This window comes from Erpetoichthys calabaricus, chromosome 15, assembly GCF_900747795.2.
Source record: "Erpetoichthys calabaricus chromosome 15, fErpCal1.3, whole genome shotgun sequence".
In the NCBI taxonomy this organism is placed as follows: domain Eukaryota; kingdom Metazoa; phylum Chordata; class Cladistia; order Polypteriformes; family Polypteridae; genus Erpetoichthys; species Erpetoichthys calabaricus.
The window spans coordinates 49513829-49585917 of NC_041408.2; the positions used below are offsets into that span (position 1 = coordinate 49513829).

General features: G+C 41.0%; 3 protein-coding genes across 5 annotated transcripts in view; 1 reads left to right on the forward strand and 2 right to left on the reverse strand.

Annotated features, from left to right (window-relative positions):
• Positions 1 to 15023: 15023 nt before the first annotated feature.
• On the reverse strand, positions 15024 to 27738 carry LOC114665804 (uncharacterized). 3 transcript variants are annotated; one of them, XM_028820423.2, is made up of 11 exons: positions 27556 to 27738; positions 27071 to 27111; positions 23677 to 23845; positions 20913 to 22118; positions 20662 to 20801; positions 20347 to 20551; positions 20155 to 20256; positions 19866 to 20059; positions 17239 to 17380; positions 15293 to 15937; positions 15024 to 15208 (listed from the first exon to the last, which is right to left on the reverse strand). In XM_028820423.2, exons 2-11 carry the CDS (start codon positions 27092 to 27094, stop codon positions 15204 to 15206), a joined length of 2832 nt encoding a protein of 943 aa, XP_028676256.2. In that variant the 5' UTR covers positions 27095 to 27111; positions 27556 to 27738; the 3' UTR covers positions 15024 to 15203. The 3 variants fall into 3 exon arrangements, with proteins under 3 accessions (XP_028676256.2, XP_028676255.2, XP_028676257.2); XM_028820422.2 differs by having other exon boundaries at positions 15024 to 15937; XM_028820424.2 differs by lacking the exon at positions 23677 to 23845 and having other exon boundaries at positions 15024 to 15937.
• Positions 27739 to 36427: 8689 nt separating this feature from the next.
• Positions 36428 to 40891, forward strand: LOC114666080 (cytochrome c oxidase assembly protein COX20, mitochondrial). The gene is made up of 4 exons (XM_028820817.2): positions 36428 to 36639; positions 38619 to 38733; positions 39895 to 39958; positions 40507 to 40891. Exons 1-4 carry the CDS (start codon positions 36607 to 36609, stop codon positions 40649 to 40651), a joined length of 357 nt encoding a protein of 118 aa, XP_028676650.1. The 5' UTR covers positions 36428 to 36606; the 3' UTR covers positions 40652 to 40891.
• Positions 40892 to 57912: 17021 nt separating this feature from the next.
• The window catches only part of LOC127525922 (small integral membrane protein 28-like), a 16382-nt gene continuing 2205 nt past the window's right edge, over positions 57913 to 72089 (reverse strand). Inside the window, exon 2 of the mRNA XM_051919239.1 lies at positions 57913 to 58305. Coding sequence (XP_051775199.1) covers positions 57913 to 58305 — 393 coding nt within the window. The remainder of the gene's footprint in view (positions 58306 to 72089) is intronic.

Sequence of the window (72089 nt, forward strand, 5' to 3'; positions counted from 1 at the left end):
GAATTTATTTTCTAATACAAAATCTTAATTTTCACTTATTATCCTTATCCCTACCCCGACTGGGCCCCGCGCAATCCGTTTCGCATAGGGCCCCGCAATTGTTAGGGCCGGCCCTGTTGCTAGTAAATGACCAAATATCAAAAGTAACACCATATTCATAACCGCTGAACTTGAAATCACCTAAAACGATACCCCACATCCTTATGTTTGAAATGTGTCGTTTTTAACCTTATGAGAGTAGCTCTTAGGTCAAATAAAATAAAAGTTTTTAATCCCAAAGGGAAAATCAGAGGCATACAGGAGCAGAAACATAAAAACAAGGATTCCGAGCAAATAATACAGCCAGTCAATAATAAATAAATGTAAATTGCGCAGAAACTGCAAAATTAACTTAATAAATATACACATTTATTTTAGAATTTCAGGAGGAAACACTGAATTGTTTGATGGAAGTGGGCAGAAAAGACCGCCCAGGAGCCCCTTTTAGCACCCCGTGGTGGAACGAGCCTGTGGCTAAAACAGAGAGAGCGCCATCTGGCGAGGATTTCTCACGATGGCATCCGATTTTTCCACAACAGCTTCCAGTGTGTCCAGGGTACACAGGGTGATGGATCAATGGACTGTGTTCAGGCCTTGTGAGTCTTTGGAGCTCAGGCTCAATTCCTAGGACACTGCAGTGTAGACCACCACACAGGCTGCTCTGGACTGCTAGTACTATGAAAGGGTTTTGGGCGGTGGGCTACTTTAATTTTAACAGAGGAAGCCACTTAACAATATTTTAGCAAAAAAAATGCATGTGTTTTGCAGGTTTTGAGTACTGGACTGGACGACTTTACGTTGCTTATTTGAGATTTTTTTCTTGGACGTTTTGATATTGTTTTGCTGTTTCCACCTTTCTCTTCCAGTGAAGCTTAAACTGTATCAGCTTTGCATGAAAACAAGAAAGTAAACTTTTCTCTGTCATCACTACAAAGTACTTTAAAAATATATATACAGTACTCGCGTCGCTCACCGGCCCCCCCCTGGCCTGCGCTACGCACCTGCCACTTCACGTCTCTGCCACTCGAGTTGTGAAGAGGGGGGCTGAACGCACCCCAAGGAGATGCGGTCTCTCCTCAATGGGAAACAAATAGTTTTATTTTTACCTCCTCTTTGCTTGATCAGCTGCTGGCTTGCTGCTGCTGCTGCCGTGCCGTGTGATCTGCATCTCACGCGGTGCTTTGAACATTTAAAAGCCTGTACAGCAGCTGTCCTACTCTTTGTCTTTTATTTCCGGCCCCGTGTGTGATTAAATCTCTTGGCACAAAGTCTCGTCTCGTGGGACATGAGTTCTTGATATTTTTTAGTTTATAATTTAAAAATGGAATAAGAATCTGGGCAGCATGGTGGCACAGTTGGTAGAGCTGCTGCCTCGCAGTTTGGGGACCTGGGTTTGCTTCCAGAGTTTGCATATTCTCCCCGTGTCTGCGTGGGTTTCCTCCGGTTTCCTCCCACAGTCTAAAGACATGCAGGTTAGGTGCATTGGCGATTCTAAATTGCCCCTAGTGTGCGCTTGCTGTGTGGGTGTGTGTGTGCCCTGTGGTGGGCTGGCGCCCTGCCCGGGGTTTGTTTCCTGCCTTGTGCCCTGTGTTGGCTGGGATTGGCTCCAGCAGACCCCCGTGACCCTGTAGTTAGGATATAGCGGGATGGATGGATGGAATAAGAATCTGAAAATCTAACAACATCACATTAACGTTTGATAAATTCTGAAAAGAATGATACCAAAACATATATATGTAGGTTTTAATATAAGCCAGATTTAAAGCATGACAAAGAAGTGACATAAAAACGTCACATAAAATTGTTGCACTTTTAGGCTTAGGATTTTATATATTTATCAAGTTGATCATTTTTGGGTGGAGTCATAAGAAGATAAGATAACACTATTAATCTCCAAAGGGAAATTTAGGTGCCTGTAATGTTGGAATTAATCCACTTAGCTTCAGAAAACACTCTGCTACATAATTCAGGAGTGAAGTCCCTGGCCAGGCAAGTCTTTGGAAGGACAGAGACACACTCCATTGATTTCATAATGTGCAAGGAACCCTCCTGTTGTGTCTATCGGGTTATGTTTCTTGATCTTTATTTAGATATATTTTTCACATTTTTTTTTCTTTTGCTGATTTAGTTTTATTTCATATGTTGCAATTAATACCACGGGCTGAAATGTAAGTAGACCACAGTGTTAGCGTCAGCCATGCACCATCTATTATAATGCTGCTTATAATATGTTTTGTAATGCATGTAGTAATAAAATGCATTGCATCTGTCTTTCCAACAGATGGAGCATTAAAAATGTGATGCATTACTATAAATGTTTGTAATGCGCCATCTGTTGAAATGTCAAATGCAACGAATATGCCTGTTACATGCCACTTAGTGTGAGATTTATAAACGCAGTGTAAATGTTTGTGATGCACCATCTATTGGAATAAGAAATGCAAAGTGTTTTAGTGATGTGCCATCTGTTGGAATGAGAGAGAGAAAGCACACAGATACAGGCACTTGTCCTTTTATTAAGGTGGATTTAGAAAATCGAGGGTTGCCACATTTGGCAGGCACTTTACAGCCCAATCACAGTCAAAATCCCACACAATACTGCAAAACCTCACCCAACAGTGGCGAGTCCATTTCAAGCCTGCAGACCGCCACACCAACACCCTCCACCAGGTGTAAGCTGCAAATATTCATGATAATCACTACTTCTGATTGGTGAACTGCTACTTAATTTGCATGAGCAGGCGGAGCCATGTAATTAAATTTTCATCGAAATTTTCCCAGATGTCACAGATCCATGAGATTGTAGACCCCATACTTACAGAGTTTATCTGTTTTTCATTGTGTCTCCTATCACTCGATTTTCCTGCAGGGTCGCTAACCCATGATTGGCTGTCATAAAGGAAAGAGAACATTTTCAAGCCATCATACCACCTGCACTTCAGAACAGGTCATCCATCTACCTGAAGCTAAGCATGTTCAGGCCCAGCCAGTACTTGCATGGGAGACCATTTAGGAAAAGCTTGGGTTGCTGCTGGAAGAGGTGATGATGAGTCCATCAGGGGCATTTACCCTGTGGTCTGTTTGTGGATCCCAATGCCCCAGTGCTGTGATGGAGACACTGTGCTGTAAATATGGCGCCATCGTTTGGGATGAGATGTAAATTGAGGTGTAGAATTATTACTATTATTAACATACAGAGAAAAGCCTTTAAATTAGGGGTCTCCAACCTTTTTTCCCCTGAGAGCGACTTTTACAAAATGAAAATGGCCGAGATCTACTCATGTTTTTCTAACGTTTATTCTCACAGCTTATTTCAACCCAAACAAACTGAATACGCTCGTTTTGCCTGAACATTTACAAAATGTTGGTGTTCACAACTCACATTTTGCAATTAAACATCACAAAAAATATTTAGTTCACCTGCAAGTGAATTTTGTATGTCTGTATGCATTTTCTAGTCTACCTCATATTATTAAATTAAAACATGAATGCTGTCAAAACAAAACAATGCAATTCCAAAAACACAGATATTACTTATTCATTTGTCATTTTATTACATGTCACTGTTTCACTTCACAAGAGTATTCACATGTCCAGTTGCATGTGTGATGTGTTTTATTAGTTAGTCAGATGACTGGCACTGCATGGAGTCAACAAGAGAGGTGTATGGTGGAGTGGAGCCACTGAGGTTCATTCTTATGGAGTCATTTAAATGTTCGTCTGTCAGTCTTGTTCTGAACTTTGATTTCATGACATTCATGTCAGAAAAGGCAGACACACAGAGGTATGTAGGCCCAAACAAAGCGGAGATTTTCAGAGCTGCTTGGTGAAGATTGTTATAGTTATCTGGCTCTACTAAGCTCCAGAAATGCTGAAAATGCTGTTGAGACTTTAACTGCACATAATTTTGAAGGTTTACTAATATATAATATATAAAATCCAATGTCTGTCTGTATGTCTGTTCAATTTTCACGAGAGAACTACTAACCCGTTTTTTTCCTATAATTTGCTTGAACATTCCGGTTGATTTTGCGACTTCTCTCATTTTGCTATGTATCATAGTTCGCTTGCGGTACCGATTTATTTGTGCAAGTCTATGAAAAACGCAAGCGGGCCGAGGGGCGGGGCGGGGGCGGGGCCTTCCTCACTCACTCGCCAGCTTCGGGGCGTGTCCCTTAACTCCGCTTAGCTAGCGAACGAAACAACAATTGAATTCAACTTAGATATTTAAAATAAATGTTACTTAGGACTTGATGAGTTTGAGTCCGGATATTCTCTTAAGTGTATGCCACATTGAAAAGACGGATTGCAATTCAGATTGTGGATCATGATTTTTGTGTTAAAAGGATGGTGATATCATTTTTTGGAAAGATTGCCCACCCCTAATTTGACTAATCAAGTTTTCAAATTTATGTAGGATTCATTAACCCTTTGGCGAGCTACTTGGAAAGGGGTTACGAGCTACCGGTAGCTCACGAGCGATGTGTTGGAGACCCCTGCTTTTTAAAATAAATATGATGAACGGTTGAAAAAAATCTGCGGTGGGTTGGCACCCTGCCCAGGATTGGTTCCTGCCTTGTGCTCTGTGTTGGCTGGGATTGGCTCCAGCAGACCCCCGTGACCCTGTGTTCGGATTCAGCGGGTTGGAAAATGGATGGATGTATGGATGGTAGAAAAAAATGATGATGACAGAGCAGCAAGATTGCATTTTTTTTCTTTCAGGCGAAACAACATCATAGAAAGCCGGTGAAGGGCTACGTCAGCATGCGCCTGCAAAAGAAAAAAATAACGTGAAAGGTTCTGTTCACACTGAAGAAGAAAGAAAGAAAGAAAGAGAGATAATGCCACGAATGTATAGCCGTCATCAGGTGTATCGCAGAAACGTTGTGCTTCATTGCTTCTTCAGGGTGGAAATAACTGCACATTCTTTTTCCTTAAGAAAAAATGTATAACGACATAATTAAACCCAAGCAACAACGATTACAAGCGTCCTGGGGGGTATTTTTCGTACGTGGATTACTCGCTTAGCCGGATGTAATTGTTGACGATTTGGCCTGATCCTGGATCTGTCGGTTTTTTGAAACTCTTGCTGGAAGTGTTGTCATAGCAACACATCCAAATCTGCAAACCTGCTCGGAGCAGGTTTGTTCTGCGTAAACAAGGATTAGTTTACACACGTGATCAGTGACGGTGCGTGGAAGTCATCCAGTCAGGGCTTCGCCGTTCATGAATGAGCGACCAATTGATATTGGTGCGCAAATTATAGGAAGAGAATTTCATATAAAGAGGGTTTTGCGCGATCGGTAAGATCCTTTATTGCTCCCGGAGGAAGTTCTTTTTGAAAGATACCGCTTTAGCCGAAGGGGGAATATTGTACCTCAAAAATTTATTAGCTCCGTATATTCGAAGTCAAACTCGGCGAAGTCAGGCTCTCACAACCACACAGACAGTAGGCATTGCTTTGAGGTTTTTTACAAGCGGCACTTTTTTTATATACTGTAGGCGATGCGGAATATCTATCTAAAAGTGCAGTTTGCCAGGCAATTCGTAAAGTCTGTTTGGCTCTGAAATATTTCCTTCAGGTTTTCATTGTGTTTCATGGACACCTGCGTGTGCAGACAATAAAAGAGGCGTTTTATGTCATTGCAGGTAGGTAATACACAGGTAAAAACACCCACAGTTCCATAAAGAATCCCACAATCAGCCTAACATTCTCATTACCAGGATTTCCAAATGTGATTGGGGCCCATGGGACTGATCAGAGTGGAGTTTGATCAAACATTATTTGGAAAATGTACCTCTCCTCCTGATGAATAATCAGACACAGTGTCTTCATCAAATATTTGAGCTTCGTTAATATCTCGTTGGTCAGACACAGGTTCAAGGGATATGACATTCCCTGCAACTGACCCAACAAAAAAGAGGGCTATATGGAACATACCTATAGCACACATGGAGGACAAATATGCAATGACCATCCTTTACCTGAAATGAAGTGACCACTACTTCCTGCCACTGGTTCTGAGGAGGAGCTTCCCCCTGGAATGCCCTCAGAAACAGGGCGATGGGCATTTTGCTGGAGAGCCAACTCTTCTGCAGGGGTTAGGTCTGGACCGCGTGGACCTCCACCTGTTTTTTGCTTGTCTGCCTCCTTATTAGCTTTAAAATTAATGTTTTTTATATTATATATGATTCTTTATGTCAACAATTCTTTAAATAGTTATATACCAATATTTACCAGTTTGAAGTATATTCTTGTACTTCACTTTAACCTGTTCCCATGTTCTCCTTGTGCTCACGTTTGATCTGGAATTATGACATATTAAATAATAATTAATCTGACACATAGGAATTGAAACGCTGCATTCAGTAAGTACAATGTACACTACTTAGCGTTTAATTTTTTTGGCCACTTTTTGCCAGCCGTCTTTTCTGGTCTGGGCTGCTTTTGCAGTGTTACCCCTTGTGTATATTAAATCTTGAAATTCTTCGTGTCCTTCGAATAAAAGGTCTTGCGCCGCGTGTGAAAAAAAAAATACGCCCGTTCTTTCGTCATTTTGTTAAAGCCTATCAAAGACTTGCTGATCATGTTTTCTACACTCAATATATATGGGCTTTTCACTCAGCGCAGGCGCGCGCATTCATCTCGTATGATTAGATCCAGCTCGACTAATCTACTACACCACTGCGTTTGAAAAACCGACTTATCTGGATGAGTTTCACTGGCATTAACTCATTCAAGATGAGGCACCTGATCTCGGATGGTTTAAGTGACGTACGAAAAATACCCCCCAGGGGGGTATTTTTCGTACGTGGATTACTCGTTTAGCCGGATGTCATTGTTGACGATTTGGCCTGATCCTGGATCTGTCGGTTTTTCCGAAACTCTTGCTGGAAGTGTTGTCATAGCAACACATCCAAATCCGCAAACCTGCTCGGAGATGTAAACAAGGATTAGCTCACACACTTAATCAGTGTCCGTGCGTGGAATTCATTCAGTCATGACTTCATCGTTTATGAATGAGCAACCAATTGATATCGGTGCGCAAATTATAAGAAGAGAATTTCATAGAGAGAGGATTTTGCGCGATCGGCAATATCCTTTATTGCTCTCGGAGGAAGTTCTTTTTGAAAGATACCGCTTTGGCCGAGAGGGAATATTGTACCTCAAAAATTTATTAGCACCTTATATTCGAAGTCAAACTCGGTGAAGTCGGGCTCTCACAACCACACAGACAGTATGCATTGCTTTGAGGTTTTTTACAAGCGGCACTTTTTTTATATACTGTAGGTGATGTGGAAAATCTATCTAAAAGTGCAGTTTGCCAGGCAATTCGTAAAGTCTGTTTGGCTCTGAAGTATTTCCTTCGGGTTTTCATAGTGTTTCCTGGACACCTGCGTGTGCAGACAATAAAAGAGGCGTTTCATGCCATTGCAGGTAGGTAACACACAGGCAAAAACACTCAGAGTTCAATAAAGAATCCCACAATCAGACTAACATTGTCAGTACCAGGATTTCCAAATGTGATTGGGGCCCATGGGACTGATCAGAGTGGAGTTTGATTTGGAAAATTTACCTCTCCTCCTGATGAATAATCAGACACCGTGTCTTCATCAAATATTTGACCTTCGTCAATATTTCATTGGCCAGACACAGGTTCAAGGGATATGACATTCCCTGCAACTGACCCAACAAAAAAAGAGGGCTATATGGAACATACCTATGGCACACATGGAGGACAAATATATGCAATGATCATCCTTTACCTGAAATGAAGTGACCACTGCATCCTGCCACTGGTTCTGAGGAGGAGCTTCCCCCTGGAATGCCCTCAGAAACAGGGCGATAGGCATTTTGCTGGAGAGCCAACTCTTCTGCAGTGGTTAGGTTTGGAGCGTGTGGACCTCCACCTGTTTTTTGCTTGTCTGCCTTCTTATTAGCTTTAAAATTAATGTTCTTTACATTATTTATGATTCTTTATGTCAACAATTCTTTAAATAGTTATATTCCAATATTTACCAGTTTGAAGTATATTCTTGTACTTCACTGTAACTTGTTCCCGTGTTCTCCTTGTGCTCACGTTTGATCTGGAATTATGACATATTAAATAATAATTAATCTGACACATAGGAAATGAAACGCTGCTTTCAGTAAATACAATGCACACGCGTTTAATTGGTCGGCCAGTTTTTGCCGGCCGTCTTTTCTGGTTTGGGCTGCATTTGCAGTGTTACCCCTTGTGTATATTAAATGTTGAAATCCTTCGAGTAACTAACTAACAACCCTTCCAACCCCCCCCCCCCCCCCCCCCACACACACACAGAGCTTGTGTGAAAAAAAATACGCCCGTTCTTTCGTCATTTTGTTGCAGTCTATCAAAGACTTGCTGATCCTGTTTTCTAGACTCAATATATATGGGCTCTTCAATCAGCGCAGGCGCGCGCATTCACCTCGGATGATTAGATCCAGCTCGACTAATCTACTACGCATTTGAAAAAACCGATTTATCCCGGATGGGTTTCACCGGCCTGATCTCGGATGATTTAAGCAACGTACGGAAAATACCCCCCAGGGGGGTATTTTTCGTACGTCGCTTAAACCATCCGAGATCAGGTGCCTCATCTTGAATGAGTTAATGCCAGTGAAACTCATCCAGATAAGTCGGTTTTTCAAACGCGGATGTGTATTAGATTAGTCGAGCTGGATCTCAACATACGAGATGAATGCGCGCGCCCGCGCTGAGTGAAAAGCCCATATATATTGAGTCTAGAAAACATGATCAGCAAGTCTTTGATAGGCTGTAACAAAATGACGAAAGAAGGGGCGCATTTTTTTTTCACACGCGGCGCAAGACCTTTTATTCGAAGGACACGAAGAATTTCAAGATTTAATATACACAAGGGGTAACACTGCAAAAGCAGCCCAGACCAGAAAAGACGGCTGGCAAAAAGTGGCTGAAAAAATTAAACGCTAATTAGTGTACATTGTACTTACTGAATGCAGCGTTTCACTTCCTATGTGTCAGATTAATTATTATTTAATATGTCATAATTCCAGATCAAACGTGAGCACAAGGAGAACATGGGAACAGGTTAAAGTGAAGTACAAGAATATACTTCAAACTGGTAAATATTGGTATATAACTGTTTAAAGAATTGTTGACATAAAGAATCATATATAATATAAAAAACATTAATTTTAAAGCTAATAAGGAGGCTGACAAGCAAAAAACAGGTGGAGGTCCACGCGGTCCAGACCTAACCCCTGCAGAAGAGTTGGCTCTCCAGCAAAATGCCCATCGCCCTGTTTCTGAGGGCATTCCAGGGGGAAGCTCCTCCTCAGAACCAGTGGCAGGAAGTAGTGGTCACTTCATTTCAGGTAAAGGATGGTCATTGCATATTTGTCCTCCATGTGTGCTATAGGTATGTTCCATATAGCCCTCTTTTTTGTTGGGTCAGTTGCAGGGAATGTCATATCCCTTGAACCTGTGTCTGACCAACGAGATATTAACGAAGCTCAAATATTTGATGAAGACACTGTGTCTGATTATTCATCAGGAGGAGAGGTACATTTTCCAAATAATGTTTGATCAAACTCCACTCTGATCAGTCCCATGTGCCCCAATCACATTTGGAAATCCTGGTAATGAGAATGTTAGGCTGATTGTGGGATTCTTTATGGAACTCTGGGTGTTTTTACCTGTGTATTACCTACCTGCAATGACATAAAACGCCTCTTTTATTGTCTGCACACGCATGTGTCCATGAAACACAATGAAAACCTGAAGGAAATGTTTCAGAGCCAAACAGACTTTACGAATTGCCTGGCAAACTGCACTTTTCGATCGCTGTTCCGCATCGCCTACAGTATATAAAAAAGTGCCGCTTGCAAGAAACCTCAAAGCAATGCCTACTGTCTGTGTGGTTGTGAGAGCCTGACTTCGCCGAGTTTGACTTCGAATATACGGAGCTAATAAATCTTTGAGGTACAATATTCCCCTTCGGCTAAAGCGGTATCTTTCGTACAGAATTTCCTCCGGGGGCAATAAAGGATCTTGCCGATCGCGCAAACCCTCTTTATATGAAATTCTCTTCGTATAATTTGCGCACCAATATCAATTGGTCGCTCATTCATGAACGGCGAAGCCCTGACTGGATGACTTCCACGCACCGTCACTGATCACGTGTGTAAACTAATCCTTGTTTACGCAGAACAAACCTGCTCCGAGCAGGTTTGCAGATTTGGATGTGTTGCTATGACAACACTTCCAGCAAGAGTTTCGAAAAACCGACAGATCCAGGATCAGGCCAAATCGTCAACAATGACATCTGGCTAAGCGAGTAATCCACGTACGAAAAATATCCCCCAAGTCGACTGTTTTCGAAGTAGCTGAACTGTTGCTGATAGATCACTGTGCACCGTTGTCTACTTGCAGTGACGTTTGCACGGCTTACATGTTACTGCTGACTACGCCAGTGACTATTTCTGCGAGTGAACGGCTGTTCTCCAAGTTAAAATCCATTAAAAATAAAGCAGCACGTAGCGAGACAGACTCTGGCTTGGCTGTACTCTCAACCGAAAACGAGCAAGTTGGACAACTTGACCAAACAAACACTGTTGAGACTTTAACGCAACAGAAGGCACTCAAGCGAGTATTTTAAGGTACTAGTGATATTCGAAATATGATTTGTGACTTGTCAGTCAGTTCCACTTTTGTAAGCTTTAACAGTTTAACAACTCTGTCATCTGTTTCATTGTGTACCTTAGTATGGCTTAATGTACATTAGTGTCATGACCACGGTGAGGATTTGTGAGCGTGACCACTTTATGATGTCCATTTTCTCAAAACTTGTGTAAAACAGGTCGATTGTGTAGTGATATCCTGTCAGCTGGTATTGTCGCTGGTATTGTTACAAACTGAAATTGTTTTATTTTATAGCATATAACAGTTTCTGCTTTGTAGCTTACATTATATTTTAATCATCTTCTTTCACAAAGTTGTCTTGAAAAAATAAGAAGGTCCACATTTTACATAGATGTATGTACTAGTACCCACACCTTCCACATTCCATTTACACAATTTATTTTATTTTTGCTAATTTACAGCAGCTGTAATAAAGCGATTTAAAAAGTTATTACAAATTTCATTTAGAGAGCTGGTTTGTTTGTCACCAGTGTGTGATAATGACGTGGACGCCACTGCCCAGCCGGCCCCTAGAATCTAGTTGTGAATAAATCACCAAGAGTTATGCCAGACAGGAGGGGCCCATCTCAGGGCGCTGCACAGGGGCCTTCAGCAAGCTGGATACAACACTGTTACTTATGTCAAACTTGGGGTTCGGAAAGTTTGCTCATTGTGTACTCTGAAGAAAAGAGCAAGACATTCGAGTCTCCCTGATTAAGAGGAGGAGGTCACATGTACGAAATACCAAAATTAGATTCCTGCAAGCCAAATAAAGAATGTGTAGGAAATGCTGTATGTAGATATGGAAGTGTGCAAAACTTAATGTGTCAAAGAAAAACATTAAATTATTCATCATGGTAGCGAATGATTACATCCTATGCAGAAGAGTCAATCTGAAGGAGATTGAAGACTGCAAAGTGGTGTCAGGGGAAAGTGTAGTTAAGCAGCATAGGATGGTGGTCTGTAGGATGACGTTGGAGATCAAGAAGAGGAAGAGAGTGAGGGCAGAGCCAAGGATCAAATGGTGGAAGTTGAAAAAGGAAGACTGCAAGGTTGAGTTTAGGGAGAAGGTGAGACAGGCACTGGGTGGTAGTGAAGAGTTACCAGGCAGCTGGGAAACTACAGCAGAAGTAGTAAGAGTGACAGCTAGAAAAGTGCTTGGCGTGACATCTGGACAGAGGAAGGAGGAAAAGGAAACCTGGTGGTGGAATGAAGAAATACAGGAGAGTATACAGAGGAAGAGGACGGCAAAGCAGAAGTGGGATAGTCAGAGAGATGCAGAAAGTAGACAAGAGTACAAGGAGATAAGGCACAAGGTAAAGAGAGGTGGCAAAGGCTAAAGAAAAGAGTATGAGGAGTTGTATGAGAGGTTGGACACTAAGGATGGAGAAAGGACCTGTACCGATTGGCTAGACAGAGGGACCAAGCTGGGAAAGATGTGCAGCAGGTTAGGGTGATAAAGGATAAAGATAGAAACATGCTCACAAGCGAGGAGAGTGTGTTGAGCAGATGGAAAGAGTACTTTGAGAGGCTGATGAATGAAGAGAACAAGAGAGAGAAGAGGTTAGATGATGTGGAGATAGTAAATCAGGAAGTGCAATGGATTAGCAAGGTGGAAGTAAGGACAGCTATGAAGAGGATGAAGAATGGAAAAGCCATTGGTTCAGATGACATACCTATGGAAGTATGGAGGTGTTTAGGAGGGATGGTAGTGGAGTTTTTAACCAGATTGTTTAATGGAATCTTGGAAAGTGAGAGGATGCCTGAGGAATGGAGAAGTGGTGTACTGGTGCCGATATTTAAGAATAAGGGGGGTGTGCAGGACTGTAGTAACTACAGGGGGATAAAATTGATGAGCCACAGCATGAAGTTATGGGAAAGAGTAGTGGAAGCTAGGTTAAGAAGTGAGGTGATGATTAGTGAGCAGCAGTATTGTTTCATGCCAAGAAATAGCACCACAGATGCGATGTTTGCTCTGAGGATATTGATGGAGAAGTATAGAGAAGGCCAGAAGGAGTTGCATTGCGTCTTTGTGAACCTGGAGAAAGCATATGAGAGGGTGCCTTGAGAGGAGTTGTGGTATTGAATGAAGAAGTCGGGAATGGCAGAGAAGTATGTGGTACAGGATATGTACGAGGGAAGTGTGACAGTGGCGAGGTCTGTGGTAGGAACGACAGATGCATTCAATGTGGAGGTGAGATTACATCAGGGATCTGCTTTAAGCCCTTTCTTATTTGCAATGGTGATGAACAGGTCGACAGACGAGATTAGACAGGAATCCCAGTGGACTATGATGTTTGATGATGACATTGTGATCTGTAGCGATAGTAGGGAGCAGGTTAAGGAGACCCTGGAAAGGTGGAGATATGCTCTAGAGAGGAGAAGAATGAAGGTCAGTAGGAACAAGACAGAATACATGTGTGTAAATGAGAGGGAGGTCAGTGGAATGGTGAGGATGAAGGGAGTAGATTTGGCGAAGGTGGATGAGTTTAAATACTTGGGATCAACAGTACAGAGTAATGGGGATTGTGGAAGAGAGGTGAAAAAGTGCAGGCAGGGTGGAATGGGTGGAGAAGAGTGTCAGGAGTGATTTGTGACAGACGGGTATCGGCAAGAGTGAAAGCGAAGGTCTACAGGATCGTAGTGAAACCAGCTATGTTATATGGGTGGGAGACGGTGGCACTGACCAGAAAGCAGAGACAGAGATGGAGTTGGCAGAATTACAGATGTTAAGATTTGCACTGGGTGTAACGAGGATGGATAGGATTAGAAATGAGTACATTAGAGGGTCAGCTCAAGATGGATGGTTGAGAGACAAAGTCAGAGAGGCGAGATTGCGTTGGTCATGTGCAGAGGAGAGATGCTGAGTATATTGGGAGAAGGATGCTAAGGACAGAGCTGCCAGGGAAAAGGAAAACAGGAAGGCCTAGGAGAAGGTTTATGGATGTGGTGAGAGAGGACATGCAGGTGATGGGTGTGGCAGAGCAAGATGCAGAGGACAGAAACATATGGAAGAAGATGATCCACTGTGGCAACCCCTAACAGGAGCAGCCGAAAACAGAAGAAGAAGAAGGTAGCGAATGTTTATTTGTGCTAGAAAAAAAAAACTCTGCATGTCAGTTGCAGTGTGCTATGAGGTCGGGATGATCTGGTGCTGATGTGATCTTAGTTCGTATTTACAGTAACAAGATGAACTTTTGGGTTTTGTGCTGTAGAAGTACATCCCAGAGCTGCAGCCCAGCAGACTAATGCTGTGTTCCATTTGAATTTCCAAGTTCTTTGTCGGAATTTTGAGCTGGAATGCCCCCCCTTAAGTTGGAATTATGACTCTGAAACTGTGGGCTGGTCTGTCAAGTCCCAGTTTGTCCGACTTCAGATCATAACATCAATTGAAAGTGGTGACATGCACCGTGAACTTTAGTGAAAGCTGTAGCATTGTACAGTTTATTAGCACTTTGGTCTATTTGTGTCACATTAAATCAGTCGCACACACAGCGCTGTCCGACTTCTATCAGTAAACATGTTGCTACAGTGTTTGGATAAACAAAATACCACGAATTGTGTTGTTATCAAGTGCGATTAATTCTGATGGAGCAAACCCAAGCAAGATTTTCCTGGACACGTCGATATTGCTTTTCTGAATGTTTAAGTGGAATGTGGTCAACTCAGGTGTGATTTTGCTCCCAGCTTGGACGTCCGCGGTAAATCTGAAGTAACGCCTTTCCTGGTAGCCCTTGGTACAGTGCAGGAAACAGTCAGCCCTGAGCCTAGAAATAGTCCTGCAGACACACACACCTAAACCGCGTTTTCTCAGCCACTTTTGTGTCACAGATGGCAGACGTTGGGTCACGAGCACACAAGATTTGTTCACAGTATAATCTGCCCCACCCTTGACACCCAAGGGATCAACAGAGCTGGGTGAGATTTTTTTTATCCAGTACTTACAAATTAAGCATAGTATCAAGTCCTTCATCACACACATTATTCTCAATCGAGTCAAAACCGTAATCCAAATCAGACTCGAGTGTTGTGGGTTACAATGCGTAAAGAGGTCTTGGTGCAAAAGTAATTTATTTCCTGCTCTCTAAGCGCAACTGTGACACGTAACATGAATGGCCAATCATAGTCAGCTATTCATCATTGCAGGGGCTCAAATGGTAACGAGCCTTTCAGTGTATGGGGGCCTGACATAAGTGTCATCTTCGATAAAAGCAGATTCACTCAGTTGTGAGATGCTACACACCTCAGGGTATATGTGTGCAAATTGCATATTGTAATAATGAAAGAGAGTAGACAACATGGGAACTTAAGATTTATTTGAAAGAGGATGTGTAAAAATACCATTACTGCTCAATTGACCTGTGGGTTAAACAACTTTGAAATATGGCCGTATCCTGCCGGTGAGACACCTCGTACATAAATGGTTAACAGAACATACAAATTCACCTGAAGGTCTCGTTAGTCAACACCTCCACGTCCTCAACCTAAAATGTAAACATGACCTTTATTAATCATGTTTAAGATTCAAAAACATCAAGAAATATCATGATGCAATACTAAAACGTTACCAGTGACAACTTGCCCATGCTCATTCATGATGACGTCTTTAGTTGCCCTTGATTTCTTGAGCTTCTCCAGTCTTCTTGTGTTCAGTTGTGTGTTATGATGGTGTATTATGTTCCGAATAAGGAAAATCTGGGAACTTGGAGTCATCATATTAAGGAAGTAATTGTTTTTCTCCATTTGTGCAAAAAACTGATCAACAACCTGGCTATTTACTCCCACAGCCAGTTCTGGTACCAGAATGATTTGCCGTAAAACATCTTTTGGCTCTTTGGTATTTGATTTGTGGAGAGCATCGTAGAGAACATAGTGTTCACAGCTTCCAGTGATAGGGTGGCCATTGACATCAGGTGGATTTTTTGGAATATTTAACCATCGCAGGTTCACCTTCAGATTCCCTGCGCTGGCCAGAGATATGTTTGTATCAGTGGGGCTCAGCAATCTGCCCTCATGTGGAGAAAAAGGTGTCGCAGTTGGGTTCCTCAGATTACCATGTGCTGCTAGTCCTCTGGCAAAATCAGAAATTGTTACATTGGGCAAGTGAAGCCATGACAACAAAAGGTCCATGATGTCCCCAGGGTTCCCAGCCCTCATATTCAATTTTAAACTGTAGACTATTCCACAAGGACATAATATTGCAGCCCAGCCACCTAAATGAGAAGAAATGTTTGATGAATATAAAGACTGATTGCAAATAGAATAACAACATTTATATACAGTGTGGGAGATGACAGCTTCCTTGGACTACAGCAGTGCCCCAGATGCCCACAGGGCACTATGGAAATTGGAGCTCAGCAACACAGTGCTTCTGGGTACTGTGGGTGCCGCCAGGAGATGCTGCAGGGAGACTGGGAATTCCCTACTGTTTACATAGATTGGAAGTACTTCAAAATCACGGGGACGGAAGCACAGAAGTACTCCTGGGCTGAAAAAGTTACAAGTTTTCCATCTGCCCCTTTACGCTGCGCCATGGTGTGCGTACTCTTTGCATTATTTGACAGTAAACTATACAACATTCCATGATCTGCTTCTCGCAACTGAGGAGGGCACCGTGGCGGATGTTTACCGAGGGCAGACCAACCACATGCGTTACCTGGTAGGTAACCACCCATACAATCAGGTCGGGACTCAGACTATGAATACAATTAATGTAATTACTCCAGACCTACAGGCTGTCAAATAAATGAACCACACGCCATGGTGCAGCGTAAAGGGGCTTCGTCTCTGACGCTGACGTCCGAGGTTCGATCCCCGCGAGGGGAGCAGTAGAGTGTGTACACCTGATGAGCCCAAATGAGGGCGAAACACGTGTCGAGTACTCTTTGCATTATTTGACAGTAAACTATGCAACATACTATTATATATATATATATATATATATATATATATATATATATATATATATATATATAGTTAGTGATGTGTGGGTCACTGTCTTGCACCCCAAAACACAAGGCTGAGACTCAGTACTTTAGCAAAACCAGCTTGAAACAGGAACAGTACAGTTATTTATTGTAGCATGATCTACCATTCTCCTATACACAATCATAGCAATCAGGCAGGGTCATGGTCATGTTAGTAGCCAAGTAATGCCGTTCCCTTCAATTATAATGGTCCTTGCATCACCCATCGACAACAGGTGCTTATAGCATGACTGAGGTCAGCTGAGATTTGCTTCCACTGCAATGCTGGGAGCCTGCGGTTGCCCATGCAATGGATAAGCAGTTTTCCACAAATATGGCGATCGCGCTTTGGGATGCTCTTCAGCGTGTTATCCCATTGGGAGGAGTCCCAAAACAGTTTACAAACCTTACTATATATATATATATATATATATATATATATATATATATATATATATATATATATATACACACATAGATACATACATATACACACACACAGTATATTACACACACATAAAATGAGAGAGAGACAGAGACAGACTTACCAGATGCACATGACACTTTCTCACAAATTTTGTCATAAGAGGCCCGACTTTTGATTTCTTTCTGCAGCCTGAGGATCATGTCCATTTTCGAACCTGCTGCCTCAATCCCACAACTTTTACAAAGCTTTCTGACGTCATTGACCTAGGAAAGAGTGGCAGCACAATGTCATATATCATTTAAATGAATACAGAGATGTGTTTACATGTGCACACAAAACAAGCATAAGTTGAGTAACCCGTGCAAGTGCCATGAAGGACAGACAGGTACACTGGCTGGATGAAAGAATTAATGCTAGGCCTAGTTGGAGGTACATAAAGGATGTACCAGTGGGAGCCGGAGGCCAGGAGCAGTTCCATCCCCCATACGACAGGAGGCAGTGGTCCTTTTGAGATGTCTCTGTTCGGACACCTGCAGGGGTACAAGGGAGATATTACAGGGTTCTGTCAAGGGAGGACCACCCTGCTTTTCACATGACCAGGAAGTGCTTCCAAGAGGACAACCAGTGACACCATAAGCATTTCTAGGTCCAGCTTAAAGAAGTCCGTCACCTCACCTGGATTAGTCAGAGTCGAGAGGCAGTGGGCGACACTCATAAGGAGAAGTGGAAAGAGAGAAAGAAAACATGCTTGATTGTAATTGTGGTGAGTTGTTTTTTCATGTTTGGTGATTCATATTTGTGTAATGAAATCCTCTATTTGAACTCAGGATTGTGTTGTGTGATATTATGTCTAAGGGTTGGGGCTCAGTGGCGCCCCCTTGTGGTCACCCTGGTTAAGACAGAAAACTGGCTTCTTAAAAACCTCTGTTTACAAGCATGAGTCCACTTATGAGTTCATCCTTGCCAAAATACTCATTACTTACTATATAACAAATTTAGTTACTATTTTGTATCGTATTAGAAAATGTAATGTGTTACAAACAGTGTGGTACTTTTGTGTTACTATTTCTTCTTTTGCATGAAAAACTGCACATTTGACTGGCCAGCATGTAATGAAATCCTAAGCCCATTAATGAATCTTCATGAAACTGACCAGAAACACAGCCAAACATCATTGTCTTCCTGTGTTTAATAAATATGTTTAGCCCTTCGTGTGCAGTTAAGTAAATCACATTTAGCCCCTTTTTACATCCCTGTCCATAGCCTCCAATGATTTGTGGTATGAACTCTGGGCGCTGCACCACCCGATCACACTGTTTAAACATATCTGGAGCAAATCACTAGACTTAAACTAAATGGATGTTACATTTCAGGGTCAAGATATACTTGATGCTCAGAAAAGCTTATTCGCATGCATCATGGATTGCTATGTGTTTGCAGTGCTCTTTTGACTTGTCCACTGAGCACATCAGCAGAAATTAACGTGATGCTTGTGCAAGCTGCAGTACCAGCAAAAATGTGGGTGGAGTGCGTGTGTTTTAAGTTTTGGTACGTGACACGAGAATCGTTGTTTACTATCAACATCTTCATAATGACAAAAATGCCTCTCAGAACAGCTGGCATCAGATCGACAGCTCTTTGAAAGTGGATGTGGAAAAGTGTAAGGTGAAATGGAAGCAAATTCGAAACTGATATGTCTGTGCAAAGTGGAAAATGTCTGAGTAAAGAAGTGGGGACTTCTGCTGTCACTCTGCATTATCTTGCAACAGCCAGTCTCAGTGCAGCTCCAACAGTATCAATAGGAGTGCTTTGATGCGGTGAAACAAATCATCAAAATTAAATGCGGACATACGAAAGTATTCATGGTGCTTTGCTTCATCCATTTCTTGCATACGCAAAACAATCGTAGCATATTCCCTGTTGTAATGATGTAATACGTTTAAAGGTCTCACATACCATTTTCTGTGTCACTGATACGGTTTTTTTTTGTTTTAATACCTTTGCAAATGCATCAGAACACCAAGAATTTTATCTTCAATGTCTTTCTTCTCGCAACCCACAAAAGAGTTAAACTGGACGTTGTTTTCTCACTGTGATGATTTCTCGCACTGCCACCTGGTGGAATCTTCCAGATTTACATAAAGTATACATGCAAGTATAGTTGGTACACTGCTTGCGTAGTATCAGCATCCATGTTACGTAGCATCAAGTATATCCCTGGCCCTAACACATTACCCCCAATACTGTTCCCAGTATTGTGCTGCTGAGCTTAGCACTGTACGTTCACGTCATCAAAATAAATTTAGTGATATCTGTCTCTATTTCAGAATATTTCAACCGGGTGAAGAAATAATGTTATCTCCCGAGCATTTGCGTCGGGAAATTGATCTTTGTGGATGTGTCCATCATTTTCTACCTGTGGCTGCTGGTAGGTTATACAAAGCAAAGACTTGCCAGCATTAACGGAGTGCAACAAACAGGCGCAGACAACAGTCTTTAACTATAATCTGGTTAACGCTTTACATGGCCACATGACTCACAGAGACATCTACGTGTGTTAACCCTGGTTTCTCACAAACCAATTTACTGGTTTCTAGAACCAGAATAAAGATATACATGGCAGATTTGAGACCAGGTTTCCGTCAAGAAACGGGTTATTAAAGCACATATAAATGCACCTACTAAAACAGACATGTTACGTTCACCAACAGTCTTTGAAAATTAAAATCAGTTACTGTACATCCTAACCTTCATCTTCATAATTTCATCGAGAAGTCTGTCCTCTGAATTGTCAGCAGCCTCTTTTTCTGCCGTGGGCACTGAAGAATGAATCTTGTCCCACTCTGTATTGAGCACTAAATGGGATTTTCTGGTTTTTGGTCCAATCCAAGGAGCCCAAAGACTAAACTTTGGTTGGAAAACAAACGGATTCTCCTCTTTCACTGTGTAACACAAGAAGTCAACAACCTGAGATGTATTTACACACAATGCTGCAGGAAATTTCACATGAATGAAAAAGGAATTTGGTATTACTTACCATTAAAGAATGCATGGGAAATAATATCTAAGGAAATAAATTCCCAGAAATCTTGCATGTCCACAATCCCATTGTACCCATCTGGTTCAGACACTTCATCTACTGTAAGACGTATTCAGAAATTCTGTTCTGTAAACAAAATGACTCTAACATTTTCATAATGGCTATAATGTATTTACTCTGTTAACTTACCTGGCAAATTGAAAAACCCCTTTTTATGGTGGCCAATAATTACAACTGGTGGGTGAAAACCACAATTTATACAGGAATATTCATATTCATGCTTTGTTAATGCCTCAAACTGTAAATAAGCATGAAGCAGATGGTTATGTGGAGGAAGCTTCATACCCGAGACAAGTTCCATTGCTTCAAATACCCGGCCTGCAGCATTGTGAGTCTGTGGAAAAACAATGTTTTAATTAATGAATTACTTTACATTACATTTTTTTAATTTAAAATAAAGTGCTCAAATATCAAAGAACAAATAATGAGGTACATGAGACTTACCTGTAAAGAAGCTCTTAAATATAAGCAAAAGTGGAGACTCATCAAAATGTAGTTGTCAAAGTTGTGAATTCCCTGTTGCCATTCTTGGTAGCGGTAATCCATTCCACAACTTAGACATGTCTTGTAGTATGTTGATACATCTTAATTAAAACAGGGACACAATAAAGATTGACTTTGGAGTACTACCAGAACCACAACATTCTGTAACCAGCCCTCAAAAGAATGCAGATCATTACAGCCACAATACTCACCTTCATAAACAGCAGTTAAGGATACAATCTTTGCTTTTGATGTAATCAAGATGGGATCGCTGAGTGGCACATGTGAAGTGCATTCAGAGCAAAAGATCTCAGATGGAACCAAATGTTTTGGAGGCAATGGGACAAATGAAGGTCTGATGACACTCTCAGGCAGGTTAGCTGGATATTTCTTTTTACCAAAGACATACTTTATAGTCCTTTGCAATTTCTCCATCTTTATTGTGTCACGGGTTTGAGCCTCAAACTCTTCAGGTTTCAAGACCTCTGCAGGTTTGGATGAGTTTGCACTCATGAAAAGCTGCCTTTCCTCCTGAAACAGCAACCATTTGGCAATATCTTTATGTGGACACGAAATCCCTGCAGTGACACAATGGCAATGCCAGCTGTCCTTTTGTGAGTCATACATAACCATAACCCTGCCCAGTCTACAGTAGTGTGAAACCCTTTTCTCAAAAACAGAAACGTAACGTTTCTTGGGTGGTCCAATTTTAACAGCTACAGCGAGAGGGGCAGTTTGGACCGCTGCCTCCTTCAGTCTTTCAAGGCAGGACTGTTTTTTGGATTCTCCAAACCATTTATGTTCTACCATGTCATTCAGTGTTTCTTCATTCAGTATACAGATGCTAGGGGGATCTGAACAGTAGTCCAGTGACCTTAAGTGAAGACATCTAAATGCCTGCTGACCACTTCTGAATGCGACATTATACAATAAATTGCAATCATCCTCTTCACATTCACTTTGACCCTGAAGCTTTTGTTTTACAAGTATAGGAACAGGTGGCCCATGAAAACGCTTTGCCACTGCATAAATTCCATTTACAGGGTCAATGCATTGGCTAGACAGATGGTTCTCTGCTGTTATATCCACGACAACCGTTTTATGCTTTCGTAAAATATGTCGCTTTAAATTTTTAGAATTTAGTACCAGGTGACAATCTGGGCAGGGCACCACTTCCCGTTTTTGTTTTGCAGTGCTAACTATCTGCATGTGTGGTAGCCGCTCCTTTAGATACTCCCTTGGCTTCTCCTGTGGATGCTCTCTCAGCTGCTCTGTCACTTTTTGGGCTGGATTCACCATCTCATGACGACTAAGGTGTTCTATCAAGTCCTTTCTTCTCATAATTGTATGTGGGCAGAAACAGCAATGATAGTGTGGTTTGTCACGGCAGCTCTGGTGGCATTTATAGATCTTCAAACCTGAAACAAAACAGTACAAAAGGAGTTACGAACATAACAGCCACCCTACTGTACAGGATAGGGTTGGTATTTTTCAAGTCAATTTCTCGAATTTTGCACCAAACTTTGAACACCCTTACAACATGTGAGGTATTAAGCAGATTTATACATTTCCCTACCACTCCACATGAGGTAATCATAAAGCAGGTTCCATTCATGCAAATCACTGGTTTTCCTGGAAGTGACGATGTGATTAAAGTTACACACATAAAGATCATTGACCCAAATGTTGGTGAGCATTCCTATGTGAACAGCAAGTTCAGTATCAATACACAGGTGGTCATGGATACAAACTTTCTTGTACTAGCCAGCATATTACCCAGAAGACTGACAGAGGTGAATGGGTGTTTGATAGTGAAATGTCACACATGTACTGCCAGCTCTGCAATACTACAAACCCTTGGAGTGTTACACTTGACAAGACCGGGAAAGTTCAAGACGCCAGGCAGAGACTCGCAGAAGATGCAAGGGGGAATCACTGAGAAAGACATGACTCTGGAAGACAAAGAGTGAACACGACTTCAAAAAGAACAAAGCAAAGGCACAAGAATAACCATGACTAGTTATATTTATAACTGTTGTCACACACGTGTGCATAGGAGGCAGCTGAAGGGCTTAGAGATGAATGATAATACATCTGCCCCGGGTGGGGCAGGGTGCACTGATGCTCTTTCTAAATTCCCTGCAGGCCTTTCCCGGGAAATCCCACCAGGAGCCACTGCCTCGACTCGGTGGCTCCTGGTGGGATTTCCCGGGAAAGGCCTGCAGGGAATTTAGAAAGAGCATCAGTGCACCCCGCCTCCCCCGGGGCAGATGTATTATCATTCATCTCTAAGCCCTTCAGCTGCCTCCTATGCACACGTGTGTGACACTGTCACCTTGTGTGGCATTTCCTGTGGCCATAATAGTGAGTACGTGAGTAATTCTTTTAAAAGGATGTGTGTGGACCACTCATTTTTAAATAAACGTTAATGTTTATTTCATGTTTGTGTATCTTTGTCCTTTCTTCTCAGTGTTTGTTACAGTGTTATTGTTGATAGTATTGTGAAGTTATGTGCAGTTAGCACAATATCCTACATTGTTATGTTTTCTTTCGTCTTCTCCTTTAACTTTGAATATTATTATTATTATCTTAGAAGTGAAGCCTTAGCATTAGTATTGGAAAACTACACAAGCATCACCACAACTTCCAAGGATGATTAAAAAAACTCCTTCATTGAGTGCCATTTTGTGACTCAGGGTGCCAAAAAAATGGTGATGTTATTCTCCCTCAAACACAAACTCCTACTCCTTGCTGGGAATGAGTGCAGGATAATTCATACCTACTTCCCATGTCCTATTCTGGGGTTGGAAAAATTCTTATCCTAGTGTGATGTTTAGTGTAATTCCTAGGAGTAATTCTGAGATGCCTGATAAATACGGGCAACTGATCAAACTGTCTCCCTTAGTGAAAACTGTCTCCTTTTTCAAAATGTCTAACATGCATCTGGTAAAATGAAAAGAAAAAAAAAATACTTACTCCTGTGAATGACAACCCAAGATAGATGTGACTGAAGGTGACCAACTGCCTTTGCTGGGGTATCAAATTGCACTTTTTCCTTTGGACAGAGTGGGCAGTGAAATAAATTGGAGACGTCACTCTTGTATACATCAAGTGTGTCCAACGCATCTTTTATTGATACGTGTATCTGCAAGAAGGACACACATGCAAACATGCTGTACGGATTTTGTGACACCATTTGTAAGCATTGCAATATTTTTGACTATTCAACATTGTATATGTGATGCTACCTTTAGAACAATGTTTCTTAAACCATGTTCCGGTTAATGATTCCAAGTCATAATGCCTTGTATCAGCTGTAAAAATTAGCAATAATTTATGGATTGTCTAAATTTGATGCAACACTGACATGAACTCGCCTAAACTAGAAGGCACAGGTCCCACAGTCTGCCATGATCATTACTAAACGTAGCTGTTTGATGCATGCAGTGTTGCATTTGTCACCATGCATCTAGTTGTGTGCATTGACTAAACTGAATGGATTAATATTACTGTGGTCATTTTTATTATATTTTATTACAACACAAGGAAACAACTCAAGTTAGACATTTTGTTGTTATTATCACATGCAGATGTTTGCTGGATAATCTAAATAATTATATTCCTATCAAACAAGAACTGTAACCTTGTTACAATTCTTAAAAGATTCAGAATGGAACGCAAAGTTATGTTACCCTGCAGACAAGCTTCAGCTTTGGAAAACATTTAACTTATCACCAGGGCTGTGGAGTTGCTACACAAAACCTTCAACTCCAACTGCTCAATTTGTAATTAAACTCATATATTTACTATGTTGGTTTAAAGCACATGACATACAAGATATACAGAATTTCACCACTGCCATGTGCTGCCTTTTTCCACTACATTGGGCTCTTGAGTAAGACCCTTAACCTGCAATTGCTCCGTCCTACATATGACATTAACCTGAATGCAGCTCTGCAAGCAGGTCTTCCAACTTACAGGGAAAATATGGGGGTTGGCACTCCGGCCACTTTTATAAAAAAAAAAAAAAAACACCCTCACACTGTTCCATTCCAGTCAAACTAGTGCGGTGCTGAGGTGTGACCTGAGGTGGTTCGTCGTGTGGTGGGTGTAGCAAGGCGCTGTACTAGTGCATACTCCCAACCTCTCTCTCTAGTACAGCTTTTAACATTTTTGGATGAAAAAGCTGCAAGTGCCTTTTTAAATTTCGATTCTCTTACAGGTGCATTCTTTTCAGAACCAGTACAACTACCGATTTTTGCATTACATACTTTTTCATCATCATCTTCTAAAGCGCACTGACACAGAGAATGTTTTCCATCTGCTGTGACTGTGAAGTGTTTAAAAACTGCAGACTTGGTCAAAGCTTTTTTTTACCATTGTGAATTTGTGCATTGGGGTTTAAACTACCATAAATATGCATTATTTTGAAATTTGCAAAAAACTAGAAATCAGTCTTCAACGTAAATTAAAAGGAATCCTAAAAAAAAAGGTTTACTTGTATTATATTTGAAATTGGAAATTAACACATTACATTACAAATTATTGCTTCTGACCCCTCCGCTCCCAATCTCGTCTGATCTCAGAAGCTAAACCCGCTCGGGCTCAGCCAGTACTTGAATGGGAGACCACCTGGGAACCCGGAGTGCTGTAAGCTTTTGTCTGAAATTCCCCATGGGATTAATAAAGTTGATCTAATCTAATTATCAATTTAGGGAGCACATAAAACAATATATGACAGTTATAATAAAACAGAAGACCCAAAGAAAAAAATAAACTTTGTATTAAACTCTTTATGCATCTGAATTTTTCCAATTGGATTAATAAAAGTTTATCTAATCCAGGGGCTGCCAACTCTGGTCCTGGAGGACCACCATGGCTGCAGGTTTTCATTCTAATCATTTTCTTAATGAGTGACCTGTATTTGCTAATTAACTTCTTTTGAACTAATTTTAATTGACTTATTCTTAAGACGCAGATCCCTTAATTGTTTTTTTTTTCCTTAATTAGCAGCCAAACAATAATGAGATACAAAATGAGGCAAAACAACTGGTGTCCATCATACAATATCTGAAAGTAAAGAAAGACGAAGGTCTCAGGAATGTCAATCTGCTCAGGTCCCCAAAACATTTTAACAGTGGTCTTAGAAAAGAGAAAATCAACAATTTCGGAAATGTCTGCTAATGCACCACGAGAGCAGAAACAAGCCACGAAATTAATGAACTGGTTTAATTAACAACAGGAATTAGCACCTTATTAAAGAGCTTGTTGGAGTGAAATTGGATGGAGTTTGAGGCCCTGACTTAGTTGGTCTTCTGTTGGCTCCTTCACTTCACATTTCATTTCTGTTTGGGTGCAATTTAAGGAAGGAAATTAAACAATTCAGAGGAACAATGAAGAAATTCAGGGGAACAAATCCTAAAAAAAGCAATTCAATTAAAATGAATTCACAATACGTTAATTAGCAGCACAAACAGGGCACTCGTTAAAAAAAAAGTGTTAGAATGAAAACCTGCAGCCATGGTGGTCCTCCAGGACCGGACTTGGCAACCTCTGAAAAACCAACATCTCTGATAATTTTAAACCTTTACTGAGCACATAAATGAGGCAGAAAAGAGAAATGAAGGTTACAATTGTAACAAATTAAAACTTAGTGTGATGAATTATTTACAAAACGTCATTAGATAAATTTGAAAGCTATTTTCCTAAAAGTCATGACTCAAGATGGTTTTTTGATGGTTCTGAATTTATTTAATCTTAATGAACAAGTAAAGAATGACCTAGCTACGAATGAAAAAGATATGTTGGCTGATCTTTTCTTTACATGTTATATTAAAAAAAATCAAAGACTAGTTTACTTTTTGATAGATTTTAGGCGAAAAATCATAGTGAAGGTGGACTTCAAACTGATTAGATATTTAGGTTGGCTAAATGTGACACATTAAGGTAATCCTTAATAAACCTTACATCAAATATCGAGTCAAGCAACGGCAGCACGTTCTTCTCATTTACCTTTATTATGCTTGAAACAGTTTTTGCATAAATGCATACTGTGTATGCATATATTTATAAACATTTTCTTAAAATCTTTTTCAAATAACTAATTATTTTGATAAGTCCTTTCTTTACATTTTCATAGGTATTCCGCGGATCTCTAGTTTTGTTTTTGTACAGTCTCAAAAACTTAAAGAAACACTGCATTAGAGTAACAAATTACAATAATACAATTTGTTCAACGTGAATAACAACTGCTTAAGATAGCGTTTACTACTTAAATAAAAATACATGAAAACGTAATGGCTGCGTAAAGTAATCTTCAAAGTGGTAAATGATAAACGTAAACCCTTCAGAAAAACGTAATTAACGTTACCTGTATGTGTCCTTCCTCTGCCATCGAACCAATCAGATTGTCTGAAAGTAGAAGTTCACAGATACACCACAGAAAGTTAATAATGGAGCTAACTCAAAGAAATATGCATTTGCTCGCGTCTAGTTAGACAAGTTCAAAATCAAGTCACATACTGTGGAGGTGGCCGATATCAACCATTAAACTAATGTTTTCCTTATACAACATGTACTACTTCTGCATGCATCGCCACAATTACCCGAACATCAGAACTGCAGTACACGTTAGGCAATGTGCAGGCGCGAGAAGACTCGCGCCTCGGAGTCAACTCCACCTACTTGCGGCTCCAAGGTGGAGGCTCCGGGCTACAGGCGCAGGAAAGCAGGAGGCTGCGCGCGTTCACACACTACTCGTGGGCCACACATGCACGCTAATTAAGTGCCGACCCGAGTTGAATATCCTCCTGTTCCGGTAGATCAGCATTGTAATTGCGGGACACGTTACTGTACCTTAACTGGCTTTCCTTTCGAACAGTGACCTTTTCTCTTTACTTTAAAAACTTCATTCCTTCGCAACCGAAGATAGCTGTGGTTAGTGATGGGCGGACTAAGCCCCGTGAAGCTTTTGTGGCCTTTTCTCGATTTTGCCGGAAAAAAAGATGCGCAGCTTCGAGTCTTTGAAAATAGCGACATCTGATGGTTTACAGAAATGATAGCATCCATAGCGAGAGGAGTCAAACAATTCGACGCAAACCATCCTGGAGCTCCAAGCAGGTGGGAATGACATTAAAAATATAAAAATATGCTTTAATCACTTTTATTGTCAATATATTAGAAATATGTTTAAAAATTACGATTTAGAAGTGATTGGTAAAAGTAGTGGTCCATACACAATATACATTGTACCCTCCTCCTACATTAGACGACTTTTCCGGCAATTTTCAGTTGTAGCCTTCGATTACAAAATTTTAGCCGATCATCTAACCAGACCAACTCTAACCAAACAGATTTGATTATCTCGTAAGTCGTAAGGGCGGCTTTTTTGCGTGCGAGGGTTGGGGACCAATTAGCGTTCAACTGGAACAGAACAGAATAGAATGCTTTTTATTGTCACTATACACATGTACAATGAGATTAAAAGGAGCCCCTCAAGTGCAAACACATATGTAAAACACAACAAATAAAAAAAACAAATGGTGCTAAAAGCTGCAAAAGGGATGAGGAATAAGCAACAGGAATGCTTTGAACATAACAAACAAGAGAAAGTTGTCAATCTGATGTCTTGTGTTTTACATACCATAATATATTGGGAAAAGCTGTTAACCCTTTGTATAGCGCAAGCACCGACAGGAAGCACGTTAATGGCTGTCTGAACGAGGTATGTGTCGCTGTCTGTGTCGCATAAATCCATAAATCGCTCACGTAGATAGATAGATAGATAGATAGATAGATAGATACTTTATTAATCCCAGGGGGAAATTCACATACTACTCCAGCAGCAAAAAATATTAAATTAAAGAGTAATAAAAAAAATGCAGGTAAAAAAAAAACAGACAATAACTTGAATAATGTTCAACGTTTACCCCCTCTGGTGGAATTGAAGAGTCGCATAGTTTGGGGGAGGAATGATCTTCTCAGTCTGTCAGTGGAGCAGGACAGTGACAGCAGTCTGTCGCTGAAACTGCTCCTCTGTCTGGAGATGACACTGTTTAATGGATGTAGTGGATTCTCCATAATTGATAGGAGCTTGCTGAGTGCCCGTTGCTCTGCTACGGATGTCAAACCGTCCAGCTCTATGCCAACAATAGAGCCTGCCTTCCTCACCAGTTTGTCCAGGCGTGAGGCATCCTTCTTCTTAATGCTGCCTCCCCAGCACACCACTGCGTAGAAGAGGGCACTCGCCACAACCACCTGATAGAACATCTGCAGCATCTTACTGCAGATGTTGAAGGATGCCAGTCTTCTAAGGAAGTACAGGCGGCTCTGTCCTTTCTTGCACAGAGAATCAGTATTGGCAGTCCAGTCCAATTTATCGTCCAGCTGCACTCCCAGGTATTTATAGGTCTGCACCCTCTGCACACAGTCACCTCTGATGATCACGGGGTCCATGAGGGGCCTGGGTCTCCTAAAATCCACCACCAGTTCCTTGGTTTTGCTGGTGTTCAGGTGTAGATGGTTTAAGTCGCACCATTTAACAAAGTCTTTGATGAGGTTTCTATACTCCTCCTCCTGCCCACTCCTGATGCAGCCCACGATAGCAGTGTCGTCAGCGAACTTTTGCACGTGGCAGGACTCCGAGTTATATTGGAAGTCTGATGTATATAGGCTGAACAGGACCGGAGAAAGTACAGTCCCCTGCGGCGCTCCTGTGTTGCTGACCACAATGTCAGATCTGCAATTCCCGAGACGCACATACTGAGGTCTATACGTATGCGTCAAACAAAGCGGGCAGCCCCTTTAGTTGTGAGATGAAGTAAGTTTTTAATATGCCTGCGCGCGCGGATTGGGTCATGATATCGTGACCGCGACTGTCCTGAAAGAGCGCTGCTCATTCAGTAATGTAGCCAGGTTTCCATCCAAGGAGTTTTTGCGAAAAAATATTTAGCGCTTCAAATTTGTTTTACCGATATAGCTGATGGAAATGCTAATTATCGATAAAATGTCAATTCAAAAATTCCAATGTAGTTTTTGCGACATCTGAAGTATCGATATGGAATTTATGCGCTAAAGTTAAACGGAAAAATATTATGTCGACATGTACAACATTTTATCGATAATTTGCATTTCCATCAGCTATATCGGTAAAAAAAATTTGAAGCTCTAAATATTTTTTCGCAAAAACTCCTTGGATGGAAACCTGTTCAGATGTCGCAAAAACTACATTGGAAACACTTTTTGTCGGAAAAAAGGGCTTAAACGCAAATAAATGTGTCACCATCAAGTGCAATCAAAACGAGAATGGCGGAGCGGTTCGCATGGTCTGATGAAGAGAGTTTTTTTTTTGATTAAACGTCGTTATTTTGTATTAATTCAAATTTCAGTTTTAATTAAAAACCTTAAGGGAAGCAGGTTACAGTACTAATTCAGTTGTTATCGCACTGAGAAGGGATGTTGAAAGGTAGGCTCACCTGTACAGATCCAATGCTGCAAACACAGCTGCATCATGGGCACTTCCAGGAGTGCCAACGCAAATGTCTCGTATCATGCACCCGTCATCAACAAGGGCCTGGAGAACAATAGATGGCCACCCTTTGCGATTAATGTAATCGCGGTAGCCTTCCGTCGGGGGAAGAATAGGCACATGCGTGCCATCCAGCGCACCGTAAATCTGTGGCACAAGATGCACCAAGGAATTGCGGTATGCAATTTCATTGGCCTCCGCTACAGTCGGAAGTCTGATATAACGCCGCATTAATTTTTCTTTAATAGCGAAGCACACAGCATATACACATCGATGGACGGTAGTTTTACTAACCCCGAAAGTTTCTCCAACTACTCTATACTCGGCGCAGGTTGCCAGCTTGTAAAGGGCGATGGCAATCCGCTTTTGGGTTGGAACCGGTGGTCGGTGGCAACCTGTGATGGCGCAACATCAGGACTGATGAATCCACACAACATCTCAAACGTCGGCCGTGTCATTCTAAAATGTTGCAACCAGAGATTTTCTGTGAAGTGTCTCTCCACCACCTCCTCCCAGAAGGTCTTATTCCGTCGTCTCTCCCATACCCGTGGGTTTCGTCGCACTGGGGTACTTTCTTCGAGCTCTAGGGCTATCAGACAAGCAACTGCTTCATTCTGCTGTCGTCTTCGGATATTATGTACAATTCCAATTATTTGTGAAACTGAAATAACAGTAAGCTGGCAAATTTCAAAAAACTGTCTGAATAATTTCTCCATTTCTTTGTTTTTTTGTTTAGATGGAGGGCGTGTAACGTGGAAAACAAAAGGTAGATAATTTGCGACATACACAAAATTATGTATGGAAACGGCTCAAGGGCAGATTTTTTTTTGCGATACAACAAAACTTATGCGACAGTTCGTTTTGGGGGGGATGACGTCATCACGCACACCATTTTATCGATAAAAAGCCAGTTGGATGGAAACAGGCTGGAGACAGCAAATTTTGCACATTTTTTTTACGTATATTCTGTTTGTCGATAACAAAACGTCGCAAAAAACTGGATGGAAACTTATGACATGGGCAGCCGTTTTCAGTCGTAATTTGACATTGCACAGCGATGAGATCGGAAACTGGGTCTTGACATTCCTCACAAAATTGAAATCATATAAACAAACTCTAGTAGAAACATCTGATAAAAATTGTGGGCAGACTGAGACAGTATTGAGACATGGAAATTTCCGATCAGTAAGATTAGTAATAGGGCGGCACGGTGGCGCAGTGGTAGCGCTGCTGCCTCGCAGTTACTGCATGGAGTTTGCATGTTCTCCCCGTGTCTGCGTGGGTTTCCTCCCACAGTCCAAAGACATGCAGGTTAGGTGGACTGACGATTCTAAATTGGCCCAAGTGTGTGCTTGGTGTGTGGGTATGTTTGTGTGTGTCCTGCGGTGGGTTGGCACCCTGCCCGGGATTGGTTCCTGCCTTGTGCCCTGTGTTGGCTGGGATTGGCTCCAGCAGACCCCCATGACCCTGTGTTCGGATTCAGCGGGTTGGAAAATGGATGGATGGATGGAAGATTAGTAATAAAGGGGTATATCCTGATATCTATGTGGCTATGAGTAGGGTGCTACCAGAAAATCCTTATTAAAACATTTTGGGTCTTGTTCAGAAAGCAGACGCCACTTGAGACGGCCTTTTCCTTGCCCAAACACTAACCTTAAAGGTCAATAAAATAGGTCTCCGATGTTAAGTCACTATTTTAGTACTAAAATGATAAAAGAAATGTGAAACTTACTTATATACCTAATCTTAATTATTGTGAAACAACCAAGTGGTGTCCATGTGATGTTTTTTGTTTGTAGATGTGTGACTTATGGGTCTGCTGTGCCTTCAAGATTAAAATGCTTTGAGTTTACACAAGCACAGACTCTTAAGAATGTGCTGCGGTGCAAGGAGATCTTCCCCAGTTTCAGCTATTTTAGTTGAAATAGGACAATTGTTTATGAGTTATTAGATCAGTTTAAGAGGGCATGGAATATTTAAAATCTGCCAGAAATATCATAAAAACAGTGCAGTTAGTTTTGAGTTAGGTGGGTTCTTATCAGGCAGTTAACATGGGTTTAATGAATTATGAAATTAGTCCAACTGTAACTTTAACTATGGCCAGTTTCAAGTTATGGATGAGCTGCAATTGATGCTAAAAGTGGTTTTACAAAGTACCAAATTAATGGTCTGGATTCTAATATAAACGAATGATGTACAGTAGTTAAGGAGTTTCTGGGCACTGCACTGGCAGCTTCCTTTTACAGAATATCCCTTTTCCTTTTTGTATTCTTTTGGAATGACTTTTTAATGATTATTAGCCAATTTATCCAATTATTATTAAGATTAATTTTTAAGTTGAATGCATGCGGCTTTCATTGCACACGCAGACCGGAGGGGTTGGCCCTTATTAACTGCCTTCTGGATGAACCAGGAGCTTGAAAGTTGTCACAGGGTGAGCAAAGAGGATCGGTAGAATCTGAAGGCTACCTCCATCAACAGCATCTGATAATGTAAGAGACTCTGAGAATGTAAAGTGAGATAAATTACATGTTGGTACTCAGCAGGAAGTACTGTGGTCCCCATGTTTGTTGTACCTTAAAGCAGGAGAAACTCACGGTGAAAAAGACTTGGAACTGACCTGTCTCCATAAATGTGGGCTGTTTGGTTGCTTTTAAATAAGTTGGATGAACTTTTACATGTCACGGTGAGTCATGATGAGCTCAGGTACTGTGGCATTTGTTTATTGCGGCAAACCAGCTAACTTCAGATGCTATTTTAATGCATTATGAGTTTCAACTAATACGATCAGACAGAGTGGGACTGGAAATGAGTGAATGAGTAAGCAAGCGCATTACAATTAAAACTAAAATATGTTACCCAATCATTGAAACACTGACTGAATTTGTCCATGTTACTGCCTAGGGAGATAAATGACTTCATCCTGATTATTGTTTATTAACTCAGGAGCAGAAGTGATTCACTTTGTGCTAATATTCTAACAAATCAAACCTCTTAACCATGGAACCCTTATGATTGTTCCTTTTTGCAGAAACTAAATACATTCTTTGTGCCGGTCCATTCACCAGGACTTTATTATGAATTAATGTTTCTTTTGTTTATTATGCACATAATTGTTTGTGTTTATTTGATTATGTCCCATGTGTTTTGTGGGTGGTCCCCCCATGGGGTGGGGCTATCTGCCTATCACCTCCAAGAATTGCCCTGCACCTTATATATTGCAATGCCTTCCGTAGTTCCTGGCAGTTCATTTAAAACACGCTAAGGAGTGGAGTGTTTTTTTGTGTTTTGCTGTGCATTTATTGCTTTTTGCTTTCCTGGATTTTTATTGAACCTGTGCTCTGTTTTTGACTTTGCCTTAGGATTCTGCATTTGGACTTTTTTCGCTCTGGATTGCCTTCCCCTCTCAGGCAGTTCCTTTTGTGCTCATTGGAGTTTTTTGGGACTACAGAGATTTTTTTTTAAACAAACCTTCAAACCTTTTATTTTATAAAGACGTTTTGGGCCATTTTTGTATTTAGTTGGGTACTCCCACCACCCACCCAGAGGACAATTTCTGAAGATATTTTTGGGTCTACAGTGCTTTTGGGACTCCTGAGTCACTACAGCAAGTGCCTATTTCTTTTGCTTCTATTTGAATATTTTTCATGTCTACATTAGATGGAGCGACACATTTGGCACCTCAGCTTTCCTTCAGAACTGTCTCAAACCAGTCGCATAGATCACAGCAGTCCATACAGGCTTTTGGAGGTAATTTTGTATAAGTGTGAAAAAGGAGAAATTATTAAGAATTCAAGAGATGCACTTGACATCCCATTTTTGGCATAAAACGAAGGTGAATTAGAGTCTGTCAGCATGGTATAGCACTAAACCTAAAGAAAAACAAAGTAACAGGAGAATCAAGAAAGGAGGCTAATAAGTGCAACATCATGCTAGATGGAGAGGAGTTGAAGCAAGTTCATAATTAAAAATGTTTAGGGAGTTTGATAGGCAGTGATGGCCGATGCAGCCAAGAAATAAAGGCAAGAATTGGCAGGGCAAAGGACGCTGTCTGGAAACAAAAGTACCTGATGAGAGGAGATCTAGGAAAGAGGATACTGAAATGTTCCATTTCTTGGTTCTTTGCTATTGCAGTAAAACCTGGACTTTGGACAAGGAAGAGTCCATGCTTTTGAGCAATAGTGCTTTCGGCAGATACTGAAAATAAGCTGGGCACAGAAAGTAACGCTTTTTTTAATATATTTTGTTGAAGGTCAGAGTGCAGGGTCAGCCATTATATAGCATGCCACTGGAGCAGTTTTCAGGTTAAGGGCCTTGTTCACCAATGGAGTAGGATACCTTGTAGCTGTAACGGGATTTGAACCTTTCAGATACCAGTGCAGATCCTTAGCCACAGTACAATCACACCGCCTGTGAAGAAGTCTTAAGGAGAATGGATACAGTAAAGCATCCCCTGAGGGATATAGCAATAGACAAATGAAGTACACAGGACTGGAGGTTCAGGATGAAAAATACCAGCGGTGATTCTAGTGGGAAGAATTGATGGAAGTAGAAGAAGAGGCAGACCAAGAAGAACCTGGATGTAAGACATCATGAAGTGGTCACAATTAAGGAGTTACTGACAAATCAAGAGGGTAATGGAGAACTGCAGACCCTGGAGTGTCATGTCTGTCAGCCCTTTGATAGAGGATGACACCAAGCAATAATAAGTAAAAACAAAGAGAAATATTGGGCATCCTACTCTGGTCCAGTTGTTGGCAGTAATGCCCCATATGTTGTTAAAGACAGGTGAAGAAGAAAGACGTAGACTGAGGAACTTTATTCAAATAGGGTACTTATCTATTCTGATTCTTTTGCTGTTTTACAGAGTGTTAAAACGGGTCATTCCACGACAAGGCCTGATTTACTATTGGAGTATGGGTTTGTATGTTCAATTTTTATGGGTTCCAGCACATCAAGGAGTCAAAAGGAATGAAACAGTAGATGATTTGACTAAAAGAAGCCACTAAACATCCTTTTGTTGATTTGCAAGTAACATTTAGTAAGTCGGGCGGCACGGTGGCGCAGTGGGTAGCGCTGCTGCCTCGCAGTTGGGAGACCTGGGTTCGCTTCCCGGGTCCTCCCTGCGTGGAGTTTGCATGTTCTCCCCGTGTCTGCTTGGGTTTCCTCCGGGCGCTCCGGTTTCCTCCCACAGTCCAAAGACATGCAGATTAGGTGGATTGGCGATTCTAAATTGGCCCTAGTGTGTGCTTGGTGTGTGGGTGTGTTTGTGTGTGTCCTGCGGTGGGTTGGCACCCTGCCCAGGATTGGTTCCCTGCCTTGTGCCCTGTGTTGGCTGGGATTGGCTCCGGCAGACCCCCGTGACCCTGTGTTCGGATTCAGCGGGTTGGAAAATGGATGGATGGATGGATTTAGTAAGTCAGAAATTAAATGTTTGCCGAGATTGAAAAAAAAAACACGTGGGACCCTGATGGTAACGGGAGGCATATGTACAGAATACAGTACAAGGAAACGTTGGATCAATGGGAATAGGAAGCTGAACAAGAAGGGAAGATATGATATTAACACACCTCAGAACTGGGTAAGATCATCCACTGCTCAAGATAGGACAGCATCACTCTGGAGTTTGTGGAACTTGTACCCAAGAAGAGACAGTTGAACATATTTTATTAGCATGTGAGGAATTTAAATTACAACAATTTCAATTTTTTAAATATTTGGGAACTGATCAGTTGAGATTGCAACAGTAATTAGGAACGGAGAAGAGTTTAAACTTATTCATGGAACCATGATCCATGTTCTGTTTTTAATGGGACAATACTGAGTATGTTTGCTTATCCATCCATCCATTGTCCAACCCGCTGAATCCGAACACAGGGTCACGGGGGTCTGCTGGAGCCAATCCCAGCCAACACAGGGCACAAGGCAGGGAACCAATCCTGGGCAGGGTGCCAACTATGTTTGCTTAGGTATTTCTAATCATTGTTAGATTTTTTTCCCCTCTGTTCTTCATCACGCTCCAGTCCAACAGCTGGCGGTAAAGCACCATCAGTTGATTTGTCAACCGCCATGATGCAGAAGAAAAAAGAGCGTCTCCACCCGATTCGCGAACACATGCGTATTGAATGCCTACTTCATCGCTTATTGTCACGCTGCGATCCGCGCGCGCATGCGTTATGAAAGCCTACTTCACTGGCGGATCTTAAATACTCGCGGCTGTGCGGTTAGTCGGGCAATACGCAGAGACGGAACACTTCCGGTTCCGTACTTCCACAGTTACTAGATTCATATGAATTAAAGGTCGAGATGTACGTGAACATCGGGTAGAAGTTCTTGCTTGACAGTATAGGATTCAAAACAATACGCTTCACACATATGGCATGGCTGGCGAAGAAGAGAAAGAACACGAGGAGGTAAAAGGAAACCTAAGGGCGAGGAAGGGCAATATTGTTACGCGGTGATCTGTGGTTCGTCGGACAAGATGTTCTCTATTTTTGTTGGGGGGGTGGGAAGGGTCTAAAAATGCATTCGGCTGGAATTTCCAAATAGCCTAAAATATCCGGAATTTGACGATGCTTTCATGTTGACATTTGTTTCTACAATCGACGTAGAAACCCTAATTTCTGTGTGCATATCATTCAGTTTTGCCAACTATTTTCCGTGGAGTCGTCAAAAGTCCGTAGATGACGCCTTTACATTATTTGCATATCTTCTTTAAGGGGGACTAAATAGAAAGACTTTATTGAAATTTCAATAATCACACGGCGTATAGATATAATACACCAACTTGACTAAAAGTAGGATACACTGAATCGTGTTCTAGAAGGCAAAATAAGGAAACAAAATCCAGATTTAAAGTTGTATTAATGTATAACTCGAAGGATGGATTCTAATTACGATATGATGAAAAAACTGCACAGATGTAAGACAAAAGATGACCAGCTAAACCAGGACCTCAAATTCCAACCGGTTTGTTAATTAGAAGCCAGTTCTTGTTCATTAAACTCATTATTCAATTGCCTGGCTTGCAGGTGCTCTCATTCTGCTGCAGCAGCCATTTCCAAAACGGTCGATTTTGGAGGATCATCAACATTTTTTCTGCATTTAAGTAGATCAGCATTACTGAGACTGTCACCTTTCTTTACTTTCAAATGTTGTATGATGGGCACAGGTGAGCTGGTTATATCTCATTACTGTTTGGCTGATAATTAAGGGGTCTGAGTCTTAAATAGTAAGTGAATTAAAATATGGCAAAAATTAATTGGCAGCAAAAGAGGTCCCTAATTAAGAAAAGGGTTGGAATTAAAACCTGCAGCTAAAGTAGCACTCCAGGGCTGGAGTTGGAGACCCATACCCAAGAATCAGCCGTCTGTGATGTCTGAATGAATGCAGATACTGCAACTTGTCATAAGACTCACTGCATCAAATCCTCTAACCCAAATCAATAAAGAAGTACTGAAACACATTGGTTAGGCAGAATATCCAGCGAGGGCCTGGGTGGTCTTTTGGCCTGGAACCCCTGAAGGTTTTTTTTTTTCTCCATCCACCCTTGACATCTGATCTTGTCATCAAACCGTCACTTAGAAACTTAACAATTCTATATTTTAAGATAGATAGATACTTTATTAATCCCAATGGGAAATTCACATTCTCCAGCAGCAGCATACTGATACAATAAACAATATTAAATTAAAGACTGATAATAATGCAGGCAAAAAAAAAAAACAGACAATAACTTTGTATAATGTTAAATGTTAACGTTTCCCTCCCCCGGTTGGAATTGAAGAGTCGCATAGTTTGGGGGAGGAACGATCTCCTCAATCTGTCAGTGCAGCAGGACAGTGACAGCAGTCTGTCACTGAAGCTGCTCTTCTGTCTGAAGATGATACAATTTAGTGGATGCGGTGGATTCTCCATAATTGATAGGAGCCTGCTGAGCGCCCGTTGCTCTGCCAAGGAGAGGACTCTATTTCTGTTAATTATACATCTTTTGTATGTAGGTGTGCATCATTAATGTACTATTTGTTCATTATTATTATCTGAATTTCATTTGTTTTCCTTTTCTTGTAACTACTATTTTGACATGTTGTAAAATGCTTAAAATGTGCAATAGAAATAAATAGTGTTGTAGAATTATTACTGATGTGGCGATGTCACCATCCTTTGAAGTCGGGATTTGACTTGCATTCTTAAGAGTGCCGTCTCAGAGTACTGTGAACAAATTCTCAGGTAAAATACAAATGTAGATTATACAAATTACGAAATACAGCATTATTACAGAAAATAAAGTAGAAACTGACTAACTTAAAAGGAAACCAACAGTTTGTGTCCATTAATTTATCAGACTGTACAAAAAACATGGCTGGTGTCTTAAGTTCTGTTTTTATTGCAGTCCTTCAAACTTCTTGGAATATTGGATGTACAAAAGACACCATGTGCAAGAGAATCTGTGCTCTATGGCTCATTTGGATCAGTCATGGCAGGTCTAGGTTATTTTTTAGCAACAAGTAAGTGTTAAACATGATATCTTATGTTGTACTTTAAAAGAGTTCTTTATTTTCACCCCCCCCTTTTTTTTAAATCATCTTAACATACGTTTCTTTGTGTGAGTTGTCTTTTTCTAAAGTTTTTCCAACCTCCATGAAGTGTTTGTATGTTTGATCAGCTACCTCCACTCTCATCTGTTCTACACTTCTCTTTGCTTGATACCCCTTTTCTCTCTTAAATCCCCCTTCACATTGCCCAGCTGCTTTCTCTTTGGTCTTTCTCTTGTCCACCATATTCATGATCCTTCTCCCTACATTACTTACCAGTCTCCTCATGACATGCCTGTACCACTTTAACCCTCTACTGTATTTTCTTTGAGACTTCCCCAACTTTAACTATACCGCTAATTCTCTCATTCCCAATCTTATCAAGCTTTGTTATCCCACAGTTTCATCCCAACATCCTCATTTCTGTGCCATCCACTTTCCTTTCATGTACCATTTTAACTGCCCAGGTTTTTGATCTACGCAATAATGTTGGCCGGGCAACTGTTTTATATACTTTACCCTTTACTCTTGCACTGATTCTTAATCACTTATATTTGATCTGAGATATTTAAACTTTTCCACCTTTTTAAGCCTCTTATTGCTGTCATTTTCAATCTTCGATATTTTGTATTTTCCCTACTAATCTTAAGGCTTCATTCTTATATAGCTCATCTCCACTGCACCAAACTCTTTTCCACAGTATTCTTAGTGGCACTTCTATAAATGTGTGCACTATGGGAACTAATCTGCCACTGCCCTAGCCATAATGTACATAACTTGGGGGGGGGGGGGGGGGGGGGGGTTTAATGATGCAATCCAACCAAATCTTAACTGCAAATCCATCTGTTTTTTGTACATTTGTGTGTAGACCCCCTCCTACATATCCTTCACTGTCTTTGCATGTTTCTCTGGTGTTCCCTTTTCTCTCATATGTTACTTATTTCTTTCTGTAAGTATGGCTGTATAGATGTTTGGGCTTTCTGGCAAAATGGTAATCTAAATTTTAGACAGATGCATATGTCTGTAATGAAAATGCAGTTGTAAGACATTTTGTTTCTCTTTGCTTTAAAATGTCTTCCATTTATTAAGATGGTAAGAATGTGAATGCAAATTAATTTTTTTTTTTTTTTTTAGGCAGGGTTAAAAGATCTTTTGATGTTGGTGTAGGTGGTTTCTTGTTGACAACACTGGGGATTTGGTAAGTTACCATAATTTTTCAGAATGGTATACAAAGAAATGCAGGCACTTAATAACTCTATAAATATACTAAAGATTTTTTTTTAATTTCCAGTTTATATACAGTACCAGGCACAAGTCTGGACACACCCAGAAATATTGAAGTTTTTGAAAGAAATTGATACCTTTTTTATCCAGATATCATTAAAATGATTTAAAAAATACAGCCAAGATGGTACTAGTGCTTTTGATGGCTGTTACAGCTTGAAATCACTTTTTTTATTTCTTATTATTGTAATGGCACCTTTATGAAAAAGGTATCAGTTTCTGTCAAAAGCATGACAATTTCTGACCGTGCCCTTAATTAGGAATAATTCTTCACTTTTAGTCTTACTTTATGGAATGAAGATTTCTTTTTGGTGCCAATATGGTGGGACAGTGGGTAGCAGTGCTCCCTCATAGCTCCAGGAGACAGTGTTTGGGTTCCAGTGATCCCACATGCTCAGGGTTTATGCCATTGTTTATAACATCATTGATATTTTGTATTGAAAATTAACTTTTTTTCTTTAGGTGTCATTGTAGGTACAACAATGCAAAGCAGAGAATGAAAAAGAAACTCATACAAGAAGGATTAAAAAATAAAATTATTTATGAAGGGACTAATTTTGACCCAATGTTGAAAAGGGGGGGCAGTGGTGCGGAGCCTGGTTCCTGAACAACAATTGCTGAAGATGTCTGGACCTTTGTTGCTTTTCTCTTTCAAAGATTATTTATAAATCCTCTTGTAGAGGAAATCTACTGAAGTATGTGGACAAAGCTTGGGTCAAGTGTTCACTGCTCATTTGGCCGAGGGCCCTGCTTATTTTGTTGTCATAACTGAATACTGCTCAGCTGTTAAATTTGTACTCAAGAAATGAAACAAAATTCATTATTAATAATTTAAAATTCTTTTAAATATTTTTTGAGTTTTTTCTCTTCATCTTTAGGAACCATTGAAGAGAGTAGATAATGATATTGCATTTTAAGTGTTTTTTTTTTTTTTTAAATGTCCAAAGAGCTTACATTTTAATAGTTTAACTTTCTGTGTATCACTATTCCCATCTGACCAGCTCCCAGGCAGAATCTGCTTAGATTTAGTTGAACAAAAATTGTTTTACATGTACAAAAAAAGTACGCTAGCAAATTTGATTCCTGAGTTTTATATTTGTTGAATTCATTTTGTAGTTTCTTTTATTTATGTTAAAGACAATCACTGTACCAGCATGCTATGAAACCTTTTTCATGACTCATAAGGCAGCTCCTGGGTTCAGCACCCAAACATCTTACAATATGGGTTCTAAAATAGGAGCAAAAAATTCTGGAATTTGCCTTAGCCATAATTTATTCAACATATTTCCAGTTTGCTTGAATATTGTTATATATTTTGGTACACTTTATTAACTGCCGAGGGAAAATTGTCTTATTGTGTGACCTTTGGACTGGAAGTCAGTGTGCAGGGTCAGCCATTGTACAGCACTCTTGGAGCAGCTTTAAGGTTAAGGGTCTTGGAAGGGTAATTAGTGATTTTTGTGACTACAATAATGACTGTGCTCTTGGACACTTGCTTATATATGCTGTTTTTTATTTTTATTTTTTAAATTAAACTAAGCATCTGATAGGGAGGCAGACCTCCACATTACTGTATGTGATGCCTGATGTTATCCATTTATTTATATCCATCTCTGAACGTTTAAAGCAGTTGGTCCAAGCTGCCGTTCCTAAGCACTTGTTTGATCAGTTACACCATTAGGTACACCATCATGACACCCAATTTGGGTTTTGCCTTTTGTCACAAGTTATTCACAGTGAAAGTTTAGGAATCTCTTGATTTATGAAACAAAATCTGCTTTTGAACCCACCAATATTTAAAACATTTTTAATGGAGTATATGTTGGCAAAAACAGATTTCTTTCCTAAATGTCACTTTTTTTCTCTAAAAGTCCTAGGTTAACTTTAGTTTTGGAAATAGGTGGTATTTTAAAAATATTTCTAAAAAGAAATGCTTAATATGCCAATACATTCATGATATGCCCGATGTTTTATCCATTTAGTCATTTCTGACAATTAATAATATTGTGGTTTATAGCTATGAGCAGTGATGTGTTTTTTAATTCTTGGAGTTTACACTGCAGTGTCCATTATGAGTGGTGTTTAATAAGACAAGCTATCCAGGCTATTTCAGAACCAGAACATGGGATTCAGAGTGGACGTGGCACCAGTCCATCATAAGGTAACTGAAGCTCTTTAAACATTGGGAAAGGTGATATATAAATGTGGTGGTGTTATTAAGATCTTAGGTAATCAGTCTGCACAGTTTTGGGGATTTGGGAGGAAAACCCAACCAGACAGAAGGAGGGATTGCAAGTTCCATGCAGACAATTACTGGACCTCAAATTTGAACCCATAGGTCTGTGAATCAACAGAGTTAAGAAAAAGATTGAAATTATTCTGCTAACAGTTTGCTTCCAAAAGAAAAGCTTATGTTGCATAGGGTTAGTGCATGAAACATTCAACATCAGTCAACCAACAAATAATTGAATTTAAAACTTTCATTAAGCGAACTTCCAAGTTGTTTTATTCCGATGTACTGTTGTGTGAAAGAATAAGTGCGATCAATAGAAGCTGTTGACTATTTGAACAGGCAAAAAGTAGGCTGGTTGGTTGTAGTTCCTTTTTCATGTGATTACTTATTTTAGTGCCTTGAGTATGGGAAAGGCGCTATATAAATAAAAGTATTACTGTATATTACAGTCATGGCCAAAATTATCGGCACCCCTGGAATTTTCCCAGAAAATGCATCATTTCTCCTAGAAAATTATTGCAATTACAAATGTTTTTGTATACACGTTTATTTCCTTTATGTGCATTGGAACAACACAAAAAACCAGAAAAAAAGCCAAATCTGACATCATGTCACACAGAACTCCAAAAATGGGCCGGACAAAATTATTGGCACCTTTCAAAATTGTGGGTAAATCGTTTTATTTCAAGCATATGATGCTCGTTTGAACTCACCAGTGGCAAGAAACAGGTGCTGGCAATATAGCAAACACACCTGAAGCCAGTTACAATGGAGAAAAGTTGACTCAACCTTTCTGTTGTGTGTCTGAGTGTGCCACACTAAGCACAGAGAACAGAAAGAAGAGCAGAGAATTGTCTGAGGACTTGAGAACAAAAATTGTGGAAAAATATCAACAATCTCAAGGCTACAAGTCTATCTCCAGAGATCTTCATGTTCCTTTGTCCACTGTGCGCAACATAATCAAGAAGTTCACAACACATGGCACTGTAGCTAATCTCCCTGGACGTGGACGGAAGAGAAAAATTGATAAAAGACTGCAACAGAGGATAGTCCGAATGGTGGATAAACAACTCCAGTGAACTTCAAAACATATTCAAGCTGTTCTGCAGACTCGGGGTGCAACAGTGTCAGCTCGAACTATCCGTCAACAACTGAACGAAATGAAACGCTATGGCAGGAGAGCCAGGGGGACCCCACTGCTGACACAGAAATATAAAAAAGACAGACTGGAGTTTGCCAAAATGTACCTGAGGAAGCCAAAATCCTTCTGGGCGAATGTCTTGTGGACAGATGAGACCAAGGTAGAGCTTTTTCGTAAAGCTCATCATTCTACTGTTTACAGAAAACGGAATGAGGCCTATGAAGAAAAGAACACAGTACCTACAGTCAAACACGGTGGAGGTTCTAAGATGTTTTTGGGATGTTTTGCTGCCTCTGGCACTGGATGCCTTGACTGTGTGCAAGGCATCATGAAATCTGAAGACTACCAAAAGATATTGGGGCGCAATGTAGGGCCCAGTGTCAGAAAGCTGGGTCTGCGTCAGAGGTCGTGGGTGTTCCAGCAGGACAATGACCCCAAACATACCTCTAAAAACACTTAGAAATGGTTGTAGACACAGCGCTGGAGAGTTCTGAAGTGGCCAGCAATGAGTCCAGATCTAAATCCGATTGAACACTTATGGAGAGATATCAAAATTGCTGTTGTGAGAAGGCGCCCTTCAAATCTGAGAAATCTTGAACAGTTTACAAAAGAAGAGTAGTCAGAAATTCCAGTTGAGAGGTGTAACAAGCTTGTTGATGGTAATAGGAAGAGCTTGATTTCAGTTATTTTTTCCAAAGGACGTGCAACCAAATATTAGAGGGTGCCAATAATTTTGTCCAGCCCGGTTTTTGAGTTTTGTGTGAAATGATGTCAGATTTGGCTTTTTTTTTTTTCCTGTTTTTTTTGTGTTGTTCCAATGCACATAAAGGAAATAAACGTGTATACCAAAACATTTGTAATTGCAACAATTTTCTGGGAGAAATGGTGCATTTTCTGGGAAAATTCCAGGGGTGCCGATAATTTCGGCCATGACTGGACATCATGGGCATAAAAGTTATTGGAGTGCATTTATGCTTCAGCACCACTTGGTGGCAGTGTTGTCCATGGATTACTTTTCTTTGCCCATTTATTCCATTACAGTAAAATGGTGACGGTAGTAATAGTCTGTTGTGCAACATGCCGCACACCACCACTTTCTACCACAGGGGATTGGTGTCTGTTCTAAAAGAATTTTTGTACAGGAATGAAACTTCGCTGAAATGTCCATCAGACCCAGGAGCTCTCCAGCTCTAATCACTAATATTGGGAAAGTTTTTTTAGTTGTGCGATTTATTTTTGAAGTTTGAAAGGAAAGGAAAGCAAAATGCATGGAGAAAACCTGTGCAAATTAAGGGTAATGTTTAAATTACACAGAGTCAGGAACCCGGCTAGAAACTAAACTGTAAAGCCGGGGCCCTCAGCGGTAGCCGAGACACGACCGTGCCATCATGTATTGCGCTTATAACAATTACTGTACTTGGAACAGCTTTGAAACCATTCCAGTTTATTTATTTTAGTTCAAACACCTTCTGAATCCCCAGTAAAAGAAAAAAAAAACACCTATGATCTGTCGTTAGAAATTATGCAAGACGTTGAGCTTTCATTTTTGACACTAAACCCTATTTTAGGCTATTTTTGCAGGAAGTTACCAATTGGTTTACTCTTTCATCACAAGAGTTTATGTTCAGTACGTACAATCACAAGCATTTTAACTTCTGCCTGCCATATGAACAGACCCCAGGGATTCACTCCCTAATAGGATGCGAGGGGTCAAAGTTCTGTGAAAAGGTGCAACTTTGAAAAAATTGGATGTTTAATTAATGAAGGTATGAGAAGCGCCGTTTTCTGCTATTTCAATGTCGCTGATCACAATGATATTTTTGATATCTCATTCTTTAAGTGACAAATTTCATACACAAGAATGTGGGCTATCCTTTTAGACCACTACACGGGCAGTGACTTTGATTTTTAATCCTTTACTAAGGAACAGTCTGTGGACCTCTGGCGGAGGGCACAAATGACAAATTTCTATTGCAATTCAGAACGTCTTTAAACATTAAGTTGATGTATGTGACGCAACTATTCTTACATGTATTGCTACCTCATTTCTTATGAACACCCCGAATTTAGGGCCGGTCACGCTAATTCAGACTTGCAATTAAACAGTTTTGCAGTTTAACATTAAACATACATATTCAGCATTTTTAAACACCGCTTAATTACTTTAGAATGTTTGTACTGATTGGCTCCAGCAGACCCCCGTGACCCTGTGTTCGGATTCAGCGGGTTGGAAAATGGATGGATGGATGGATGTTTGTATTGTATGTATACATTGAACATCTCTGTATTTTAATACAGCCAGGGATTTACTAGATGTAGGAGAAATATTTCCCTTCGGAAGTAAATACAGTGTACCCAATACCAAAATAAATAATACCAATGAAATAATTTATTCTACATCAAAGACCACATGGTGAGCGTTCACATGAGAGGAAAAGATAAAAATGACATTCTATGTTGCATTCTTTTGGAGAAATCCGTATAAATTACACGATTGCTAAAGGTGAAAATAACCAAAGTGATTGAGTGAGAGAAGATGTGCTAGTAATTGAGATACAGTGCATCCGGAAAGTATTCACAGCGCATCACTTTTTCCACATTTTGTTATGTTACAGCCTTATTCCAAAATGGATTAAATTCATTTTTTTCCTCAGAATTCTACACACAACACCCCATAATGACAATGTGAAAAAAGTTTACTTGAGGTTTTTGCAAATTTATTAAAAATAAAACTGAGAAATCACATGTACATAAGTATTCACAGCCTTTGCTCAATACTTTGTCGATGCATCTTTGGCAGCAATTACAGCCTCAAGTCTTTTTGAATATGATGCCACAAGCTTGGCACACCTATCCTTGGCCAGTTTCGCCCATTCCTCTTTGCAGCACCTCTCAAGCTCCATCAGATTGGATGGGAAGCGTCGGCGCACAGCCATTTTAAGATCTCTCCAGAGATGTTCAATCAGATTCAAGTCTGGGCTCTGGCTGGGCCACTCAAGGACATTCACAGAGTTGTCCTGAAGCCACTCCTTTGATATCTTGGCTGTGTGCTTAGGGTCGTTGTCCTGCTGAAAGATGAACCGTCGCCCCAGTCTGAGGTCAAGAGCGCTCTGGAGCAGGTTTTCATCCAGGATGTCTCTGTACATTGCTGCAGTCATCTTTCTCTTTATCCTGACTAGTCTCCCAGTCCCTGCCGCTGAAAAACATCCCCACACCATGATGCTGCCACCACCATGCTTCACTGTAGGGATGGTATTGGCCTGGTGATGAGCGATGCCTGGTTTTCTCCAAACGTGACTCCTGGCATTCACACCAAAGAGTTCAATCTTTGTCTCATCAGACCAGAGAATTTTCTTTCTCATGGTCTGAGAGTCCTTCAGGTGCCTTTTGGCAAACTCCAGGTGGGCTGCCATGTGCCTTTTACTAAGGAGTGGCTTCCGTCTGGCCACTCTACCATACAGGCCTGATTGGTGGATTGCTGCAGAGATGGTTGTCCTTCTTGAAGGTTCTCCTCTCTCCACAGAGGACCTCTGGAGCTCTGACAGAGTGACCATCGGGTTCTTGGTCACTTCCCTGACTAAGGCCCTTCTCCCCCGATCGCTCAGTTTAGATGGCCGGCCAGCTCTAGGAAGAGTCCTGGTGGTTTCCAACTTCTTCCACTTACGGATGATGGAGGCCACTGTGCTCATTGGGACCTTCAAAGCAGCAGAAATTTTTCTGTAACTTTCCCCAGATATGTGCCTCAAGACAATCCTGTCTCGGAGGTCTACAGACAATTCCTTTGACTTCATGCTTGGTTTGTGCTCTGACATGAACTGTCAACTGTGGGACCTTATATAGACAGGTGTGTGCCTTTCCAAATCATGTCCAGTCAACTGAATTTACCACAGGTGGACTCCAATTAAGCTGCAGAAACATCTCAAGGATGATCAGGGGAAACAGGATGCACCTGAGCTCAGTTTTGAGCTTCATGGCAAAGGCTGTGAATACTTATGTACATGTGATTTCTCAGTTTTTTTTATTTTTAATAAATTTGCAAAAATCTCAAACTTTTTTCACGTTGTCATTATGGGGTGTTATGTGTAGAATTCTGAGGAAAAAAATGAATTTAATCCATTTTGGAATAAGGCTGTAACATAACAAAATGTGGAAAAAGTGATGCGCTGTGAATACTTTCCGGATGCACTGTACATGAAGTATAAAATAAAATATTAAGCTCTCCGTCCACGAGCAGTCTGAAGCCTCCGTTTTGAGTTTTGTTTTTGTCGTCTTTCCCCCTGCACAGAGGATCACTGATCCCCCTGTCCCAAGACCAAAAAAAAAGTAAATAAATACAAAATCTACTGTGGCAGTAACCGGAAGGAGGTTAACAACTCCCCGCGTGTCTGCACAATAATCATCTTATCAAACGAAATGAAGTTCCTTAAGTTGCAGGAGAAAAAGTTACCCACGAACGAATAAAGAGATGAATGCGCAAATTGCGGGCTCCATGACAGGTTTGCTTCCGCTTTCTAATTTTTGACAAATTTAAAAAACCTGTCTTGTTGCCGTGTCATCTTAAACTTTGCTGCGAATCTGGAGCTCCTCTTTGCTCTGTCCAGGATGACAGCAGGAGTCAGTGCAGACTTTAATCTCCTGTAACCCTTAACACTGAAGGCTTAGTATCTACATGTTGGCACCCTGCTCATTTTAAGCCATCCTCGCAGGATCAGCCTCTGTCCAGCCAGCTGAGGAATTAATTGATTAAATCTGTTCAGGTTTAATATAGCAACGTTTGGAGTGCATGCAGTCACAGGCTCCTGTGCAAACGTAAAGCATTGGAGTACTCAAAGTCAGTAGAATTAAATTCGGAGAGGAAGCTGTATCCGCCATAACATTTCAGTAATTATTTACCCCTCCGATGTTGATATTTCTGATTATAAAATAGGTCATTACGATAGTAATTGACTAGAAGAATTCATAATTAATTTCAGAATTACAGTATTTGAGGGTTCCTCTAGAGCAGGGGTCCCCAAACCCCGGGCCGCGAGAGAACTGCAGGCAACGGAGACTCACTCAGACTTTTCAGAACGCTTGGCGGGCGGGGCTTTGCAGCGGTGCAGAGAGAGGAGAGAGACCAAGGTGAGAGAGTATTACAACAAAGTATTTTTATGGTCCCGACAGTTTCCCCATATGACACGAGTCTATAGAAATCACGTTACTACGAAGTACATTCAGCAGATGCTTTCATTACAACGAAGTGACCTTGAAATGCTTGAACGAATCATCCACAGAGCAGTTAGATCTGTGGTCGCAGCTCAGATGTGCACGTTTGCACAACGATCCCCAGACAGAAACATTGTAAAAAAAAAAATCTCTTTCTTCGAACTTTCCTCGTACTGTTTTTTTTTTTTTTTGCTGTTTTTGTTTTCTGTGGTTTTCAGTGATTCCTTTTGCTTATTGCTTGTCAACATTTGAAAAACATCTATTGGAATTTAACTCATTGTCACCCTCCTATAGAAACGGCAGACACGAAAAAAAGATCGCAGTGTTAATGTTTGTGATGTGCAATCTGTTGGATTGGCAAACGTAAAGCATATGTCTTTGTTATATGCAAAAAAAGAAGAAAAATCTCAGATTGCAACCGTATGCAAACTGCTTAATAACTTTAATAATAATAGAAATGTTATGTAAATTGTGTATAAAACTGCCCCCCCCCCCCCCCCCCCCCCCCCCCCCCCCCCCCCCCCCCCCCCCCCCCCCCCCGCCCCCCCCCCCCCCCCCAAACCAACCCAAATGACCGGTCCGTGGAAAAATTTGCATCTAATAAAGTGGTCCTTGCTGTCAAAAAGGTTGGGGACCACTGCTCTAGAGGGCCTCTTTCTCTTGCACGATTCGGCTCAAAAACTAATCCGCACATCGTCATTTCATGACAGGCTTAAGTTTCAAGTTTGGTATTCTTTCGTCCAGCTGTTTTAGCTCTAGACCGCCTTAAAGAAACTGAGCCGCATACCCAACATCGAGATATCGATGTTTTAGGTAACAGGGGAGACTAAAACGTTGCGATCCATCATCGAAAACAGGAGATTATCGAATTTAAAGCTTTCGCCTCTCCTCCACAGACGATAGGTTATCGGGGCTGGAGGAGAAGAGCAAAAAGATAAGCGCTGAATGTGCGGTGAATACCTTGGGACATCACTGGATACGAATGTAAGAAAAGCAAAATAAAAGGACAAAAACATCTGTAAATACTTAAGCAACTTAATTATACAGTAAATAGGAAATGCGCATGTGCATCGCTTAGGGTGTCGTCACAGTGGCTCTATTCCGACTTGTTATCATGCAGCACTCACTGAATACTCCACGGTGGTTAGGATTGAGCAAATAACAACTCGGTCACTGTCACCGTCCTCAGGCATTCCTGGGTGGTAGAGAGATGTATTGTGGGCTGGTGCGTTTCTTTGTGTAATGTGTGCCGAATTTCCGTGAATGGGCTATTCCTGAAACATCCACTATAAATATGCTACAAAGATGTGGTAGGATCATCAGGTCCCTGTTTAGATGACTGCCACAGTGTTTGGGAGCATTTGGGTAGTGGTTCACGTAAAGAAATTGAATAAGACCCTAGCACTGAGTTTGTTTTCATGCAATTCCTCAGTATGGCAGCTGTGCCTGTGTATGTATATCATATATATATATATATATATATATATATATAATATATATATATGTGTACACATACATAATTGGGCAGCACCCTTGCACTGAGGTTTTCATGTGATTCCTTTTGATAGTACGTGTGTGTAAATATATAAAATATATATAATATATGCACACACACAGACACACATCTTAATAAAATAATAAAGTGTCTGCATCTTTGTGTTGGTCCAGCCACAGGGGATGCACAAACCAGTGTGTTTCTTCATGCTGGTCCCAAGCCCAGATAAATGGGAAGGGTTACATCAGGGTGGGCATCCGGTGTAAAATTTTGCCAAATCAAGATGCAGACAACAATACAAATTTCCATACCGTATTGGTCGAGCCCCGGGTTAACCACAACCGTCACCAGTACTGTTAGCCAACAGGGTGCTGGTGGAAATTGGGCTACTGTTGGCCAAAGGAGAAGAAGAGGGTGGAGATGTGTCCAGAGGCAGGAGGAGAGGAGGAAAGTAAAGAGAATGGAACTGAGGGTAGGAACTTTGAATGTTGGTAGTATGACTGGTAAGGGGAGAGAGTTAGCAGATATGATGGAGAAAAGGAAGGTTGATATATTGTGCGTGCAAGAAACTAAATGGAAGGGGAGTAAGGCCAGGGGGATTGGAGGTGGATTCAAATTGTTCTATCATGGTGTGGATAGGAGGAGAAATGGAGTAGGAGTTATTCTGAAGGAACAGTATGTCAAGAGTGTTTTGGAGGTGAAAAGAGTGTCAGGCAGAGTAGTGATTATAAAGCTGGAAATTGGAGGTGTGATGATGAATGTTGTTAGTGCATATGCACAGCAAGTTGGGTGTGCAATGGATGAGAGAGAAGATTTTCGGAGTGAGTTGGATGAAGTGATGAACAGTGTACCCAAGGGACAGAAAGTGGTGATTAGAGTGGATTTCAATGGGCATGTTGGTGAAGGGAACAGAGGTGATGGATAGATATGGTGTCAAGGAGAGGAATGAAGAAGGTCAGAGGATAGTGGATTTTGCCAAAAGGATGGACATGGCTGTGGTGAATACGTATTTTAAGAAGAGGGAGGAACATAGGGTTATGTACAAGAGAGGAGGAAGATGCACACAGGTAGATTATATCCTATACAGAAGAGTTGATCTGAAGGAGATTGAAGACTACAAAGTGGTGGCAGGGGAAAGTGTAGTTAAACAACATAGTATGGTGGTCTGTAGGATGATGTTGGAGATCAAGAAGAGGAAGACAGTGAGGGCAGAGCCAAGGATCAAATGGTGGAAGTTAAAAAAGGAAGACTGCAAGGTTGAGTTTAGGGAGGAGGTGAGACAGACACTGGGTGGTAGTGAAGAATTACCAGACAGCTGGGAAACTGCAGCAGATGTAGTAAGGGTGATGGCAAGAAAAGTGCTTGGTGTGACATCTGGACAGAGGAAGGAGGGAAAGGAAACCTGGTGGTGGAATGGAGAAGTACAGGAGAGTATACAGATGAAGAGGATGGCAAAGAAGAAGTGGGATAGTCCGAGAGATGCAGAAAGTAGACAAGAGTACAAGGAGATAAGGCGCAAGGTGAAGAGAGAGGTGGTGAAGGCTAAAGAAAAGGTGTATGATGAGTTGTATGAGAGGTTGGACACTAAGCAGGGAGAAAATGACCTGTACCGATTAGCTAGACAGAGAGACTGAGCTGGGAAAGATGTGCAGCAGATTAGGGTGATAAAGGATAAAGATGGAAATGTACTCACAAGCGAGGAGAGTGTGTTGAGCAGATGAAAAGAGTACTTTGAGAGGCTGATGGATGAAGAGAACGAAAGAGAGAAAAGGTTGGATGATGTGGAGATACTGAATCAGGAAGTGCAACAGATTAGCAAGGAAAAAGTAAGGACAGCTATGAAGAGGATGAAGAATGGAAAAGCCGTTGGTCCAGATGACATACCCGCGGAAGCATGGAGGTGTTTAGGAGAGATGGCAGTGGAGTTTTTAACCAGATTGTTTAATGGAATCTTGGAAAGTGAGAGGATGCCTGAGGAGTGGAGAAGAAGTGTACTGGTGCTGATATTTAAGAATAAAGGGGATAAAATTGATGAGCCACAGCATGAAGTTATGGGAAAGAGTAGTGGAAGCTAGGTTAAGAAGTGAGGTGATGATTAGTGAGCAGCAGTATGGTTTCATGCCAAGAAAGAGCACCACAGATGCAATGTTTGCTCTGAGGATATTGATGGAGAAGTATAGAGAAGGCCAGAAGGATTTGTATTGCGTCTTTGTGGACCTGGAGAAAGCATATGACAGGGTGCCTCGAGAGGAGCTGTGGTATTGTATGAGGAAGTCAGGAGTGGCAGAGAAGTGCGTAAGAGTTGTGCAGGATATGTACGAGGGAAGTGTGACAGTGGTGAGGTCTGCAGTAGGAGTGACAGATGCATTCAACATGGAGGTGGGATTACATCAGGGATCAGCTCTGAGCCCTTTCTTATTTGCAATGGTGATGAACAGGTTGACATACGAGATTAGACAGGAGTCCCAGTGGACTATGATGTTTGATGATGACATTGTGATCTGTAGCGATAGTAGGGAGCAGGTTGAGGAGACCCTGGAGAGGTGGAGATCTGCTCTAGAGAGGAGAGGAATGAAGGTCAGTAGGAACAAGACAGAATACATGTGTGTAAAGGAGAGGGAGGTCAGTGGAATGGTGAGGATGAAGGGAGTAGAGCTGGTGAAGTTGGATGAGTTTACTCTGTACTGTTGATCCCAAGTATTTAATGAGGATTGTGGAAGAAAGGTGAAAAAGAGAATGCAGGCAGGGTGGAAAGGGTGGAGAAGAGTGTCAGGAGTAATCTGTGACAGACGGGTATCAGCAAGAGTGAAAGGGAAGGTCTACAGGACGATAGAGAGACCAACTATGTTATATGGGTTGGAGACGGTGGTACTGACCAGAAAGCAGGAGACAGAGCTGGAGGTGGCAGAGTTAAAGATGCGAAGATTTGCATTGGGTGTGATGAGGATGTTCAGGATTAGAAATGAGTACTTTAGAGGGTCAGCTCAGGTTGAACGGTTGAGAGACAAAGTCAGAGAGGTGAGATTGTGTTGGTCATGTGCAGAGTAGATGTTTGGACATGTGCAGAGGAGAGATGCTGAGTATATTGGGAGAAGAATGCTCAGGACAGAGCTGCCAGGGAAGAGGAAAAGAGGAAGGCCTAGGAGAAGGTTAATGGATGTGGTTTGAGAGGACATGCAGGTGATGGGTGTGACAGAATAAGATGCAGAGGACAGAAAGATATGGAAGAAGGGGTTGCCACAGCAGGTCATCTAACGGGAGCAGCCGAAAGAAGAAGAAGATCTTTGTGTTGGTCCAGTTACTATGTCTTTGACATTTCAACAGATGGCTCATCATAAATGTCTGTTGTAATGCATTTTATTGCTTCAAATGTTTGTGATTCACCATCTGTTGGAAGGATAAATGCAATGCATTTTATTAATCTATGCATTAAAAAATACATTCCAAAACATGGTACACTGCAAATGTTAAAAAATGTCTACATTAATTACTTAGATTTATATATGTGTATGTGTATGAATATATACAGTATACAGAATATATAATAATATATCCATCCATCCATTTTCCAACCCGCTGAATCCGAACACAGGGTCACGGGGGTCTGCTGGAGCCAATCCCAGCCAACACAGGGCTCAAAGCAGGAACCAATCCCAGGCAGGGTGCCAACCCACCGCAGGACACACACAAACACACCCACACACCAAGCACACACTAGGGCCAATGCAGAATCGCCAATCCACCTAACCTGCATGTCTTTGGACTGTGGGAGGAAACCGGAGCGCCCGGAGGAAACCCACGCAGACACGGGGAGAACATGCAAACTCCACACAGGGTGGACCCGGGAAGCGAACCCGGGTCTCCTAACTGCGAGGCAGCAGCGCTACCCACTGTGCCACCGTGCCGCCCTATAATAATATATAAATAAATAAATTGTTGAATCCTAGAGATGAAGCATCCAGTGCTGTATGAACCATACGCAGGGTGAAGATTTCTAGAATAAAAGCATTTGATTTGCATAAATAATTTAAGTGACCTGCATGGTTTATGTAAAAGCAAGAAGAGATACCACTGAATATGAAATCTGAAATGGAGAAGAGTGGATTGAATAGATTTAAGTGAGTATAATTACTGTAATTCTGTTTTTAGCAAAAATACTATTTAAATATAAAATTGGATATAATTTATACATGTAAATATGCAGTAAATTTTGTATGCACCATGCATAATATATTATTATTAGTCTTGTATGATAATTCTGTTATTTTTTACATACCTATACATTGTGTATATTGATAGTATACCTCACAAAAATATACAATATTATAGTATATAAGAGTATCTTATGTTAAAATACAGTCTTAGAGATATCTTAGAGATGTGTGTGTGTGTGTGTGTGTATATATATATATATATATATATATATATATATACAAACACACACATTGTGGCTTCGGAATACATTCAGACCCCTTCGCTTTTTTCATATTTTCTACCATTGCAGCCTTGTGCTAAACCCCAGAATGACAAAATGAAGCCGGATGTTAGGAATTTTTGCAAATTTCTTAAAAATATTAAAAAAAAATGGAAATACCATATTGTCTCAAGTATTCACTCGGTGCATCCCATTCTATTGCTTGTCGTTGAGCTGTTCCTACACCTTGTTTTTGTCATTATGCTCAAAATATCATGGATGATCCCTGCTCTTTGATCATATGTCATTGAATTGTGGTGCTCAAAGTTTCATGAAGGGCCTACCTAGAATTCTCGCAGGTATTCTTGACATACCAGAGTAACACGGCACTCACAGTTTCATGAGGAGCCACCCCCCTCCAACCGTTCTTCAATCGAATGCTAGTGTATCACCAGAAACAGAGTACTATTAATCATTTGCTTCTATTTCAGGCACTGCACCAGACGTTGTAATTTGGTCCACAGAGGGAAAAAGATCATCCTAATTGAACTAAGATGGTAATATAGGAAGAGGAATAGCAGGAAGGACCAGGGAGAAAAAGGAGCAAGTACCAGCAACTAGTCCAGGATTGTAAGAGTAAGGGATTGTGGATGTGGGATGTTGAGGATTCCCAGCTCAGCTGGGGTGCAATCTGTTGACCAAAAATTGGCGTTAGAAACCATGAGAAGAAAATATCAGTTTGGAGGTTGGGAGAACTGGTGGTGGAAAAAGCCTGTTGCTGGCTGTGGTTTAGGAGAAAGGACTTTAAATGGAAGCCTGGAGGAGAAGTGGCAGTGATGGGACTGCAGTGGTGGCCAATCAACTGGAGAGTTTAGTGGCTAAGTTTCAAAGCACTTTGAGAAGGTTGGTAACCATCTGATGACCTCTCTTACTGGTTAAGGTTACATCCATTCAAAACAGTTTTAAGATAACATTTTAGATGTAAACTTAATTGTTAAAAAGTTGTCTGAACACTTTCTGAATCCACTGTGTAATATATATACAGCTATGCGCCGTATAACATCCGTTTAGGTGATGTCCAGCTACATTTATGTCTGTGGTCCCAGAAGGGCATAACTGAGTTGAGAAATTCTGATTGGAGAACAGGGCATAGCAGACTTAACTGAACGTAGCGAATGTGCCGTATAACATCCGTTCAGGTGACGTCCAGCTGCATGTATATCTGTGGTCCCAGAAGGCCATAATACAGTTCAGGATCAAAGAACAGGACATAGCTGACGTAACCAAACATACCAGCTTCCTACTCGTGTATTCTGTGTCTTTTCTATACTAAACGATTACACTGCCGGTACTGTACCATACTTTCCATCATTATTTTAATGTGAATGCTCCCCACTTACAGATAAAAATTTAATCAAATGCTTCAACTCACAGGCTGCAGAACTCAATATCATGCATTGTGCATCTCTGGAGCATTGTCGTGTTACTTCTCTGTATTTAGTCATAACAGGTTTGCTACAGTGTCCATGATTCCTTTGCTAAGTTTGTATATGTAATATGGTATTTGCATAACATCCCATGTCACTCAATGTACCAAGTAGCACATACCTGTATATATAAAAAATATAAACAGTGTCATACCAAATGTTGAAAGCTTTATGGGGTAATTATCCTTAGAATTCCTTACTTGCTGGACTTGATCAACACGCCACTCGCCGCCACTCTGAGTGAAACATCCTTTATGTCTTCCTTTTGTGAAAGTTTGCAGTTTGCAACACCGTTTACGAAGTCTAGCTACCTGTCCCTTTTTTTTAATAATAAACTTATATTTAGACTAGTATCAGGGCTGAATTTAGACCATTAGAGGCCCTAAGCACTTCAAAGACTTTGCTTCTTCCATATATATGAGCTGCACTCGTTCTCATTGGACGCCTGAACAGGACAGCTGACATGATCAAGACAAGAAGGTTCACTTGTGGACCATGAGGCAGTTACTAGGTTCTAATTTTGTTGTATTCCCAATATCAATTTATATCATTACCTTTATTGCTATTTTAGTATTGTTTGCATTATTGTATATATCTATGAGTGCATAGGTGTGATCACAATCTGATATTTGGGTGGTTACCTACCAGGTAACACTTGTGGTTGGTTGGCCACTCGGTAAACATCTGCCACATCCTCTCAGTTGTGAGAAGCAGATCATAGATATGTGATGCAGTATCTGCTAGATAATACAAAAAGTCTAAGACATGTGTTTCACCCTAAATGGGGCTCATCAGGTGTACGCAGCTTTGCGTCCCCTTACGGGGATCAAACCTCACGCTATGATCAGACCTATGCACATAATACTCCGATCTGCGCCCTATCGTGCATGCAAGCAAAACAGCCACCAAGGTGCAACATCTGAAGCTTTACCTCGGGTGTGTAGTCCTGATGAGCCCCAATTAGGGTGAAATGCGTGTTGTGTACTCTTTGTATTATTTGCTAGGTACTATATGTGTATGTAAGTAATTTTTTCATTTAATGCGGGAGCCCATTTTGTGGAACCTGGTTCAGCAGCACAATTTGCAGTTTTGTGCCATATGGTCTCTGGTAAGTCCGATAACAGAACATTTCTGTGGTGTAAACCCCCACCCCACCCCACTTTACCCTTGATGCCATAAGCATGTGCTTATTTTGCTTAATGGTTAATCCAGCCCTGTATGGATGATCATTGATTAGTCCAATTTTAATATGAAGGGCAAACTCCAAATAGACGTCACCAATGCAATTGCAGACAAAATGTTTTAAGAACAGAAAGCCACAACGTGTCTCAATTAAACACAACCCTTTGAGAAGTGTCCGCGATACGCCATCTTTGATAAAGGCCAATGAGCGGAACATCCCGATAGCCATCTTTCTGCTGGTGTATAGGCCAGTACTTGCAAACAAAAAAAAAATCAAAACAAAACACCCCAATTAACTCTTTATTTAGCTTGTTCTTGATTTCTTATCTACCCCTTTCTTCATTGTAACGGCACAGTCTGCTATTGAGCGCCGACGTTCTTGTCGGGTCCACTCGTTTATTCCGTTGCTGATTTATTTTTTTCGCCTACTCCTACTGATGTAAGCTAACCTATAAAGTCCGTGTTTAATTTTTTGAGGACGCCATCTCGATTCTAGTTCCGTCGTGTAAGAGTTCATATTGTAGATCGATTAACTTTGAGTTTTCCCCCATATCGATTCATTTTCCCGTCAGATCTGGTGTCATTCAGTGAACTTTCAGAGTGACAATGAAACGTAAGCCCCCCCGGTAAAATTTAGCACCATCAAGATGCAAACCAAAGCCCTTAGTGACTAATTTGCGTCTCTTTCCGCTACCGATGTTTTTTTGCACGCTATGACTTTGTCTCCACGTCCAGCTGAAAGGGCAGCAGCACCTCCGGTGACGTTGGCTCGTCGCTGCCCACTTTAGATATCTTCGTAACGGTCTTTTCATAGGGTGGTGGCAAATATACCATCAGAAAGACCCCTTCGGTATGGGAGCCATCGAAGGGACACTGCTCGCTCTCAGCTGTCAAGACAGCCAGGGGGTCTGCTGCGCTGGTTCCGTCCTCCTGCAGATCCACCGTCACGATGTTGCTCGGGCACGTCTTGCGGTGGCCGCACCTCTGGTAGAGTAGGAAGGCGAGAATCCCGATTAAAAGCAGCGAGGCTGTCGGCAGAACGAAATAAAAGATGATCTCCACTTCCGAGTCGCCGTGCACAGGAAATTCATTCCATTGTTCGTCCTGTGGAAGAAATAAATAAGAAAAAGCGTCAACAAGGGCAGACTAAGGGGCTGGTGACCGTGAAGAAGCCTTGTTAAAATCTTATCAATTCTTCTTTTTCTTTTATTAAGCAACAGTCAATACTCCAAAATTACAAAGCAAAAACAGTTTGAAAGTTTTGTAAGGGGGCGGCACGGTGGCGCAGTGGGTAGCGCTGCTGCCTCGCAGTTGGGAGATCTGGGGACCTGGGTTCGCTTCCCGGGTCCTCCCTGCGTGGAGTTTGCATGTTCTCCCCGTGTCTGCGTGGGTTTCCTCCGGGCGCTCCGGTTCCCTCCCACAGTCCAAAGACATGCAGGTTAGGTGGATTGGCGATTCTAAATTGGCCTTAGTGTGTGCTTGGTGTGTGTCCTGCGGTGGGTTGGCACCCTGCCCGGGATTGGTTCCTGCCTTGTGTCCTGTGTCGGCTGGGATTGGCTCCAGCAGACCCCCGTGACCCTGTGTTCGGATTCAGCGGGTTGGATAATGGATGGATGGATGGATGAAGTTTTGTAAGGGCATTAAACAAAAAAAAAAACTGAAATATTCCCACGACACAACCCTACTCAGTTAAAACCCCATTTGGCAGTGATTGCAGCCTGGGGTCTTTTTGGGTTTGACACATCAAACTTTGCACACCTCGATTTTAGAATTTTTCTGCCATTCTTCTCTTCTTTGTGTTGTGCTTAGGGTCATTTTGTCTCGTTTTTACCTCTCCGCATCTTTAAGCCTTACACGTGCCAGTCACAGCGGCTACGCCTGCCAGCACCTGGCTTAAGCCCTGGCATCTAAACAGCGTGCCAACACGTGGCCTGAAAATCCTCTTTTTTTTCTGCCGTTGAGCACTCGTCCACATTTGATTCCAGCGGTCTGGCGTCACGGAGCGGTGCAGAAGCAGATGTTTGGCTCAGCTGCCCGCTAATCCTCCTTACCAGTCGTTCACCCTGGACCTGCTCCGATGCCCTCAGAGGGGCCAATCTGCTTTTCATTTTAAATACATAAATGAAGGCCGAAAGAAGAATAGAGAGGGGGCGGAGTCACATCGCACAGACACGAAAACAAAATGAAACGCTGCACGAGAGTCCTGTGTGAAAGGCGCTATGTTAAAACTGATAGCACAAATCCTTGAAATATCGTGGTATTATAAACTAAGCACTAACTCCGTGTTGTATTCTATATAGCGCCTTCTGCGCGGTGGTAGCGCTGCTGCCTCGCAGTTAGGAGACCCGGGTTCGCTTGTCCCCATGTCTGCGTGGGTTTTCTCTGGGCGCTTCGGTTTCCTCCCACAGTCCAAAGACATGCAGGTTAGGTGGACTGGCGATTGTGAATTGGCCCTAGTGGTGTGTGGGTGCTTGGTGTGTTTGTGTGTCCTGCGGTGGGTTGGCACCCTGCCCGGGATTGGTTCCTGCCTTGTGCCCTGTTTTGTCTGGGATTGGCTCCAGCAGACCCCCGTGACCTGTGTTCGGATTCAGCGGGTTGGAAAATGGATGGATGAGTCTCTGAAAGGCGATATATAGAACTATCATTGAACTGTTCTCTATATAGCGCCTTTACCGTGAAGCCTTGCATTAGCAAAGGCGCTATATAAAGCTGATTTTAGGGTGGTGGTCATTGAGATTCTTTCTGTTGCATGTTGACATAAAAACATTGTTACAATAATAATAATTAATTTCATTTATAAAGCACCTCTTTAACCTACTCAAAACACTTTACTTATGCGGGAAACCACGTCAACCATAAATATAAAAAGAGGTGTTCAACTCCCCACTGCCTTTACTCTTCAATATAGCGACTTACATCCTGAACAGTCTGTTAGCGACGTTTAGAAATACAAAGGAGCAGGCTTAGCATTTGTATTATGAAGTGTCTGCTGCTGGGTGTAATTGGATTTTGGACTTCTGGATTTATTTTATTGTCATAACTGTTAGAGGAACATTTAACGTAAATGGCACGTCGCTGTCGGAAACCGGAAGGCCATACCGGGCACTGCCATTTCATATTGGAAAATTGCAATATGGAGTGAAACATGCCAAAGCGCTTGATGGAGTTCAGCTCCTTACTACATTCTCTATACTGCGCCTTTTATACTATGATATGCCAGATATATAAATATGAAGGTCAAAACTTCGCATTAGTGTTATAATGCACATTGCCATAGCGATTCCCCAGAAAAGGCACTATATAGTATAGTGGTGATATTAGGCAGGTAATCCTTAAGTCTCCTCTTGTTTGCAGCATATACATGTGGAAACTTCTTAACTCTTTGAGGGCTGAATATTTTTACAAAAAACTCTTTTCTGAAAAGCAATGGCTTCACACAGAAATCAACATAAAACGTTTGTTGCTGCATGCTGTGGTTGCCAATCCATATTACTAACCGAGAATGGTAAACCGGATGGCATGGACGCAGGTACACGGCGATGGGACCATGAGACATACTGCGCAGGCACGTACAGCGCGCGTCTCATAAACCGCACGCGAAGTCGTATCCACCGCGAACGAAGGAGTCGCGGCCCAAAAACGAAAGAGCTCAACTGACATGAATGAGAAATGAAGCAACAACGCGCCCATAGCTAACGACTAACGACACAGCCATACAAAAAAGAGGAGTCTGCGCTACAGCCCAGATTCAAACGGAAGAGGCTACGGCGGTCCCACAGGTCCACAATGATAGTACGCAAGGCGCAGGCGTCACCGCCATATTGTGAGTGGCACTACTGCGGAGTGAAGTTAGGAATAATGTGCTGCTTGGGATTGTACAAACCGCTGAACGCTTTACACCGAATTCAAACACAATACAGCTCAATGATACAAACACGAGCCCACCTAGATAAGATCAACGAATGCAGGTGCCTACAACGCGTGTCTGAAACTGCGGAAGCAAAGCAGGCACGGGTTCAAAACGAACGAGCTCGACTGACGGATATACGAACACGAGCCCGACTGGATAAAATCAATGAACGCAGGCGCCTACAACGCGCGTCTGACATGCCGCAAATAAAAAGCGGGCACGGCTCCAAAACGAACAAGCTCGACTAATGTATTTCAGGATACCCAACGCCGGGGGTAGGCGGGCGAAGCGAGCAGGGGGCAGAGCCCCCCTTGTTTGCCAAGAACGTGCGGCAGACATGCTGCCAGGCTGTCTTCGCATGGCTGGGGCAGCAGCAGCCTTCACGGTCGCAGTGCATTGCAGTCTGGTTTCTCCCACTTAAGTGTCAGTCCTCCCAGACAAACAGTGCCATAGGCGTGTCAGCTACATGAACCTGTTCAGCAGCACAATTAGCTGGGGACTAGTCAGCTGGAGCTGGAACCTCGCATTCGTTTTCGATTGCTTGTATCAAAATCCGAGTCCAACAAGTCATAGTCCAGTTCAGAGAGAATAGGCAAAATGTCGTCCATGGAGTATCTTGCTTTACGCATCCACTTTGATCTCTCGCCAGATGTCAGTGCCATTTTTGCTGTTGTTTGCGCCTTGCTGCTCACGGGAGAGCAGTAAACCTCGGTCAAAACCAATGAAGCTAACTTTCCTTCCAGCAACGAGAGTCCAGCTAAAACATAACAGTTGGTTTTGTCACAGTTTACTGATGATTACCATCGTCAACTCCTCATTTTGACAAAAGTTGACATCAGCTGTGAAATAGTTACTGTATTTTGGTGAATTGAGTGCAATTATTAGAGTGGGCTGGGGTCCAGTGTGATCGTCAGTGTCACGGCCCACTGCCACCCACTGCCATTACAAACAATAGCAGCTTGCGACCCACCAGTGCCAGCCCAAAAGTGGGTTGTGACCCAGTGGTTGAGAAACACTGTGCTTAAGCACATTGCCATGGTGATTCCTCTGAAAGGCACTATAAAGTGTCGTGGTGATACTATTAGGGTAACCGTTAAGCCCCCTCTTTTTTGCTACATTTAAATGTGTAAATGCTTTAATCCATCTACTATGTAGCATCTTTTATAGTAAACTGATTTTAATATGATATGCGATGCCTATAAATAGGAAAGCAAAAACTTTATCTTAGTATTATAATCACCATGGCGACTCCTCTGTAAAGCACTATATAGAGTAGCTGAAATATTATGAGGGTGATCATTAAGTCTCTTCTTGTTTGCACATTAGACATAATGTATATAAACCAAAGACCTGTGTGTGTGAATGGAGCAACAGTCTGCTCTGCGCACACTCAACCACAACCACTAGGTGGCGCATGCACGCACCTTTTACATTTTTTCGGCACTTGCGTGCACCTCACTTCTCACTATGAAGGACGTCATGCTGACAATGATGAAGAAACACAACATTGTAATGAAGCAATTGCCGCAGCCCAACAACGTGCAAGTGAAACACCTCCGCAATGGAGAGCACGGCTTGAAGTACTAAAAACATCATCTATCTGGAGGTAACAGATTAACGGGACTCATATGCCAGCGATTCGGCTAAGATATGGTATCGCCAGGGTCTTCTTATGAAAACCAGAGGGGCAGCCAGCACAGGTGGGTCCACGTCCTCTGCACTTTGTAATTCTTAAGAGTTAGTGGACAGCTCACCAAGTTCACGAATATAGGAAAACTGCTAGGGGGTCTTTGGGTTGTTTTTTGTCCCAAAGACCACCTGCAGGTAGTTTATATATAAATATAGAAAAAGGAATTCAACTCATCTCAACTTCAAACAATATATAGCACCTTTTACAGAGAATAGATTCTTAAAATGATATGCAATGCTTATAAATATGAAAGCAAAAGCTGTGCCTTAGCATCATAAAGCACACCACCATGGCGGTTCCTCTGAAAGGCGCTATATAGAGTTGTGGTAATATTAGAATGGTGATCATTAAGCCTCTTCTTGTTTGCAAAGTTGCACATTTAAACATAAATATAGAAAAAGGAATTCAACTCTCTATTCCAAACAATATATAGCGTCTTTTACAGTCAATGGATTCTTAATATATGGACCCAAAGGTTATGTGAAACGATGCCTTTCCCTTGGAGATTAACAAAGTATATCAAATCAAACAAAAAGTCAGTGCCTATAAATATGAAAGCAAAAAGCTGTGCCTTAGTGTTTATAATGCATATCACCATGGTGATTCCTCTGAAAGGCACTATATAGAGTAGTTGTTATATTATAAGGGGGATCATTAGTACTCTTCTTGTTTGCAAAGTAACACATTTATATAACAATGTAGAAAAAGGAATTCATCTCCCTGCTCCAAACACTATATAGCACATTTAACAGAGAATGGATTCTTAATATGATATGCAATGCCTAGAAATATGAAAACGTAAGCTTTGCCTTAGCATCATAAAGCACAACACCATAGTGATTCCTCTGAAAGGTGCTATATTGGGTAGTTGTGATATTAGAATGGTGATCATTAAGCCTCTTCTTGATTACGACATATAAATGTGAGAACTCCCTAATCCATCCACGATATATAGCGCCTTTTATAGTGAGCAGGTTTGAAGATGAAGTACAGTCCTTTGCATTGGTGTTATAAAGCAGTGCCTCTCAACCCTTTTGGTGTTGTGATCCACGTTTTTCCATGTAAGGGAGTTCGTGACCCACCGGGGGACGTGGGTTCCCCCTTGGTGAATCATGCTCGAGTCTCAGAGTGGCGGGGGTCGTGTGATTGTGGGAGCTGCAACCCACTGCCACCCACTACTATTACAAACAATAGCAACTTGCAACCCACTGGTGGCAACCTAAAAGTGGGTTGTGACCCTGAGGTTCAGAAACACTGTGATAAAGCACATTGCCTGGCCATGGTGATTTCTCTGAAAGGCGCTATAAAGTGTAAGGTACTTGTTAAGCCTCCTCTTGTTTGCAACATATACATGTGAAAAATAACGAATCCATCCACTATGTAGCATCTTTTATAGCGAACTGATTTTGATATGAAATGAAGTGCACATGCTGTACATAAAGGTAAAGGACAAAGCTTTGTAACGGTGTTCTAGTATAAAGGACATCAGCTTTGTCAACTGAGATTATGAAGGTAACTGCTAAGCCTCTAAATAGATGATTTGCATATAAGTATAAAAAAAATAGAATTCAACTTCCTACTCCAAACACCATATAGCGCCTTTCACAGTAAACACATTTTTAGTATGATGTGCAAAGCTTATAAAAATTAAAGAGAAAGCTTTGCCTTAGTGTTATTTGGCATATTGATTTGGTGATTCTCAGGAAAGGCAGTATATAGAATAGTGCTCATATTATTATTATTATTTGCATATAAATGTAAAAAAAAATCAACTCCCTGTTCCAAACACTATATAGCACTTTTTACATGAACAAATTTTGAATATGATATACACTGCGTATAAATATGAAGGAGAAAGCTTAGCATTAGTGTTATAACACAGATGATGACTATGGTGATTGTAGCTGCGTTTTCCCAAAATCACCAAAGTTCAGCAGCTCCAGCTTAAAAAATGTGATTCAACAAAAGCTTGATGTGCTGAAATGATTACGCAGACAAAATATCTTCGTTTTTAAAAGGTTTAGTTAAAATTCAAAGTAAAACTGTTCACACAACAAAGAGAAAATTGAAATAGAAAAAAAAAGAAAGTTCTTGTTAAGAAAAGTTCTATTCAAAGCTTAAATCTTATCCATCCATCCATCCATTTTCCAACCCGCTGAATCCGAACACAGGGTCACGGGGGTCTGCTGGAGCCAATCCCAGCCAACAAGGCAGGGAACCAATCCCGGGCAGGGTGCCAACCCACCGCAGGACACACACAAACACACCCACACACCAAGCACACACTAGGGCCAATTTAGAATCGCCAATCCACCTAACCTGCATGTCATTGGACTGTGGGAGGAAACCGGAGCGCCCGGAGGAAACCCACGCAGACACGGGGGAGAACATGCAAACTCCACGCAGGGAGGACCCGGGAAGCGAACCCAGGTCCCCAGATCTCCCAACTGCGAGGCAGCAGCGCTACCCACTGCGCCACCGTGCCGCCCGCTTAAATCTTATTTCATTTCTTTAAGTTTGCTTATTCAGTTAAATCATTTCCAAACATTTTTGAACGTTTGTTTTACTTGGAATTTTAACTAAAACTTTTAAAAACAAAGATATTTTGTCTGTGGAATCATTTCCGCACGTCAGGCTTTTGGTGAATCCCATTTTGTATGCTAGAGCTGCTGAACTTTGGTTATTTTGGGAAAACACAGCTGCATTTTTGTCAGAAAACTGTTTGCTGACATGGGTCTTTCAAGTCCCCTGTGTCCTGGGACATCTTCTAAACAACAACGGACACAATGAACTCACTGTATCTCAGGTATAGCAAGAAAGTTCTAGGCAATACGGCATAAACACCAATAATTTAATTAAAGTTACTACTTTAGATGAACAATGTATTAAAACTATAAAAACAGATCATAGGTTAAACAAAAAATACACGCAGAGCGGCGCTAATAAAAATAACTTAATTCCTGTTCCATATATCAATAACGCACATAGTATTCATCTCTGCTCCTCCGAAACATTGAATATAGATGGCACTATTAAATATTAGGGCTTTAACTAACAAGACGTTTTTTATCAACGATCTTATTAGTGATAAAAAAATAGATTTTATTGCACTAAGTGAAACGTGGCTTAGCTCAGATGGCGCAGCTGTTTTAATCGAATCTGCGCCTCCGGATTACAGTTTTACTCGTGCTGATCGCCAAGGAAAGAGAGGTGGAGGATTAGCAAACATTTACTCAAGCCGGTTAAAGTGTAAAAATATCAGTTTTGGTAAGTTCAAGTCTTTTGAGTATCTCGCCATTATTATTCAGGGAGATTCTCACGTTCTAGTATTATCCGTGTATAGACCTCCAAAATTCAACGCGTCTTTCTTTGAGGAATTCTCTGACTTAATGTCAATCTTAATTACGAACTATGACACACTCTTAATAGTCGGCGACTTTAATTTTCATATAGATAATCAATGTGACCAGAAAGTAAAAGAATTTATGAACCTCCTGGACTCTTTTGATTTGAGACAGCTCGTTATTCAGCCTACACATAAAGCAGGTCATACGTTAGACTTAGTAATTACTAAAGGACTAAAAGTTGATATAAAGCAGGTCATTGATATTGGTCTATCAGACCATTTTCTTCTACTCTTTAATATAGAAATAATGATAGAAAACACTCATGAGAAGCATATTGTTAAAAAACGCTTCTTTGACTCATCAGCAGCTTTAAAACTTTCAAACATTCTAAGCAATCAGTCCGTTTATAGTGCCAACTATAATAGCGAGGAGAATGTAAATAGTAAGGTGGAAAGATTTAATACTAAAGTGAGAGCTGCTGTTGACTTAGTTGCACCTGAAAAGACAGTTAAAAAAATCTTCTAGCATTGTTATACCTTGGAAGACCCAAAGAGTGTCTGATTTAAAGAGAACATGCCGTAGAGCTGAGCGTAAATGGAGGAAGACTAAACTAACTATTGACTATGAGATATTAAAAGTTAAAATAACAGAATACAATAACACAGTCCGTCTTGAGAGGCGCTGCTATTTCTCTAAGATTATAAATAACAATGCTAGTAATCCCAGAGTCTTATTTTCGACAATTGATCATCTGTTAAACCCAGGTAACTCAAAGGAATGCCTCCTAAGTACTTCCAGTAAAACCTGTGAGGCTATCGCTGTATTTTTCAATCAAAAAATTAATGATATTAGAAATAACATAGTATGTCTCCCCAACACTAAGGATCCTCCTAAACCCCAGTACCCCATAATAAACAAATTAAAGTCTTTCACTAGGATAGATTTACCTGATTTACATAAAATAATTTCTCAAATGAAACCCTCCACCTGTGCCCTTGACCCAATACCAACAAATTTTTTCAAAGAAGTATCGGGCGTGCTAATTGATAATGTTCTTGACATAGTAAATTCGTCATTAGATACGGGGGTCTTCCCAGACTGTCTTAAGACTGCAGTAGTTAAACCCCTACTCAAGAAAAATAATCTCGATCCCTCTGCTCTTGAAAATTATAGACCCATCTCTAACCTGCCTTTCTTAAGTAAAATTCTAGAGAAGGCAGTCATTATACAGTTAAATTAGCACCTCAATAAACATGCTATTCTTGATAAATTTCAGTCAGGTTTTAGAACAAATCACAGCACAGAAACTGCACTCGTTAAAGTAGTAAATGACTTGCGGTTAAATGCAGACAGAGGCCATTTATCTGTTCTCATCCTCTTAGATCTGAGTGCCGCATTTGACACCATTGATCATAATATTCTTAAGAATCGCCTTAGTCAATGGGTGGGCCTCTCTGGCAGTGTCTTAAATTGGTTTGAATCCTACCTGGCAGGGAGAAAATTCTTTGTTAGTTGTGGTAATTATAACTCAAAGACACATGATATTCTATATGGTGTTCCACAAGGCTCTATCCTGGGTCCGCTGCTCTTCTCAATCTACATGCTTCCATTAGGTCAGATTATCTCAGGGCACAACGTGAGCTACCACAGCTATGCTGATGACACACAGCTGTATTTATCAATAGCACCTGATGACCCCAAATCTTTTGATTCGCTAACACAATGTCTAACTTGTATCTCAGAATGGATGAATAGTAACTTTATCAAATTAAATAAAGAAAAAACCGAAATCTTAGTGATTGGCAATAATGGATACAATGAGGCTATTAGAAATAAACTGGATGCATTAGGATTAAAAGTCAAATCGGAGGTAAAAAGCTTAGGGGTAACCGTTGATTGTAATCTGAATTTTAAATCGCATATTAATCAGATCACTAGGACAGCATTTTTTCACCTAAGAAACATAGCAAAAGTTAGACCTCTTATATCATCGAAAGATGCAGAGAAATTAGTTCATGCGTTTGTTTTCAGTCTGCTAGATTACTGTAACGCACTCCTCTCAGGACTACCCAAAAAAGACATCAATCGTTTGCAATTAGTGCAGAATGCAGCTGCTAGAATCCTTACCAGGAAAAGAAAATCCGAACACATTTCTCCAGTTTTGATGTCACTACACTGGTTACCTGTGTCATTCAGAATTGACTTTAAAATTCTGCTTATGGTTTATAAAGCTTTAAAATAATCTCGCCCCGGCTTATATATCGGAATGTCTGACATCTTATATTCCAAATCGTAACCTCAGATCCTCAACTGAGTGTCTCCTTAGAATTCCAAGAGCAAAACTTAAAAGAAGTGGTGAGGCGGCCTTCTGCTGTTATGCACCTAAAATCTGGATAGCCTGCCAGTAGGAATTCGCCAGGCTAATACAGTGGAGCACTTTAAAAAACTACTGAAAACACATTATTTTAACATGGCCTTCTCAGAACTTCACTGTAATTTAATCCTGACACTCTGTATATCCAATTCATTATAATAACTATTCATTCAAAATCTGTACTAACCCCTACTCTCTCTTCTGTTTCCTTTTCCGGTGTCCTGTTGGTGGTGTCGTGCGCCACCACCATCTACCAAAGCACCATGATGTTCCAACAATGATGGATGGGATTAAAAGCCAGAAGTCTGTATGACCATCAGCATCAAGTGACTCCATGAAAAGCCCGAACTACAAAGAGGACTATTTCAGTTATGTTAGGTAGAATGCCCAGAGGGGACTGGGTGGTCTCGTGGCCTGGAACCCCTACAGATTTTATTTTTTTCTCCAGCCTTCTGGAGTTTTTTTTTGTTTTTTTCTGTCCACCCTGGCCATCGGACCTTACTCCTTTCTATGTTAATTAATGTTGTCTTATTTTAATTTCTAATTTTGTCTTTTATTTTTCTTCTCTTCATTATGTAAAGCACTTTGAGCTACTTTTTGTATGAAAATGTGCTATATAAATAAATGTTGTTGTTGTTGTCTTACTAACTTATAGGGGGAAAAGACTATACCATTGTCTATGACTAAGAAAGAAACGTATATTCTATTCAAATTAAGCAAACACTAATATGAGTTTAACTCAATGCTTTAACTTTCTAAGATTGGCTCTTACATTTATACCTCTGAAAGGCACTATATAGAGTAGTGCTGATATTTAAAGGGCAGTCACTAAGTCTCTTCTTGTTTGTAATTCCACATATTTTGTATGTTTTTAAATGGAGAAAGTGGAGTTCAGCTCCCTATTCTAACCACTTTTCAATGTAATGCCTTTCATAGGTTCGCAGTGCGTATTATAGACATAAAATGTACGTGCACATGCCCTTTAAATTGTAAAGAAAGAATGCTAAGCCTTTGTCAGTTGTCCTCGTATTCAGATGGCAGCCATTGAGCTCCTCCCTCTCAAAGATGTAAAACCAGCATTTAATATTCAGTGAGATTGGGAAAGGCACTCTATAAATAAAATGCATTATTATTATTAATGTCACCATAAAACATGCACTGCTCTATTGAGCTCCTTTTACACCAAATGTGGTGGCAGTGTGTTTGACTTCGGTAAATGTTTGCTTTGTTCAGGAAAGCTTAAAAACGTATATGAAAAAATTTGAATTTATTGTACAAAGCACACTGTGAAAGGCGCTATATAGACTAGGACTTCTATTAGAGATCAGACCTGACAAAGTTTATTCTTCTATGGTGCGGTGATTTAGAGTGTAGCTTAACTCCAGGCATGACACTTAAAGAGTAATTTATATATTTATTTTTGTTAGTTCATATAGTGCTTTTCAAGGTGAGCACAGCTGGTTGTAAGTACGTAAATAAATAAAAATAGGGCAGTTGGGGTAATTCATTGATGTTCTATCAGCTCCTTCTTTTCTGTCTTCTTGCAGCTTCTGAGTGCTTCCATGGTACCCATTAATTCTCCTGAGTTCAATCTCCTTGGCCCATGAGGCCGTTTTCCTTGCTGTTCTTTGTCTATTCTGAGGCGTCAATTATCCAGATGTTGTTTTATAATAAAAGCAGATTTCTGTCTGTCTAGCAGCTGCAATTCCAGGCGAAAGCCACTTTGCTGAAATTCAAGGAAAAAGGCTTTAAAATGAGCATTCTCACCAAATGACAGAGCACATTTAAGCAATCAATGATGCTAGATATGAGTAAAGATTTGTGAAAAAGTGCTGTAGTGAAACTGTGCACGTAGCTCAAGAAAGTGACCTGCCAAGACACTGAAAGGCAAGATTTGAAAGTGGAGTTAAGCATGCAATGTGAACAAATGTGACTTAGGAAGAATCTTGTAGCAGACGAGAAAGTGAAAAATAATAATAATAATACATTTTAATTATATAGCACCTTTCCCATGCTTGAGGCTCAAGTACTGCATGCAAGCAAATCATGCAAGCGAGTCTGGTGTCACGAGAACAAGAAAAGAGCCAGTGAAACTTTACACTTCCTGTGCTTTCCAGGAGTAAGAAAAGCATCTGATGTGAAAATGAAGATTATGGATACTCCACAGCAAGAATGGTTTGGTCCAAACCAAGGGAAGGTGTTTACCTGCAGTACTGAGAAATGTAAAAATCTCACATTGTCAGATTTAAAATGTAGGCTGTCAGCCTTCTGAAGAAAAGCTGCTGGTGGCTTTTACAAATGTCACACCAGAGACTTCCAAAGAGATCCCGCTGGGCAGCATGCAGAAGGGGGATCCATGTCCTCTGCTCTGCGTCATTTATTGGATCTTTTGCTCATTCATTAATCATGGACCTGGCCAGCTAGTGTGAATATCAGGGGTTTCCAATTCCGGTCCTGGATCACAACTGTGGCTGCAGATTTTCTCTTTAACTCTCTTTTTACATAGTGACCAGTTTTTGCTGCTAATTTACTTCTTTTGCTTTAATTTTTATTGACTTGCTGTTTAAGACTCAGGTACCGTAATTATTTTGTTTTTCCTTAATTAACAGCCAAACAATAATAAGGAATAAAATGAGCCAACAACTGACCAGAGTCAACCAAAACCGCATCTGAAAGTAGAGAAAGGTGAAGGTCACAGTAATGTTGATCTGCTCAGGTCCACAAAACATGTTGACAGCGTTCTTAGGAAAAGAAAAATGAAACTCAACAATTTGGAAATGTGGCAGAATGAGAGCAGCAACTAGCCATGAAATTAAATAATGGGTTTAATTAGCAACAAGAATTGTTTTTTCATCAAGAGTGAAACTGGTAGGAGTTTGCGGCCCTGTCTTAGCTGCTCATCTGCTGGCTCACATCACATCTCATTCCTGTGTGGGGGCCATTGAAGGAAAAAACGAAGCAGTAAAAAAAAAATACAAGTCAATTAAAATGAGAGGAAAATGAGTTAACTAGCAGTAAAAACTGGCCACTAATTAAGAACAGGGCTAGAATGAAAACCTGCAGCCACAGTCGTGCTCCAGGACCAGAGGAGACTCCGAGAGACACGCACACACACACACACACATATATATATATATATATATAGGAAAAAGTCCACAAAGGGAGAAAATGAATCACATATCTTACGGTATATACCTGTATGTGACCATTAATAAAAGGACGTGTCTGTATGCCAGCTCGGTTGTAATGTTAATGTTATAGACAGATAGAACTTTATTTGTCACCAGAGAGGAATTTGGCTTTTTACAGAAGCTCTTTAAATAAATAAATCAGAAATAAAAAGAAAAACGGTGAGAAATTGGAAGCTTCTGTAAAAATATGGTATAGAATTTGTTAAAGCAAAGGTATATTTATGGTGTGCCATCTGTTGGAATGAAAGTGAAATGCATTTTATTACTGCATGCATTACAATATACATTCCAATAGATGGTGCACTACAAACATTAATGCTGAGAATGATATGTGTGTGTGTGTATTTATACTGTATATAAACCTTAATGAACCGTA

Excerpts from the sequence above, each read along its gene's own strand:
- LOC114666080 (XM_028820817.2), top strand. The coding sequence starts at position 36,607 with ATGGCTGGCGAAGAAGAGAAAGAACACGAGGAG. Across the intron at positions 38,734-39,894 it reads AGGTTATTTTTTAGCAACAA|GCAGGGTTAAAAGATCTTTT; the intron begins GTAAGTGTTAAA and ends TTTTTTTTTTAG. Across the intron at positions 39,959-40,506 it reads TTGACAACACTGGGGATTTG|GTGTCATTGTAGGTACAACA; the intron begins GTAAGTTACCAT and ends TTTTTTCTTTAG.
- LOC114665804 (XM_028820422.2), bottom strand. The coding sequence starts at position 27,094 with ATGGCAGAGGAAGGACACATACAG. Across the intron at positions 20,257-20,346 it reads GGGGTTTTTCAATTTGCCAG|TAGATGAAGTGTCTGAACCA; the intron begins GTAAGTTAACAG and ends TACGTCTTACAG. Across the intron at positions 17,381-19,865 it reads ATGAAATTATGAAGATGAAG|GTCAATGACGTCAGAAAGCT; the intron begins GTTAGGATGTAC and ends ACTCTTTCCTAG.